At 36.5% G+C, this 72,089-nt stretch overlaps 1 protein-coding gene across 1 annotated transcript; it reads right to left on the bottom strand.

Annotated features, from left to right (window-relative positions):
- Positions 1–25,213: 25,213 nt before the first annotated feature.
- LOC141516176 (ATPase GET3-like) lies at positions 25,214–26,814 on the bottom strand. The gene has a single exon (XM_074227421.1). It carries the CDS (start codon positions 26,793–26,795, stop codon positions 25,749–25,751), a length of 1,047 nt encoding a protein of 348 aa, XP_074083522.1. The 5' UTR covers positions 26,796–26,814; the 3' UTR covers positions 25,214–25,748.
- Positions 26,815–72,089: the final 45,275 nt, after the last annotated feature.

Consider the following 72,089-nt stretch of genomic DNA (forward strand, 5'->3'; position numbering starts at 1 on the left):
TTAATATTCATTTTTTCTTATGGGTATAATGCAATTCCATTTCATTTTTTTTTCTTTTTTTTTCTTAAGTTTTTTGCAAGGCAAATGGAGTTAAGTGGCTTGCCCAAGGCCACACAGCTAGGTAATTATTATTAAGTGTCTGAGAACGGATTTGAACGTAGGTACTCCTGACTCTAGGGCCGGTACTTATCCACTGTGCCACCTAGCCACCCCCATTTCATTCTTAAAAGACAATTTGTTCAGTCATTTCACAATTAGTGGGCATTCACTTTGTTCCTAGTTTTTATTACAACAGAAGTGCCACAATAAATATTTAGTTTGTCTTAAGAAGAAAGATTATTTGTCGCCATTGGGAGGGAGGAGAGAAGGAAGGGTGGTAGAAAAATATGGAATTCATAAACTTGCAAATGGATGAATGTTGAAAACTCCCTTTTCATGTAGTTGGAAAAAATATAATAAAAAAATAAAAAAATAAAAAAATTCTGATCAAGACCTGCTGATGAAAAATAATACTTAGCTCTTGACAGAAAGATGAGCTAATATGTTGAATGAGACCCATATTTTTGGGCAATGGCCAATATAGGAATTTGTCTTTCTTCCCTCCCTCCCTTCCTCCCTCTTTCTCTTTCATTCTCTCTGTCTGTTTTTCATTCTGTCTTTGTCTCTCTTCTTTCTTTTTCTTCATCTCCATTTCCCCCAGCTGTCATGTAATGACCACTGAGTCAAATCTAGAAGGTCAGCTTCTGACCCAGTGCAATCTATGTGACCCTGGCCAAATCACTTCTTTAAGACTGTCAATTACAGAGCCAGTATTGAAATCACTGAATGATTTTAAAAAATTGTAAGAGGATAAAGTTGAGAATATTTTCTTTCTTCTAGCATCTTCCATAGTGCACTGCAAAAATGAAATAATGTAGAAGCCTTCTCAATAATTTGGGTTTTTTGCCATTCTTTGCAACCTTAGTGCTTAATCCATTGCCTGGACCATAGTAGGAGCTTAATAAATTAACGTCTGATTTTCAAGAATGCAAGTAAAGCTGCCTTCACAAATAAAATGTCATTCTTTTTTGCACAACAATGTGATGTCTCCAATACAATACAATGGCCACCTCAGGATATGAGGACAGGTTTCCAAAGTCCTCACCAATCCCATCTCTAAATGACCGTTCATCAGAAGGGAATTGAATTCTAAAACAAGCAAGGCTTTTGATAAGATATAATCTAATTCTACCACCTACAAACCTCTTAATTAGTAAATAACTCTGCCACTGGGTTTGAAATGTAATACTCTTCACATCAGAAGAAAAGTAGCTATCAAATGAGATTTTTTACAGTTTAGGACTTGGGAGTATTGCCAATTCTGTTTATTATACATCTCACCAAATATGTGTGGCATTGAAAAAGTGAGCTTTTGGGGCAGCTAGGTGGCGTAGTGGATAAAGCACCGGCCCTGGAGTCAGGAGTACCTGGGTTCAAATCTGATCCCAGACACTTAATAATTACCTAGCTGTGTGGCCTTGGGCAAGCCACTTAACCCCATTTGCCTTGCAAAAAAAAAACCTAAAAAAAGAAAAAGTGAGCTTTTATAAAATTTAGGGATGTTAATTTCAATAGATCTCATAGAATGTCTTTGAGGAGTGAGAGTAATCTAGAATTATGGAATGGTATTTACTTCTAGCAATCATTACAATTGGTGGCTAGTAAAATCCTTTCTCAAGTATTTTACGATCATCATCCCTCCAATCTTCCTATTCTGATGCTTCATTGGTGGCAAAGAGGTTATCCTGGACTCCAGAAGATGATGCCAGAATAGTGAAAAAACTCTGCCAGATCCTATCAAGCTGGAAGAACTCCAAGTATGTCCTGGGGATTGAATATTGTTTGATGATTAACCAAGTTTAGTTCTGAAAAGCTCATTTGGATATTGACCATTAGGTGATAAACTGGTAAAGGGAAAATCTACAGATGTGAAATTACAAAGGGAAGACTTGGAATAGACTCCAATCATATATTTAGAGTGAACTGCCTATAATGAAAATGTCTCTCCCTTCAGGGAACTAATTTTATTAAAATATCATAGAAAATTTAGTATTAAAATCATAAGGAATCTTGGCAGTCATCTAGTCCAACCTTCTACCTTTATATTTGAAGAAATTTAGACCTAGGTTAAGTGATTTCAGCTGTTAAGAAAAGATTAAAAAAAACAAACAAACCACAGATTAGCTATGGAAAAGGCAATATGGCTTTGGAAAGTTATGGAAAGAGTAATGGTTGTGATACTGGAACCCTTGGCTTCTAGCTTGGTTTCTCTAGTCACTAGATAATGTGACATTATAGAAGTCACTTTGTGATATGGAAAAAATGTGGAACCATCTTGAAATTGTTTTCCAGTACCAAAATTCTCTGGTGATTTCTTTACCTTGACTATTCTATAAGGTGTTTTGGTTTTATTAAAATATATTTTAAGGGGCAGCTAGGTGGCATAGTGGATAAAACACTGGCCTTGGATTCAGGAGTACCTGGGTTCAAATCCAGTCTCAGACACTTAATGATTACCTAGCTGTGTGGCCTTGCAAAAAAAACCCCTAAAAAAAAAATATATATATATATATATATATAGATACATATGTATGTATTTTAAGACCCTTTTCTCACCCATCCAACAGACTCTATTATTTATTCATCTGTCTGTCTGTCTAAACAGCTATTTCATTTTGCCTTTGGGCAGCCAGGTAGCAGAGTGTTCAATAGAGAAATTGAGACCTGACTTCAAATCCAGTCTCAGAAGTTTACTAGCTTTGTAACTATGAGCAAGTCAATTAACTTTTGTTTTCTTCAGTTTTCTTAACCGTAAAATGGGAAGAATAATAATGTTCAACCTGAAGGAAATCAAATGAGCTAATATTTGTAAAAAGTGCTTAACCCAGCTCTTAACACATAGAAAATGTGATATATATATGCTTATTTCTTTCCCTTATTTCTACCTGTGTTTCCATCTTCCAATCCATTCATTTATCTGTTTATTTTGATAGCTCTCATTTCCAACAATTAATAAGTTAGTAGACTGGCAGAAAGTCTATTATGATGTTCAAAATGTAGTGATTTTAATTTTGGATGGGAAAGAAAATAAAAGGAAGAAAGAAAAGATAAAAGGCAAAGATCTTACTACTTAAGATTTTTTCCCCACTCCAAATCCCTCTTTTGCACAAACTTCTGTTTCCTAAAATTTATTTAAGTTGCAGCTTGCTATCACAGAGCAGCAAGATCTTGAAAATAACAAATTTCCAGATACATTTACCAAATTTGCTAGCAAACTTTAAAACTTTCAAAGTACTTTGACTCTATTACCTCATTTGATCTTGACCACTCCTATGGGAGGTAGGTTCTAATATTAACCTTACTTTATAAACGAGGAAACTGAGACTTAAAGAAGTCAAATGATTGACTCAAGATCACATAACCAAAACAATTTGAACATAGGTCTTACTGATGCTAAATTGAATCCTCTCAATTAGCCTCCGTAAAGAAAATTAAGAAATATAAAATACACAGCATCATAATTATAATTTTGTCTATCAGAGAAGAGCATCAATTCTCTTACAATTCCCAAGGATTGAATTCAAACCCATTTAACTTTTAAAATCTGATAAATGGAGACATTTTCAATCTGAGACAAGGATTCTTTCCCTTTGAAGAGAACCTGTTTTATGACTTATCTTCACTACAGTAAGGTGTTAATTACAGACATGTTAATACCCTAAAGTTTGATAATTCATTTCAACTCCATAGACATAAGGTTGAAATTCACAAGATGTAAGGCACCAAGGTTCTTGTCTCACTAATCAGGATAAATCCAATAAATTTGAGGAAGTTATTTAGACTTTCATTAACTTGAATCCTTGAAGGAAATACACTAATGGATAATAATTATAGGATTATACATAGAATAAAAAAAAGAAGAAAAAAGCCTAGATTCAAATTCTGGCTTAGATATTTGTTACTTCTGTGTCCTTGGGCAAATTATTTTGGCATTACTATCCTTGAGACTCAGTTTCCTCCACTGTATAATGAAAGGATTGAACCAGATGACCTGTAAAATTCCTTCTTCCTCTAATTGAATGATTCTGTGGTGATCCTATGATTTAGTCCAACTGTTAATTTTGCAAATGAGAAAATTCAAATAGAAAAAAGTTAGGTGACTTGCCCAAGGTCACACAATAAGTAGCTAAACCAGGATTTATGCTATGCCTCATCTTTTTAATTTCAACGGTGGCATTCTTTCCACTGTAATATCAAAGATTAGTCATTCATGTGCATATGATGTTTCATAGTTTATTCTTTTCTTAAATATGTTATGATAGGCAGTTTAAAAGTTTCTCATTTTATAAATGAGTAAACTGAGGTCCAAAGTAATTAAATGACCTCCTTGGGAGCAGTGATAGTCTTTTGCTTTTCTTTATATCTCCAACATTTTGCACAGGTTTGGTACATGATAAAGTTTTTTTTAAAGTTTTTGCAAGGCAATGGGGTTAAGTGGCTTGCCCAAGGCCACACAGCTAGGTAATTATTAAGTGTCTGAGGTCAGATTTGAACTCCTGACTTGAGGGCCGGTGCTCTATCCACTACTCCACTTAGCTGCCCCCATGATAAATTCTTAATAGATACATGTTGACTGATATAGTATGTACATATTGAAATCAAATACTGGTATTTTGCATTTGGAAAATTTATATTCAACATAAATTTGATTCAAGTTATTTTTCATGTGGTTTTAGACCAAACAAGGGAGTAACTTTTTAATTTCTGGAAATGAAGTGTTTAGAAATAAAGTTTTGTCAGCTGGGAAATAAAGACTTTGCTTCTATAAGAAGAAAACACAACTCTGTCCCCTCTCTTATGAGCAAGTGCAAAGTAACAGAATATTGTTCTTCCTCCCGCTCCTTTTCTTTTTCTTGCCTCTCTTTGCTGCTGCAAAGTCTCAAAGCTGAGAAAAAGCATAATCTAGGTTGATGTTTATCCCATTTCTTCTCTTCATTTTAATCCTGACAAACAAGATATAGAAATAAACATGACATGGAAAGAAAAGTGAATTATAGGGAGAAGGAAATTTGGGATTATGATATCAGGAGAATGGATGAATTAAATGTTTGATCCATCTATGACCAAAGGAAGGAATGTTACCTCTTCCATAAAAGGAGAGGCTATTTTAATTATATGGAATAACTTGGACAAGTGTAAATGAGTCGATTGGCTAAAGTGGAAGGAGGAAAAATGAGAAATGCAAACTTTAATGCAGGGTGAGCTCATCTGTAGGGAACTGTGAAAGATGAATGAGAAATAATGTAGTTTATTATTACTCTCCCATCACTACAAAAACTCATATATTCTGTGGATCAAAATACATTCTTTTAAATAGAATTATATACAGAATGAATTAGATTTTATAAGGGGCAGCTTGATGGCATAATGGATAGAGTACTGGGTCTAGGTTTGCCTGCTAATGGAAAACATATTTTTAAAAGAAGAAATCAAATATGACTCTGGATCGTGCTTCTACTTTTCTGGTGTAATGTCAGGAAGACTCAGATGCTTACTAGTTTTGTGACCCTTGGCAAGTGACTTAACTTCTGTTTGACTCAATTTCTTCAACTGTAAAATGGAGATAATAGCCTACTTGTCACATTGTGTGAATCAAATGAGATAATATTTGTAAAAAGCACCTAGAACAGAGTTAAACATAGAGCAAAGGTTATATAAATGCTTATCACCTTTCCTCTCCTCATATATTAAAGTCATAATAATAATATTTGTAGCCTAGGTTTCACATAATTCTGGAACAACCAAGTGGTTGTTTTCTGATAATCACAAGTTAATAAATATGTCTTGGCTTCCCAAAGAGTTCATTTTATGCTAAAATAATGGGCAGAACTCCTAAGTCAGAGTAAAGCATTTCATTGGACCAAACTAGCAAAGTAAATAATGGAGAAAACAAAGTGAAAGAATCTTTCATAGACTTCCACATAAGAAGAGAAGGCAGTCTTTCTCAGATACCATATTTCCCCATATATAAGATGCAACTGAATTTTGGGGCCCAAAATTTGAAAAAAATGCATTATATATATAAAGTTATTGAACTGAAGTTTTATTCATCATGAAATTCAAGGACCTCTGCTCATTGCTTTCAGTCATCTCTTAGGCATGTCTGGTGCATGGATGCATGCTTAGTCTATTCTGTTTCATGAACCTGAAACACCCATGATGTCCTCTTTTGAAATCAGTCACTTCTTTTTCATCAACAATTCTTCTGGCTTCCTGCTGAACCATCTTTGTGGATACAGGCACTCCAATGGTTCTTTGCTTCTTCAGTCCATCTTTTCATTTACCTCTCTGACTCAGGCCATTTGGCTGACAGTCCCTCATGGCTTCTGCTGGGCGTTTTCAGTCAGGTTTCTTCTTCCCGAGCAAGTCTGGATTGTTTTCTCAGTTGAAGGAGGACCAAACTGATGTCCAGCAGCTCGATTTCCATTTATTTTTGCAAACTGGATCACTTTGAACTTGAATTCAGCACTGTATGAATCTTTTTTGAGTCATTTCTGGGCAAAATATGACAAAATGTAACCTTTGTATACCAGTAACAAATGTGAAACAATGAGCACAAAGACAACAAATGTAAAAAAGTGGGAAACGCAAGTAAAAAAATCTACAACCACTGTATAAGATATTCCCAGTTTTTAGACCCCAAATTTTTCAAAAAAGGGTGTGTCTTACACATGTGGAAATACAGTAATTCATGATCAAAGTGGGGAGGAACAATGTGTCTAGAATGCTTGGCATGGTTCCAGAGGTTTCCTGCTACTCCATTTTTTTTCAGTAACTGGGAACTGATTATTTCTCCAAGATGCAGCTACTTGCTCCTTTGACTTCTTCCTTGGGGACTGAATGTCATCATGTTTTTGTGAGAGGAACAGGGTGAACATACCTTGCAAGTTCTACAACTCATTTTCAGAACTTCTGTCACACTCCCTCTGGCGTCATCACCAGTTATCTTGAGCTGTGTCTTGCCACTGGATTCTGTTGACTCTGGAAGAGAGAGTAAGGCTGGAGACTTTGCACAGCTCTTCTTCAACTAAATTCAATTCATTTCCAAGTCAAGACAACACCCTTCAGATGTCTTTGGACCTCTTCAAGAAGGAAGGACAAACAGTATCACACCTCCTGGCAGACACAGCTTCAGTGGTTGTTAAGACTTTTTCTTCTTGACATGCCTCCCTCTTCCCCATGTTTCATAAGCCCCCATGCCTACCTGGGTTGTAGTGAATAAATGCAATCATGAAACCAATAACCCTTTCCACTTCTCCTCTGAAAATTATCTTGTAGCTCCAACCTACTTCAAGTAAACAGTGAATGATGATTTAGGTAGGGGGATGGAGCTGGCCTCATTTGACCTAAATTCCTGAAAATGTTTTATATGTTGCTTAGAGAAGTTCTTCAGCATTCTATGTCAATCTCATGACAGCATGCTTGTCCAGATTCTGGATAATGGACCATCCTCTTGTGCTTTCCCAGTCACCAATGGAATGAAACAAGACTGTGTCCTTGCTCCTATGCTTTTTAGCATGATGTTCTCAGTCATGTTGTCAAATGTCTCCAATGAGGATGAATATGGCACCAAGATCAGCTATCTCATGCTTGTACCTTCTTCACCTTGAAAAGACTACAAGGCAAGACCAAAGAGGAGAAAGTGTTGGTGCATGCTCTTCTGTTTGTGCACTCAATGCAGCCTCTAAAACTGAGATGGAACAAAGAATGGATTGATTCTCTGATGCTTGTGTTAATTTTGGTATAGCAACTAACATAAAGAATACACAGGTACTCTATCAGTTAGCAGTACCCTACTGACATGTGGACCCATTAGTTACAGCAAATGGAGAAGTTTTGAAGAACGTGGATAGGTTCACTTACCTTGGCAGTGTATTTTCCAGGGAGGTACATATTAATAATGAGTTTAACTTACACATTGCAAGAGCTAGCTCAGTGTTTGGCAGACTTTGAAGGAAAATGTGGGAAAGAAGAATTAGACAGATTACCAAACCGAAGGTCTACAGAGTTGTTGTGCCAACTTCATTGTTGCATGCTTGTGCAACCTTGGCAGCTCTATGCCAAGAAACAGAATTGCTTCCATTTGAATTGTGTAAGGAAGTTTCTGAAGTTCACCTGGCAGGATTAAGATACCAGACACTGAGATCCTTTCTTGATCAAAATTGCTAAGCATTCAAACATGACTAACAGAGAATGCAATTCTGATGGGTTGACCACATTTTTCAAATGCCAAATGCACACTTGCCAAAATAACTACTTTATGGAGAACTTACACAGTTACAAAAAACACTACAAGGATACTCAAATGTCTCTCTTAAAATATCTAAAATTGATTGTGCAACATGGGAGACACTGACATAGGACTGCCCAGCATGGCATGCCCCTCATCAGAGAAAGAGTTGTGCTTTATGAACAATATGAAATTGTAGTATCTCAAAAGAAACATGTGATGTGCAAAATTAGTGAATCCTCCCCAAATGTTCACATGGTCTATTTGTGCCTGACCTGTAACAGAACATTCCAAGTCCGTCCTTCCTTCCTTCCTTCCTTCCTTCCTTCCTTCCTTCCTTCCTTCCTTCCTTCCTTCCTTCCTTCCTTCCTTCCTTCCTTCCTTCCTTCCTTCCAGTTTTTGCAAGACAAATGGGGTTAAGTGGCTTGCCCAAGGTACTCCTGACTCTAGGGCTGGTGCTCTATCCACTGCACCACCTAGCTGCCCCCCCCCTCCGGCAGCTTTTATTGATCTGATCAGTAACAATTGGAAATACTGTTATCTTGACTCCAACATGTGATGTCATTTTGGTCCTTTTTGAGAATAGACAACGACTAATCAATAAATATTAATTTTAATAATGATTCAAACTTACATAATGCTTTGAGGTTTACAATTTGTTTTTAAAAGCTTGTCTAAAGAAAGGTTTTCATTTGGAGTTCAGTGGGACCACTGAAGGACCATGAATGGTGGATTAAATGTAAATGAAAAATCAAAATTACTCAAAGGATAGTTATAGAAGGCTAACCACCTGGAAAGCACATTTTCCCCAGAATTGTACTTTTGTCAGTGGTGCTGATAGTAAGCTTCTGTCTCAAATTTGTGGAATAGGAAACTTTTATAGAAGTAATGTTTTTATAACTTCAATTCCTGAAACATGTAATACCTATCTTTAGTCTAAAATTAGAGCAAATACTTCTTTCCTGTTTTTCCTAGATTCTGATTAATGACTATGTATATATATTGATACTGATATTTGACATTTCAATTTATTAAAACTTAGAAGGTCTACAGAGTCATTGTACTGTCTCTGATTTGGAAATATTTTTATTTTTTCAAGAATTCTGCCTACTTGACATTTCTAATTGTAAATGTGGTTACTATAATGATGTTTTTGTGAATTAAAAGACAGGGAAAGATGTGAGAGACAGATGACAAATAGTAATATTTAGTAACTGAGTATGTGGGGTACGGAAGAATGAGCAGCTGAAGAAAATATTGAAGTAACCTTCTTTTGTGATAATTTCAACAGAAATAGAGATTATTGAAAATGGGAAGGGATCAAAATGGACTTTATTTTGGACATGTTGAGTTTGAGAAAGTGTTTGGGATAATCAGTTGGAAATTTCCATTAGCCATTTGGGAATAAAAATGAGAACTAGGACTGAATATATTTGTCTGATTCATCTGAATAGAGATGATAAGGATTCAGTGAAGGGTGAACCCTTCAGAGTTAATAAGGTTTTCAAGAAAAAAAAGAGTGTTAGAGACAAAAGAGGGTCCAGGATTGAGCCTTGGTGGATACCCATAGTTAAAGGATGTGACATGGATATAAACCACCAAAGGTGATTGAGGAGTAGAAGGAAAATCAAGAGAAGGTCATTGGTCATTGTTTTTTTTTTTTACTTTTTTTTATTAAAGATTTTATTTATTTTGAGTTTTACAATTGTTCCCCTAATCTTACTTCCCTCCCCCACAGAAGGCAGTTTGTCAGTCTTTACATTGTTTCCATGGTAAACATTGATCCAAATTGAGTGTGATGAGAGAGAAATGATATCCTTAAGGAAGAAACATAAAGTATAAGAGATAGTAAGATCAGACAATAAGATATCAGTTCCCCCCCCCCCCCCCCAAATTTAAGGGAATAGTCCTTGGTCTTTGTTCAAACTCCGCAATTCTTTCTCTGGATACAAATGGTATTCTCCATTGCAGAGAGCTCCAAATCGTGCCTGTTGCATTGATGGAATGAGCAAGTCCATCATAGTTGATCATCGCGCCCATGTTGCTGTTAGAGTATACAGTGTTTTTCTGGTTTTGCTTATCTCACTCAGCATCAGTTCATGCAAATCCCTCCAGGCTTCCCTGAATTCCTATCCCTGCTGGTTTCTAATAGAACAATAGTGTTCCATACATATACCACAGTTTGCTAAGCCATTCCCCAATTGAAGGACATTTACTTGATTTCCAATTCTTTGCCACCACAAACAGGGCTACTATGAATATTTTTGTACAAATGATATTTTTACCCTTTTTCATCATCTCTTCAGGGTATAGACCGAGGAGTGGTATGCTGGATCAAAGGGTATGCACATTTTTTTTTTTACAAATAATGTTTTTTATACATTAATAAAATATTCTTGTTTAAGAGTAAACAAAATACCCCCTTCCCCCAAAAAATATAGACTTGCTTGAGCGATAAAGTAAAGGGGAGAGAAAAAAATTAAAATAAAAAAAACAATAGTAATAATTGTAGGCATGGCCAGGTGGCACAATGGATGGAGCACCAGCCCTGGAGCCAGGAGCACCTGAGCCCATATCCAGCCCTATACACCCAACAATCACCCAGCCATGTGACATGCAAGCCACCTCAACTCCACTGCCCTGCAAAAACCAAAAAGAAAAAGAAAAAAAAGAACCCAAATAAAATAAAATAGTAATAATAGTAGGGGTGACTGGGTGGCAGCCAGAGCATTGGCCCTTGAGCCAGGAGCACCCGGGTCTAAATCTGGCCTCAGACACCCAACAATCACCCTGCTATGCGGCCTGAGGCAGGCCACCCAGCCCCATTTGTCTTGCACCCCCCCCAAATAATAATAATAATAATAATAATAATAATAATAATAATAATAATGATAATAATGATAATGATAATAATAAAATGTGCTTCAGTCTTTGTTCCAACACTAACAACTCTGTTTCGAGTGGATCACCTTCTTTATGATAAGTCCATCGCAAAAGTTACTTCCATATTTTTCCACTGTTGCCATTGCTGATTGCAACTCCCTCCTTTCGTATTTCTCCACTACCATGTACTATATTTTCTCTCTCCTTTCACTCTGACTCTGCTGTAGGGTAGCTGAGTGGTGCAGCAGACAGATCCCTGGTCCTGGGGCCAAGAGGCCCCAAGCCCCGCTACCACCCCTTAGGCCCAGCATCCACCTGGCCCTATGGTTCCGGACAGGCCATCCAATCCCAGCCCCTTGCAAAAAGTAAAAAAGAAAATGTGTTATATCTGACCACTCTCCCCCCATGGTCCATCCTCTCCTCCATCACTCACATCCCCCTCTTCCCCCGTCCCCCTCCTCTCCTTCTTACTCCAGATGTCTATACCCCATTGAGTATAAATGCTGTTTCCTCTCCTAGCCACCTCTGATGAGAGCAAAGATTCCCACATTCCCCCTTGTCTTCCCCCTTTCATATCATTGAAATAGCTCATTGTAATAAAGAAAAATCTTATTATGTGAAATATCTTGGCCTATTCCCCCTCTCCTTTTTCTTTCTCCCATTACATTTCCCATTTTTCTATTGACTCCATTTTTACACCATATTTTATCTTCAAATTCAGCTTTCTCCTGTGCTTCAATTATAAAAGCTCCCTCTACTTGCTCTATTAACTGAGAGGGTTCATATGAGTATTATCAGTGTCATTTTTCTATGCAGGAATACATGCAGTTCATCAAGTCCCTCATATTTTCCCCTTCTCCTCCAATCTCCATGCTTCACCTAAGTCCTGTATTTGAAGATCAAACCTTCTGTTCAGCTCTGGCCATTCCAACAGGAACATTTGAAATTCCCCTGATTCATTGAAAGTCCTTTTTCCCTGGAAGAGGACATTCATTTTTGCTGGGTAGTTTATTCTCAGTTGCATTCCAAGCTTTTTTGCCTTCCGGTATATTATATTCCAAATCCTATGAGCTTTTAATGTAGTTGCTGCTACATGTAGTTGTGTGATCCTGACTGCAGCTCCACGATATTTGAACTGTGTCCTTCTGGCTGCTTGTAATATTTTCTCTTTGACTTGGGAGTTCTGGAACTTGACTATAATATTCCTAGGGGTTGTTTTTTTGGGACCTCTTTCTCCAGGGTATAGGTGGATTCTCTCCATTTCTAATTTTCCCTCTGCTTCTAGAATATCAGGGCAATTTTCCTGTAGTAATTCTTTGAAAATGATGTCAAGGCTCTTTTCCTGATCATGACTTTCAGGTATTCCAATAATTTTAAAATTATCTTTCATAAATTTGTTTTCCATATCAGTTGTTTTTTCAATGAGATATTTCACATTTTCTTCTAATTTTTCATTTTTTTGGTTTTGAAGTAATGAGTCCTGATTTCTCGTAAATTCATCAGTCTCCCTGAGTTCTATTCTTTGTCTGAAGGATTTGTTTTCCTCAAAGAGTTTTCTTATCTCTTTTTCCATCTGGCCAATTTTGCTTTTTAAAGCATTCTTCTCCTCAATAACTTTTTGAATTTTTTTATTCATTTGGCCTAAGCTGGTTTTTAGCATGCTATTTTCCTCAGTATTTTTTTGGATTTCCTTGACTAGGAAATTTTAATGTTTTTCCTGCATCTCTCTCATTTCTTTTCCCAGTTTTTCTTCTAACTCCTTTATTTGATTTTCAAAGTCTTTTTTGAACTCTGTCGTAGCCTGATCCTGATTTGTGTTTTTCTTGGAGTCTTTAGATGCAGGAGCTTGTGTTTCCTCATCTTCAGACTGAGTATATTGATCCTTCTTGGAATCATAGATAATGTATTTCTCAATGGTGCTTCTCTTTTACTCTGCTTGCTCATTTTCCCAGCCTAAGCCTGTTTTTGGGGTGCTTCCTGAGCTTTTGGGACACCCCCACAAGCATCTCAGTGTGTGAGGCTCTGTCCTCCCTCCTGGTCTGTGAATGACCATACGTGCCCCCCCTGCCATGGGGCTGAGGTGGGGGGGCCCTTGCTGTTCTATGGGGGGGCCTAGACTGGGATCAAGATCTGAATGTCTTAAGATCCCCAGAGTCCTGTTCCAGGGGCAGAGCTCTGCATTCTCTCTCTCCACTCCCCTCCCTAGGTTCAATGGGCTCATGCCCTGGGGGCTCCTGCTTACAGACTCCACCTGCTTCTCTTTCCTGGATCTGGCCATGCTGCTTGCTGTGTGCCCTGAGGGCTGGGCTTCATGTTTTTCCTCTGGCAGAGGTCTCCCCCTGTTCCCCCAATTTGTGCCCGGTGCTCCCTGAGGCGTAGCTCAGAAAACTCTCCCGCTGCTGTGAGCCACAGCTCCCAGTGCCCTGGGGCTGCTTCCGGGAGGCTGAAGTTCTTTCGCTCTGGTGGGCCACCCCTCTGGCGGGCCACCCCTTTGGCAGGCCACCCCTCCGACCCGGGAGCAGAGCCTTTCTGCTGTTTTCCAGGTTACCTTGAGTAGGAGAACTGCCTCACTGGGTCCCTCTATGGGTTCTGTCTCTCGAAAATTTAGTTTAAAGTCCTTAGTTTCAAAGATTTATGAGAGAGCGCCTAAGACAAGATCCACTCTTGTTGCCATTTTGGCTCTGCTGCCGAGAAGGTCATTGTTAAAAAACAAAAAAAGCCCAAGGATGAGAGCATTCAGAAGAGGGTGACTAGCCATGTCAAATATGGTAGCTAGGCAGTGACCTGCAGTAGAGCCTATAAGCAGGGAAGCATGAACAGTGTCAGGATCAGGATTTGCAGTGTTTGAGCCTAATGGAGGCAGCACAGGCACACTCCTTTCAGTGAGGCAAATTTACTACTGACTGCCTCACCAGGTATTTTTTTGGCAGTTAAAATCAAGATCAGCAATACTACATATTTTATATACATATGTGAAATGTATCATCTAGACTATGGAAAATGAGTATATATATTATATATAATAAAAGAATCTAAAACATTACACTGGTGACAAAAAGAAACAAGCATGTAATTATTGTATACATTTAATCTAGTTTGGGAGGGATTGGGCATTCTGAGCCCACCACTGCCTCACCTTGCATCTTTTCCCATATTTTAGGCAAAAATATGCAAATTTCAGCTGTTTTGTCTATGAAAGAGACTGGGATTATATAGAAATTACCTAAATAATACAGATCACTGAGCAAGTAATATTTATTTCATTTTAATCATTATTATTTTTTTACTTTTTATGGCATCGGGGGAGACTCTGCTTCTTCTGCCTCCCCTGACTGCATGTCTCTGAAGACAGGTCAAGAATGAGGACTGACAAAAGAGTATTATGTTGGACAACTAAGAAATCATTAAATAACTTGGGAAAAAAAGTTACAGATGAATCATGATATTGGAAGCCAGAGGCAACAAGTTTAAGTAATTTTTTTTTTCTAAGTGTTTGGGTAAGATTGGGAGGAGAGGTATAAAATGTGGCTTGTGCATATGATAGGGTGTAATGAAGATTTTTTTAAAAGGTAGATCATTTAATTATTTTTATTTTTGTTGGTAATAATATCTTATTCTTGCATTTCAGTAGAGTTCAGGTAGAAATGTTCTAGGCATAAGTCACTGGCTTACTATTTTTTGATATTTGATGATCTTGAGACTATTTTACAAATAAAATAATTTTTTTCAGATGAAAAAATTTAACCAAGCTTTTTACTTAGATAAAGGCATTAAAATATAAAATTAAGCATGGTGGAATCACTGAAAGAATTTTCAGTACAGGACAATTAATGAAAAGGATGATGGAGATCATATCTATATCTATATCATCTATATCTATATCTATATCTATATCTATATCATCTATATCTATATCTATCTATATATTTCATTGTTATCTCATTATGATTTTATTTCACCCAGGTTTCTATATTTGTATTTCCCCCCTCCCTTGAAGATCAGAGATAATGAGTATTGGTATCATAGCATCTATTTAAAATATGTTCTTAAGTTTTAATTTCTGAATGTTATATCTGGATGATTATGAGTAATAGTTGGGTCTTTCATAAAGCTCATGTATCAGTATAACTTATTGGTTGAATTTTCTAGTATATTTTGAGGTCTGTGTTTGTAGGATTGGGATTTGTTGGCTATCAGGTTGTGAAATGCTTAGAATTTCTGTTATAGAAGTCTAACCACCTGGTTGTGTCTTACTAGGTCTTAGATAATTGCTAAACATTGACAGCCTGCAGTGATGCATTATATGGTCTCCTCTGACCTTGTATAATCTACATCAGTTACTTAGTTTAACAATAAGGGGCCCCATGCTCTGCATGCAGGTGGGCTGTGTTCACACCTTGAGAATCCTGAGCTTCAAAGAGGATTTTTAGGCTCTTATTTTTCTTTTTCCTCTAGACTCTTTACACCCTGACTAGAATGCCAGGGGAAATGACTTAAATCTAGGGTTTTGGCTTACAAGTAAGTACTTTCCAAAGTGGGCAGGACTTGGTTTACAGCACACACACACACACATTCACACACACACAACTAAGTATGAAATGATATACATTAAACATATAATACATTACATGAATATGTATATGATATAATTATTTATAATATATTACATTATTAATATGATCATTACTATTTTAATATTACTATAATAATGTATTTGTAATGTAACTACTTATATTAGAGGCTGATATTTAAAACATCAAGACCTGATGATATGTGAGATAACTGAATATCAGGTAATTTCATCTCAGCCCTGCCCTGACCAAACTATTCCTTCCAGGTTCATGTCCTTTGGAAAGTCAGTTCAATGATTTGACTCATCTTTCTTTCATAGGTCAACCACAGAGGATGATAATTCAACATAACTGATTTCTTTTATAGTCTTGTGTTTTTGATATTAGCAGTATGTTGGAAGGGGATCCATAGACTCCACTAAGGGGTTAGAGGGATCCATGATGCAAAAATGTTTAAGAACTTTCTGCTTGATGGTCCCTAAAAATGCATCCCCACAGAGGGACTATAGGCTTCAACTTCTGCTATTATCATCATCATCATCATCATCATCATCATCACTACTACTACTACTACTACTACTACCACCAATAATATTATCAAACAATGGAGGATATGATGGGAATGATGAGGAAAATATGATAAAAGTGAACATAGGTCCTATAGCCTCTTATTTTGGGTATAGATTCATTTATGCTTTGTCAAATACCTTTTCAAGTTTTTCCTTGTTTTATTCATAAGCTTGTAAATTGTGTATTTGAATCCTGGAAAGTACTTACAACATATGAGCATTTAAAATTTGGTCGAAGGCACATTGCTAAACTAATTTTATATACATATATATATATATGTATACACACATACACACATGCACACATACACACACATATACTTATATTTTCACCCCTGGAGATCTACAAGCATCACATAGGAATTATTTAATATTGTAAAGATGTTCTGTGACATCTGGTTAGCAGAAGTAATCCCTATGGAGTAAATTGAAATGGAATGATTTTCAACAGAAATATCTAAAGGTAGTGAAGTTCAGCTGCAGAATGATTTTTAAAGTGTGCAGACAATTGTAAACAACAGAAGCAGGCAGTCCAATTTGGTTCTTAGCAGAGCACAGGTGATTCTTATTTTTATTTTTTTGAGGGGGAATAAGATAAAAATTCTTAAGGAATGAAGGTTAAAAAATTAGCATCACAAATAGTAGCAGCTCTGAAAAATAGACTTCAAAAAAGAATAGTCTTTCACTTATTTCATTATAAAAGTTGGTTATGCTTTAATATTTCAATCACAACTGTGCATAACATCATTGGAAATATATTTTTTCTTTTAAAAAGAAACATTTATTCTTTTTTCTTTTTCTCTTTTTTTTTTTTTTTTTTTTTTTGCACGGCAAATGGGATTAAGTGGCTTGCCCAAGACCACACAGCTAGGTAATTATTACATGTCTGAGACCGGATTTGAACTCAGGTACTTACTCCTGACTCCAGGGCCAGTGCTCTATCCACTGTGCCATCTAGCCACCCCTCAAACATTTATTCTTAAATAAGTTTTTTGACATCTTATATTTTTTATGACATTTCTGTATCTAGATACCACACTCTTAATGAACCCTTTCTTGGAACTGGTACCTAGGATTGAAAACAGACCAATTCTTAGTTTGATTAGGAGCAACTGTAAAATCATTTAACATATCTGTTCCTCAGCATCATTAACATCATGAAGTTAGAGGTATTTTTTAAAATTTTAACCGTTTTTTTATTCCTTCTTTATTATCACAGTCATTTTCAGAAATCTCCCTCCCCAACCAATGAGTAAAAAAAAGAATAGTAGTTAAAGTACATGCTGACATGATGTCACATGTGACAGTATATTCAGCATTCTACACCATGGTGTTCTCATTCTCCAAGAAAAGGAAAGGAGGGGAGTACATTGGAAATCTGCTTCTTCATTGTGATAAATGAGGATTGAAATAATTCTCATTGCTTTTCTCTCTGTGTCATTGCTGATACTGGTATTATTCCATTCTGTACTCACGGATAAGACAGACAACTCCAGAGAGGTATCACTTGTCTACTGAATATGTAATCACTATTTATGTGTTTCTATTGGTTCTAATTCAACTATGTCCTTTCTGTTGGTTATTTTCCATCTTCTTGTATTTGGTGTTGGTCCTATATCTCAGGGTTTCAGTCATAAAATAATTAGTTTTTATCCTTATCGACTTTTTGTTTGTTTTATAGAAAGCCCAAATAATGTATTTATTGCTATTAATCCTTGGATCCTTCTTGTAACAACTCACTCCAAACCCTTATCATGTCATGGATTCTTAAAGACATTCCAAAGGAAGAATGCTCTGATGGGTCCCACAAGAGTGTCAAAGACAAACCAGAAAGTGAATGATGTACTTTTTCCCTCAGGTAAGGTCACTGAATTCAGAGACTGATTGACATGTTGAATTTTTTAGCTAAGTCAGTCTACTAGGTTAGAGGGACTACAAAATAGGGGGGAACTCAGTCATCAATGACATTTATTGAAGTAAATAATCCTTGCATTAAATGAAGAGTTGAACATATCAATTTATAGATAAAACATCAAAATGTAGAGCTCAAAATTGAGGAAAAATAGAAACTTGCATAGAAATTAAGAGAGGCAGCAAGGTGTAGTTGGTATGGGCTTAGCTTTGGAATCTCATCATCATAACATAGGTAGCACATAATTCCCTTTTATTCAATTCTTAATTGTTCCTATGAGATATTATTTGATTCACTCTTTTTGTGTCATATTTTTTGCTTGTGTTTCCTTTTTAGCATTCATCTGTTAGAAGTATTTATAATCTCTTGGTGCCCAGACAACTTTCTAAGACTGTTTCAATTGTACTGTGGATCTGTGGAGGAAGTTTCATATCAGTATATCTCTATACTGAGGAAGTCACAGACCTGGACACTACTCCAATTCCACCTAGCAAAACAAGCATAAAGATCTTTATGAGTTCAGGACTAAGCCTGTCAAAAAGTCTTTCTTTGTTTCTCCCAATAACTTCAGCTATTATTAAAGTAATGTGGGGGGCAGCTAGTGGCACAGTGGAGAGAGCATTGGTCCTGAAGTCAGGAAGACCTGAATTCAAATATGGCCTTAAACACTTGGTACTTACTAGCTGTTTGACCTTGGGCAAATCACCTAAATTCATTGCCCCGCAAAAACAAAAATAAAATGTATTTGAACTCCCCCCCCCCCCAAAAAAAAAAACCCTACCACACACTGGGATCCTTTCTCTGACTATTTGTGTGACTTTGGGAAACACATTTTTTTTAACTTGAATCCCAGTTGCCTCATCTGAAAAATGAGAATGATAATATAATATCTGTAGCACCTAAATCACAAAGGTGAGGCAAAAATAATATAATCTGTGCTTTGTAAACTTTAAAGTTCAAAATCTAAGACTTTTGGGCACCCTGTGTAAGTGACAGCTGCTGCTATGATTGTTATCCTACCTTTAAAGGTTCCTCTTTTCAGCAATACCATTTTATCCCTCGGTACTTAAGTCATTATACTTTCAAAGAAGCAATATAACCATCCTTCATTACCACCTAAACCAATTAGTGTGAAGCCAAGCTCGATTATTGTTTGAAATATTCCTTTAGACAGATCACAAATTACTATTTAACAGCTCCCAACCAATTCACAAGTTAAGCTTGTATTGAGTTCAACAGTTGCCTCAAAACAGTAATTGCAAAATCACTAAGGATAGATTTAGAACTCTGCCAGATGTACATTCCAAGACCTTTTACCTCTTCTTAGAGACACTAAAACAACGATAGGTTTATCTAACCACTTCCCCTGATCATTACCTAACAGAGACAAATGCATAGCGATAAGACTTCAGAAGGTCTCCTACTAACTTATCTTAACTGGGGGGAACCCCCCCCCCCAACCAAACCAACCCCCAAAGCTCACTCCTTCCATTTTTGGTAGTTAAGGTAGAAGAAGAAGGAAAGAACACGCCTTGTTCTTTATGTTCATGCACACACCTGTCTTTCAGGGCTCTGGTTAATTGTAGGCTTTGCCTCTTCAAATATACCCCCAATTGAAGAGGTCACATAGTGTTAACTCTGTTTCCTAATTAGGGCCAATTTATCCATGGAAAAGGAGGGTAGGGAGAGAAAGACACACACACACACACACACACACACACACACACACACACACACACACACACACACACAGAGAGAGAGAGAGAGAGAGAGAGAGAGAGAGAGAGAGAGAGAGAGAGAAGGTAGACAGAGATACAGAGACAGACAGACACACAGGTAGAAGACACAGAGAGAGGAAAAAGAGACATACAGATATTTGGAAAAGATTAGTTTCAGATAAGTTTGAAAAAGTTTGGCTTGCTCCATTATCCCCATTTTTTGAATCCAGGAAATTGGGTTGTTAAGACTTCTCCCCTGAGGGTTTCACTTTGTCAGCACTTCTAATTCCAAATAACATTAAAAAGTGCAAGGTTTTTGCCGGTATATAGCAAGATGGAAAAACTGGCCCTAGGTTTCCAATTTAATTTTATCTCAAGGGGGTCTCTGCCTCAAAGGACAGAACCAGTATGATTGATTGGAATTTGGCAGTTTTTTCACATCTGCTTTGTATTGAACACTATCTTAGAAGTAGAAGATATTTACTGGTAATTTCAACACTGATTGAGGTATATCTTGGGGCTGATATTCAAGCAGGTTCTGGGCTATTGACCAATATAGTTGCTGACAGATCATTTCCACCAGCCTGAGTGATGGTGGTGATACTGAATGTGGTAATAGATTGTCTGTCTGTCCTAAGTAGTTAGGAGCCTGGAATTAGGACCCCTTCTCCTCTTCCCCATCCCTTTTGAAAAATCTCTTTTTCACTTTTCTGCATTGGCTCTCCTTAAACAGAAATCTTCCAAACCAAGATAACATATAGAAAATCATATTCTTGTTATGCATTCAGAGAAAAATCAGTTCTTGGTTTACCAAGGAAGACAGCATGATAGGGTAGAGAGGCTATTGTCTCTTACATCAGAGGACATGGTTCAATCCTCACCTTTGACCTCTTTTTGTTATCTCAGATTATTTACCTTCTCTGGGTCTCAGTTTCTACGTATGTAAGATGAAGGGGTTCGACCAGATGGGCTTTTCCTTCTCTAGATCTAGAATTTTATGGCCTTATTCATGACCTTACCCAATCTGTATTAGGTTGATATTTTCCCAAATCTTGAAACCCTCAATGCTTGGGATAGAGTATACTTCTGCAATCTAAAGTCACAGGGATAATAAAACATGAGAGGTGAAATTTGAATCCAGACCCTCTGAATTCAGAGCTAGTATTCTTTCTTCTATACCATGCTACTTATAACATATTAATAAGATTGGGGATCAAACATTTGATTCCCCTGATACAGGGAACTCCCAGGTGAGCAGATGAGTGCTTCTTGATCCTTGATCTTGTCTAGAATATGGGCATTAATGGGACCAGGAAACTGTAACTCAGGACAACTACAGCAAACATATCAATTTAATTTTAAAATATAATTACCTATGGTTCATTATTTTTATTTTCTTATTTCCCAATTTTATTTTCATCTGCTAGATTTGGGAGGTTGTGAGTATTGGTGTTTGACAATTTTAGCATAAAGGTCTAAAAGTGCAGTGAATTTCAAAGGGTCACATAGCTATAAGTGTAAAAAGTATAACTTGAATTCAAATTTTCTGCTTCCAGAATCAGCTCTCCATCCACTTAACCAGATGTCAAACTCAAATAGAAAGCAGGACTACTACTCTACACCTAAAGAAATCCTATTGCCTCATATTGATTTAGCTTTCTAATGTAAAGTTATTTAAGCTTTGTTGTATCTATTTATTTTGCCAAATATTTCTTAATTATACTTAAACATGCTTTGGCTAATGCACTGAGGAGTACTGTGGACTGGCTTGTTATAATGTTATAATCTTGTGTGTATGTGTGTGTGTATTTCTATCTGTCTGAAGTGGACTACAGTGATTTTCAAGGAATTAATAAACAATAGCAAATTTAGCAAAAACCAACAGAGAATCAAATATTATGACTACAAAATAGATTTTTAAAAATAAAAATATATTGAGTTATAACTTAACACTTAAAAACTCTAATTTCAGTATTAAATTAAAAGATGTCAAAGACAGGGTTGAAAACTCAAAATACACTTTTTAAAAATAAAGATGATTATTTAAAAAGAGAGAGAAGGAATAAGGAATGGTTTAATTAAGGATCTCCTTTCATGAAATAGCATGCATGCATTGTACATATATTATGTGCTCAGATATACAAAATAAAGATTTTAGATTCTATGCAATTTTAAAAAAAGATTGAGGCATTTTCTTAACACTTGATTATTTGGAACATAATATTATTTAGATGATATTTTCATTATGGTCTACAAATAAAGGTATAAATGAAGGTTTCATTTAGTATTGTATGGTGGAAAAAAATACTACTTTCAGTCTGAAAGTACATTGATTTCCCATTCTATCTCTGCCACTATCTTTCTGTGAGGCCTTTCCAAGTCATTTTAACCCCTATAGTCTTTAATTTTCTCAATATGAGTTACTGGGATTCCCTTAAATCCTTTCCTGCCAAAGTCAGAATATTTTTTCCATTAAATACAAAGATGTGGCTATTAATATAATCTCCCCCACCTATTCTTTTTTTTAGTTTAGTTTTTTTTTTTTTTTTTTGCAAGGCAATGGGGTTAAGAGGCTTGCCCAAGGCCACACAGCTAGGTAATTTTAAATGTCTGAGGTCAGGTTTGAACTCAGTTACTCCTGACTCCAGGGCCAGTGCTCTATCCACTGTGCCACCTAGCCACCCCTTAGATTTTCTTTTTATACTTAAACCAAAACAATATATCACAATAGATTAAATGCAGAGGCAGAAATGAGAACTCAAATGTCTTCTTTTAACAACATTTAAGAATTTTAGACATTAAAGAAATTTGCAAACTATGTAAAGCAATGCTATTCTCATTAAAGTTTTTATAAAAGTTATTTTTATGGACGTTAATATATTGTTATTTTCAAATGAATTAATATATAAATTTTTTCAGTCCTAATTTCTAAGATGGTAAATATCAATAGATATAAAGCATATAAATAAAAACTCTTACAGAGTTTTATTTTTTAAAGTAAAAGGGGTCTTGAGACCAAATACTTTGAGAATTGCTTGACTTGATAACCTCTAAGCAACTAGGATTTAAAGTCACAATGACCTGCTTCTAATAATCATTTTGGTTATTTCTGTTTGACCCTTGGTGTTTAATTTTTCTGAGCATCAGTTTACTCATCTGATAAAAATAGCATAATAATAGCAGAGAGTTATTAGGATCAAATAAAATAATGTTGAAAATGCTTTACAAACCTTAAAATTTTGCATAATGCAATTATATTATTCTTATTCTAGGTTTTTTTTTTTGCAAGGCAAATGGGGTTAAGTGGCTTGCCCAAGGCCACAGGGCTGAGATCGGATTTGAACCCAGGTACTCCTTGACTCCAGGGCCAGTGCTTTATCTACTGAGCCACCTAGCCGCCCCATTCTTATTCTTTTCTAAAAATCTATGACTATGTTTCTAAGCTCTTCGGTAGTAAAGACTTACTTCAACAGATCAGCTGCAATGTCTTTATAGTTTTTAGGTGGATATTTCTGGACAAGTACTCAAAAATATTTTCTCTGGTATATTTGTATATGAAATGAAAATAAATTGGCCATGACCATTGGTAGATTGTTTGATATAAATATTGTTCCTTTGCATTGATGTATCAGGAAATTTGCTTATGTTAATCTTCACTATTTTGCAAGAAGCCTTTGGCGTGGTCATGTGCTTCTCCGACCTAATTTGGCTACAATAGGTGTTACAGTAAATAGTTTAAATTATGAGCTTGTGTGGTTGCAACTTTTAAAATTTTTTTAATGAGTTTTAAAAACATCATTTAAACCACTAGAATCAGTAAAGTGACTTTTAACAATGAATACTTAAGCAATCATCTGTTTTTTCATTTAATTCATAGAATTTACAGTTATCCCTTCCACATTTCAGGAGTTAGGGAATCTGAAAAATTCACATAAAACTTTTTGGTCCTCCCTTTGCACCGAAGAAATTTGATTTTTTTTTTTTTTTTTGGTGGGGAGGAGTGGTTTATTTATTGAAAAATTTGGTTCAAGTATTTGGTCATAGACTCTGCGTCATCTACTGATCTTCACGTGTTATCTATGCCTTTTACAAAACTCCCCCCACCCCCTTAAAATTCTCATTTAATTTTTCCCCATTGAAACTGAGATGGGGAAAGTTGCAATATGGAAGGGATAACCATAATTCATTTAATTAATGCAAAGTTTCTAGGTGATTTCAATACAACCCACCTTTAAGCAGATGTAAAGCACTTCTAGGTGGTTGGGTGGGTGGACACCTCTTAGCCTCAAGTAGTTGTTAGAGTTACTATTTATGGAAGAGACTTAATCCTTTAATAGACCTGAGTGGGGCAGCTAGGATAAAGCACCGGCCCTGGAGTCAGCAATACCTGGGTTCAAATCCGGCCTCAGACACTTAATAATTACCTAGCTGTGTGGCCCTGTGCAAGCCACTTAACCCTGTTTGCCTGGCAAAAACCTAAAAAAAAAAACAATGAATAGAACTGAGCCACAGAAAAAAATGTCAATCTATTCACTCTCTTAGGTTTCCTTCTACAAAGCAGAAATAAACAAATACGAAAAAGTGCCTGTTAAAGCATTAATTCTTCCATTGAATTTCAGAGTGTTTCCCTCCACACAAAATAAGAACTAGCATGCTGCCTCTTAACAAGAGGCAGTGAAAACAAAATTTGGACCTGGGATTTCTTTGGGGTAGAGAACTCTCATTAAGAAATGCATTCCAGGGGCGTCTAGGTGGAGTAGTGGATAAAGCACCAGCCTTGGAGTCAGGAGTACCTGGGTTCAAATCCGGTCTCAGACACTAAATAATTACCTAGCTGTGTGGCTAACCCCATTTGCCTTGCAATTACCTAGCTGTGTGGCCTTGGGCAAGCCACTTAACCCCGTTTGCCTTGTAAAAACCTAAGAAAAAAAGCATTCCAGTGCCCTTTGGCACCTTGGAGGGTTAGGGTGGTCACAACAGCCAATGTGTCTGAACTATGTCTTTCTAGCTCAAGGGAGGTCATCTCTACTATGCTTCAAAAACATGCTCAAGGAGAGAGGTGAAGGGTTGGGGTGGGTAGGGGAGGTAAGTAAGGCAAAGTTTGAAGAATATTGAGCATGTAACTATTCTTTAATCTATATTTATTTATTCATTCATTCATTTTTATTTATTTATTTACTACCATTGATAATATTTTCTATATTCAATCACCAGATGTCACTACTACCAAATGATCTGACTGTTTTTTATTGATAAGGATTCAAGTCTGGCAGACCTATGCTTGTTCCAGGGATCATGTGATTTGCATTGGCAGAGAGAGGGAGAATGACAAGATCTCTTTGGTTTTAAGAAATGTGACTTTTTCTATATTCTGTATTTTTCGTATTCCCTTCTCCCACCCCTTTTTTGAGATCATATTGGGAATGGGAGAGAGAAGTTATTAGATTGGAGTCGGGGTAGGGAGGGAACATGGTTGATCAAGAGTCAGTGATGGGGTGTCAGGCACGGGCAGGCTGCAGAATACAACCTAATTGAACTTGTATTTCTTCCCACATTCCCCACTTTACTCAACTCAATTCTCCCCAGGGGGAAATAAATATCCTCCCCCCCCCCCCCCCAGCCCTTATTTTCTTTTCCTTTTCCCAACCAGCAGCTTCCCCAGGGGGGCATAGGGAGCATCTGTGCTAACTGCCCTGGGGGGCAGAGGAGAGTTCCTGGCAGGGGTGGTGGGGAGGAGCCAGGGTCAAGGGTGAGGGCCTCTCTGGGCTATTGAGCGCTGGATGGTTTGAAGGGCTCCAGCAGGAGGCAGGAGAAGGTGTTGACCTTGTCAGCCCCTCGAACTTCATGAGGCAGCAGCGGCAGCTTCACGATGTGGAAGTCTTCGTAGAGGTCCTCCATCTGGTCCAGGTATTTGGACTGGATCTTGTGGCGGGCCTCGCACATGCTGCAGGGCTTCTCGGGCTCGGGGAACACCAGCTGGTTGACGATGATGTTGTGGCTGTCGATCTTGCACTTGGCCAGCTCCTGGATGAGCCTCTCCGTCTCGTACAGGGACAGGAACTCGGCGATGCAGACGCAAATAAAGGTCGTCTGTTCGGGGTCCCTGAACTGCTCGCTGACCGCCCGGATGACCGGCAGAGTTTCCTCCAGCTTGGAGGCCAGCTGGTCCGCGTTCGTGTCCCCCAGGCCCAGCATGTTACACATCTGGGAGATGAAGGGACCTAGCTGGTTCTTGATCTGCATCAGCCGCCCCAGGCCCCCCTCCACGACGGTGGGGAAATTGAGCAACCGGAGAGTGTGGCCCGTGGGGGCCGTGTCAAACACGACCACTGAGAAGTTCATCCCCTTCACCAGCCTCATGACTTCTGCGTAGCTCATGGCCTCGTCCACGCCGGGGAAGACGCCCATGGCCTCCTGCATCATCTTCTTGCCCATGCTCATGGTACTGTCTTCCTCAAAGAGCTCCTCGGGGAGCTCGGCCACCCCCAGGCTGGGGTCAATCTCCATGGCGAAGAGGTTGTCGTAGCCCATCACTTTGGTGGGGACTTTGGAGAACTTCTGGTCAAAGGCATCAGAGACATTGTGGGCTGGGTCGGTGGAGATGAGGAGGACGCTGTCTCTCTGCTTGGACAGCTGGACCGCTAGGCTGCAGCTGCATGTGGTCTTGCCCACGCCGCCCTTGCCCCCCACGAAGATCCACTTGAGGCTCTGTTGCTCGATGATGTTTTTGAGTGTGGGCTCCAGGGGCTCCACATCGGGCGCATCTTGGAACTCCTCTGACTCCAACCACCACCCGGTCACTCCTGCTGCCATCTTGGAACCGCTCTTCCACCCCCCCACCCCCAGACTGGGTCTCAAAAGTCTTGGAGCAGTTGTAAGTTATTTACTGAATAGCTTAAGTAGACTTTTAAATAGAAGTATCATTGCCTTGGCTGAGTGGAATGGTTTCTGTCTAGTTATCAGATCAAATTCTTGGCTTATCTCCTAGTCACCCGACAGGCTGTCCCTTTTTCTCTTCCTACTGCGTTAGGATCCATTCTAATCGGGGTGTAATGGAATCCAACATAGGAACTTGCTTTAACTGAATATTTAACCTTTTCTCATGGTCTAGAAACAAAGGGGGTAAACAGAGAACACTCAAACACATATTATGGCCCAACTACCATCTGTGTTTAATGACTGTAGATCCTTTTAGATCCAGGCAGTCTCAAGCTAGTCTAAAAGGCTTGCCTCAAACCTTGGTGGTCCAGATAGTGTCAAATTCTCCATGTCAGTTCCTCTCATTGAGAGTTAGCAATCATCTTCCATCTATTTTTCTCCAATGCTTAAGCATCCTTCATCTGATTTTCTCCTTTAAAAAATTTATTGATATTCTTTTCTTTTTTGTATCTTTATCATTTAAATTTTTTCTGAACTTAAATACTGAAAATGGAAATGTTCCATATATATGTATACACACATGCCAAGAATCTCCAGTTTGTTTTTAAAAAGATATGTAATAAATTAGCATGTAATTTTCAAATATGTCCCATTTGTGTTTTCTCTGAACTTTTCTTTGTTAATACTTTAATGATCTTTTCCTTTGCATTACTATCAACTCTCCACTCTCTAATTCACCCATAATAATAATAATGATAATAATAATAATATCCTTGTAATAAATAAAGAAGTAAAACAGATCTACATGTTCACTAATTGTCATTTTTCAGTGGACTAATTCCTTCCCCCTTTGAACCAGACTTTTTACATATAGAGTCAAAGAATAGCATTCAGTGTATTAATTATGTCTGAAAATATGATTTATTCTGTACCAATAATATAGGACCACAACTTAAAGGCAGAAAGCATGTTCTTTGGTCAGTCTTCTGAAATTATGATTGGATACTGCATGAATTAAAGTTCAAGAATCTTTTGACATCATTTTCCTTTATATGATTATGGTCATCAGATAAATTTTTTCCTTACTTTGCATATTTCCCTTGACATTCATTCATATGTCTTATTGTTTCCTCTGAATTTTTCTTACTCTGTTTCTTAAGAGAGAGGTGTTAATTTCCTCTCTTAATAGCTCCAAGCCCTTTGCAAAACTCCTGAGCAGCCTGAATCAAATTGAAATGCATTTAGGAAATGTTTTTCAGAATAAATAAAATATCATATAACATAGATGATGTTAATTTATAATTTTCTAGGTCAGTATGGCTCCAGGGACCTATTTCCATTTGAGTTTGATACATTGTCTTAAGATACCATAAATTTTTATTATATTCATATACCGCAATATATCCCTCCATTCTTCAATTGATGGGCAATTTCCTTTTGTTAACCACAAAAAGTATGCTATACATTTTTGTGTTCTTTTGGTCTAGTATTGGCATCATCAAGGTCTAGAATGCATATGTAGTTTCTTGAAATAGTTGAAATCACTACTATTAATAGAGTTCTTGTGTTCTGATGGCCACTCCAAAATTTGCCCTTTTCATATTTGCCTTTTTTAAACTAATAGACTACGTGTGAACTTGTTTTAATTTACTTTTCTCTTAGCACTGATAATTTGGAATATTCTTACATTTGCCTCTTCATAGTTTGTCTTTCATCTTTTGAAAACTTCCTGTTCATTCTTTCATATGATTTAAATCTTATCCTTTGGGGCCTGTTTTTCACTCAAAGCCTCCCACAGGGTTCTAGTCGAATCTATTGGATAACTTGGGAGCGTAGATCAAATTTCTATGTCTTTGATTTTGTCATGACTATCTATCACTGCCTGGAAATGTTTATCTTGCCCTTGGATTGCTTCTGATTGTGATACTTATGACTTAGGTAGGCAGGGAATCAGGAGATATACTTCTCTAGCTGATGTTTCTCTTTAGCCCATCACTTGAATATTCACTTGGCCTCATCTGACGTAATTTCTATGCAGATATAATATTTTCCTTGAATATTGACTAGACTTTATGTGAAGGACTGATCTGGAACATAGGGCATGAATAGGTTTCAGGTCTATGAACTTGAATGGGAAAAAGAATAGAACTTTATTTTCACTAACTTCTAACTGAAATTTAGCATTTTGTTCAATTATTTGAAACCATTATTTTGATTAGGGGATCCATTGATTTGATCATCCTGACAAAGGAGTGCCCAAGATGCAAAAAAAGATTAAAACGTTGCTAAGCACTTTGGAACTATGGGCAAGCATACCCTTGATTTAGTAATACCCAGAGAGATCACAAAAAAGGGAAAAGGATCTACTTGTGCTAAAATATGTATAGCAACTCTTTTTTGTGCTGGCCAAATATTGGAATTGAGGGAATGCCCATCAGTTGGGGGATGGCTGAACAAGATGTGGTATATTAATGTAATTCTTTTGGGCAATGAGAAATGATGAACAGGAAGACTTCAGAATAAACTGGAAAGGCTTGTAAGAAGTGATGCAAAGTGAAATGATGAAAATCAGGAAAACATTGTACACAGTATCAGCAACATTGTGCGATGATCAGTTGTGAATGACTAAGTTCTTCTTAGCCACACTTGATGGAAGACAAATACATAGGACTCAAAAAGGAAAATGCTATCCCTATCCATGAAGAACTGTTGGACTCAATGCATATCAAAGCATATTTTCATCAGTTTCTTTATTCATTCTTATGTTTATTTTTTCTTTTGACCTATTTCTTCTTCCACAGCTAAGGTCTATATGGAAATATGTTATACATGATAGCACATGCATCACCTGTATCAAACTACCTATCACTTTCAGAAGAGGGGAGAGAGAATGAGAAAAATTTGGAGCTTGAAATTTTGTAAAAATGAGAGCAAAAATTTTCACAATATGTAATTATTAAAAATAGTATTAAAAAGAAATTGCTAATTCTTTTTAGTTCAGACCATAAAGAAAAAATTACAGATGAGGAAACTGAGGCCCAGAGAAAACAAGCGACTTATTCAAGATCTCACAAATAGTAAACAATAGCATACGAATACCTCCAGAACTTATCTTACAGGATAGTTGTGAAGATCAAATGAAGATCATCTATGAATGAAGAAAATTTGTATATGCAATTATTAGGCATGTGAAGAAAATATCATTTTCTCGATATTCTTTTAACTTTCTAAGAAAGTAAAGTGATTAAAGGCAGACCAAGAGTGACTTTGTAAGTCAGAGAGAAAATAGAAGCAAAGGAAATTAGTTTTAGGTGAAAATGTCATCGAACAGAACCATTGAACTAATTTGTCTGTCTTCCAATAAAAGCATATATAAAAAAAGAGAAGATTTTTACTGCATTTTGCAATATCTTATTGATTCTTTTTTCCTCTCAAAACAAAAGAACTTATTTGTGTTGAAGGTAGTTTCCTTGAGAGGCCAACTCTTGGATTTTTCATTGCTTATTTAATATTCTTGGGGAATCCATAAGACCTTGTTTGTCAGTTTATTCAGTACATATGTTTATTAGGTACTTATTATTCTAAGCATGGTATCTATGGTAAGACCATATTATAATTGGCTTCCATGTTCACCTTCCTGGGAATAGCAATGCTTCTTTTCCTTGGCTTTCCTGTTCTCTTTGAACTTTTCTTCCTTTTGTTGTGTTTTTAACAGTGAGAGAACTTTGGTGAAAGAAGGGGAAACTCAAACTACTTATTTTTGATAAAAAAAAAAATTCCAGGCTGAGGGAGAAGGTTAAAACAACTGTATAAAAGCAAGGTTTGAAATAGGAGTGAATTTCACTTGTTTCTCTTTATTCCTGGGTTAGGGTCATAAGATCATAAATTTCCATCTGGAAAAGATCTTAGAGGCTATCAAGTCCACTCTCCTGTTACTCCCCATATTACAACTGAGGAAACTGAGTTGTTACATAGGACTTAAGAGAGAATTTGAACTTAGATTTTTCTGATTCTGGGTGACACAGTAGATAGATACCTAATCTGAAATCAAGAGAACTTGAGTTCAAATGCTATCTCATATACTTACTAGCTGTGTGACCCTGTGCAAACAACTTAATCTCTGCCTCAGTTTCCTCATCTGTAAAACTATATAGAAAAAGAAATGACAAATCATTCTATTATCTTTGCCAAGAAAACCCCAAATATGGGATTCCTGATGCCAAGTCTAGGGTCCCATCCACAATTTCATGTTGGCATAGAGAGGACTCTGGGTTCTTGAAAGTTATGTTAGTAGGAGGAGGACAAGCTATGGTAGGGCTGATGGAGATGCAATGGCTTTTAATACTGTAAGTGACTGCATCTATTGTCCAATCACCAATTTAACTAAGTTTGGAGGAGCCTATCACCAGAGTGTGAGTTAAGAAGAGATTAATTTCTTCAGACAGAGAAACTCATAAATCTACATGAACATATCTAAACATATATATCTAAACATAAAATGAATACAGAGTACTTTGGAAGGGAAGGTATTAATAGCTGGAGGGATGAAGAAAGGCTTAATATTTGTCTGAAAGGAAACCAGAAATTCAAGAGGCAGAGGGGAGGGAATGTTTAGATAGCCAAGGAGTGAAGAGATGAATGTGAAAAAAAATTAGTTGGGTGTGTGAAATGAGTACTAAGTAGTCCAGTCTAATGGGGTTAAAGAGTGTATATAGAAAGAGTACTGTGAAAAATAGCTGGGAAGTAGGAAGAAGTTTAGTTGTGAAGAGGTTTTCTATAGCAAAAACAATTTGGGGCCCATGCTAGTGGACAGTAATGTTCACACCAATTAATTCATGAATCTTTGACTTGGAATTGAGGCAGCCAAGTGAACAGGAAGGAACTCTGGATTGGAATAAAGGCAATTCGGTTTGAAGTTCTGCTTTCTAATCCCAGTGTCATCCCCCCATCCACCCCCCATCACTTCAGCTTTAAATTCTTTATCTGTAAAATGAGATTACATTTGATCAGGGTTTCTTAACCTTTTCTTTATCATGGACAGTCTCGTGGTACCTGTTGACTCCTCAGAATAATGCCTTTAATTGGATACAATAAAATGCATAGGTTTACAAAACAGAGTAATTATTTTGAAAGAAGTAAGAAAAGTAAGAAAAAAAAAATCATGGGTCCCTATAGTTCTCAGTAGCCCATGATCCAATAAGTATTTACAGGCAATATAGATAGTGATTTGTTGCTTTTTATTTTCCCCCCACTGATTTGACTTATTTCTGCTTTCAATCCTTTAGTCAAGAATCATCCCACTTAGATGGATGAATTGAAGAGTAGCATCTTGAAACCAGCTGCTCACCTCATCTCCAGCCATAACCCTTGTAAGCAGAAAGGTTTTTATTAGGAAGAGTGACCTCAAATTCCTCTCTTTGGCCTTTCTTCCTAGTCAGACCAAAAGGAAAATAAAGCACTTCAGACTTTAATCAGCAAGCTGATAGTTGGGAAAAATAACAAACAGTGGATTCCTTCCTTGCCCATTGTGAAGCAAAGCAAGATGTTTACCTGTTGGGAATACTATACCTTTGAGACTCTTCCTCCTCCTCTTCTATCTTCCCTTCTTATTTTCCTTGATGGAATCCCTGTCTTATCAGAGCAAACATTGTTCTTTGTTTGAATCCCATCCTCTGGGTGGACATGAAGGGAGCCCCTTAACCTCATCTTGAGTACTGACAGCTAGTGGAGAAATTCTCATCCATTGTATTTTTCCAGATTCTATCTCTTTTCTTTTTTTTTTTTCTTTACTAAATGGAAGACCTGTTTCAAGTTAAGGACCACAATATTTAATGAAGGGAGAAAATAAATCTTAAAAGGAATGGAAGCTATCCACTTTTTAAAAAAATTGAGAAGTGGCTGCCATTAAATAGGGAGACACGCTATCATCTACTCTGATCAGTGTTCAAAGACAATGTCCTATTTCTTACACTCCTGTAAGGGCAAGTGCACAAAGTGTGTATATATTTAGCAACTTTCAGAATGCAAACATCTGTTTAAACCTGTATTAATTACACACATCAAAGTCAGACAGGATGTATTAGTGATGGGTGAACTTCAAAAGGTCTAGTAGTTGGAACAGACACTCTAAACTTCAGATACTTATCCAAACATCCTTGATCAAGAAATTAGGATGGGAATCTCATGAGAACGGGATTTCTTGGGTAGCTTCCAATACCTCCCAGTCTCAGGCTACAGAGAAAACCCTCTCACTTCTCTCATGCTTATAAAGGCCCAAATCATAAATGAGAGAAGCCCCCAGGAAACATGAGTAAGGAAAAAGGTCCTTAAAATTTTGAAAAACAACTTCTTGCTTGATGTCGTTGAAGAGTAAGATTTACCATTTGTATGAGCAGGTTTGTCCATTTCAAATACAGACCCCTGATTTCATTGTTAGAGGGAACATTCCAGTGAGGAAACTCTCTTTCCCAAAGTAGGCTTACTTTTCTCTGCGACTTTTAGTCTGTGAGTTCTGGGGTAGGTAGGTGAGAACCAAAGGGTTAAATGATTTGCCAAAGATCATAGAGCCAATATATATCAGAGCTAGAGTTTAACCCAAGTCTTCCTGCCTGAGGTCAACACTCAATCTTACAACAACATGATGTCTCTTACTTCTAATCTTGTCTATAGATAAGAAATTGAGATTTATAGTCAATATATGTTACTTTTGTATAAAACAGGAAACTAGTGATATAGATGTTTGAAAGGACTATGGTTAAATTTAGTAGATGAATTATACCCTATATAACCCAGTAGCATTGTAGCTATGTATTCAATGAGTATGCTAGAGGAAAGTATGATATGATAGATAAGGAATTGAAATAGCTATATATTGTATATAGGAGTTCTAGGAAACTTTATAGCTATCTCATCTGTTTTTCTCAATAACCCTGTGATGAGCAGGTATTTTCATACCCATATTATAGAGAAAGAAGCCAGATCTGAGAGAGGTTAAGTGACTTGCTTGGAGTCATACAGCTAGGAAGTATCTAATGAGGATTCATACTCAGGTTTCAGCTCTCTTAATTACACCTCTGAACTTCCTCAATAAAAAAGCTCATTTTCACAAATTCTGTATCTGTTGCTTGCTAGAATACTGAAAAACAGTTTCATGCTTGATGTTGATGAAGAGTAAGATCTGACATTTGTCAATTGAACATCTTGGGACTTGTAATTCCTACCTCTTTTACCTTCTAATAGGGAAGTTGAGAGGTTCAAATGAAGCAACATGTAAAAAACTTTGTAACTAAAGTTCTGTAGTAAAATGTTAGCTATTATTTTTGGATTTCTACTCTTTTGTTCTAGAGTAAGACTTCTTAAACTTGGAGAGATTTCTGAGAGTCTCTGAACCTGTATAGGGAAAAGATTGTATCTTTATATTCATTTACATTTGTTTTCCTTTATAATTCTTGGTATTTATTTTATGAATTTAAAATATTCTGAGAAGAGGCATGGACTTCTATTACTGACCATTAAAGAAGAGTATGATGCAGAAAAGGTTAAGAATCTTTGTGTCTACAGCAGGGTTGGGGAACCTTTTTTCCACCAAGAATCATTTGGATATTTATGGCATCATTTGCAGGTCATATAGAATTATCAACTTAAAAATGATCCTGCTCTATTTGGTCAAACATTTAATTAATTCACCTCTAAAAAACTCCTAGATTTATGGAATTTTGAGTTTCACCTGTGGGTATCCTGGCAGCTCCAGACCAAATGTTTTCATGGGCCTTATATGCTGGCTGGATGTTCCTTCCCCAGCCTACAGGAAAACTTCTTCAGCTTTGGGGAGATTTTTCTCTGGAGAATACACATGAGAATCATCCAGGATAAGAAGATGTAAATGGTGCTAGTTAAGAGGAAGCAGAGTAAATGTCCATGAATTTGAACTATGAAACTGTGGTATATGAATATAATGGAATATTATTGTATTGTAAGAAATGTTGTGTGTGAGGAATACAGAGAAACATCCACAAGTATTATACATTGCATATTTTTTTTTGACTTTTTCATTGTATCAATCATTTCTGCAGTTGGGCTGCATTTTTTTTTCCCTCTTTAAAAATACTATGTCACATGAGTTGACTTTCTGGGAGGTAAATAACTATGGTGAGGTAAGGAACAGGAAATATCAATTTAAAGATTATTTTAAAAATGAAAAATAAAAGATTGTGTTCTATCATGGATCTGTGATTTTACTGATGTCCATTCAAGTAGTGAAATATTCTCTTCTTCTGCCTGCTAGTTTAGTAATACTTTAAATTCATTTCAGAGTGTTTATAACTCCCAGTCATGAAGGGAGAGTAATGTGTGGTTGAGCTGGGGACATCTTAATGAGTTAGCACTATTTTTTCTGCTTTCCTGATGAGTATTATATAAATCATAAAATCTAGAAGCAAATTCAATTCAATCAGTATTTACTAACACTAGATTTTAAAGATTCTAGATGTAACTGAAGGCACTTCACAATATCTTTTCAATTTAAACAACTTCGTTGATATTTTGTAAGGTCAAAGAAATGTGCAATATGTTCATAATTTGGAACGATTTAACAAAGGATGAGACTGTAATCCAACTCTTGGATTATACCACCCTAATAGGTATGGATATTACCATTAACTGAGTCCAGACATGATTAATTAGGCTGTGAAACCACTGAATTGGGCTTGTAAAAGGAGGCAAGCAGGGTGGGGGGGAGAGAGAGGGAGGGAGAGAGAGAGAGAGAGAGAGAGAGAGAGAGAGAGAGAGAGAGAGAGAGAGAGAGCACTGAAGCACTGAGCAAAGATCAGTAGCTCTGGGACCAGAGGGTAATTCTTGTACATCAGCCAACCCTAAAAGGACTTTCCTCTGAGCTTCAGAAATGCCATTCATAGAAAAGACTTTTAGCATGAAAGATGGCAGCAGTTAGAGGCCATGGTCAAATGGTGAAAATTTCTTTTAAACAGTCTTTTGGAGAGAGAGGATAACAAATATATGGTCCAAGAACTGGAGGTCATGGTTAAGTGGTATGAGTTGCTTGATCCAACCTTTTAGATGGAAGGGGAACAAATATACAACTTCAATGCTGGAAGAACACCAAGGGATTGAGCCACTATGAGGGATAGCCAACCTGGCCCTCTTACAAGTATGAATTATTTGGATGGTGCAGGTCCATTGGATATGTGTTGACTCTAAAGCAGCCTCAAGTGCCAAAATCTGTTTTAGAAGGGCAAAATTTTTGCGTTCTGGCATAAGCCTGGAGGACCATATGAATCCCTAGGGGAGATGACATAGTACTCCCAAGAAGATGCAGTATTGACTCTCTAGTAACTTCATATTTGTTTCCATTTTAGTTGGGAGTCCAAACCACAGAGTGTCACTTCGAATCTAGATTACTAAAGGAGCACTCTGGGCAGGAAGGTGATGCACCTTGAATCGGAAAGAACAAATAATTTGTACATTGGTGAGCCTCTGTGAATCCTTTATGTTTGTTTTATTTTTTGTTTTGGGAGGTATAATTGTTGGAATCCTAGCTAATATCCCAGATTCAGTTTCCTGACTTCTTTATAGGGTCTCACTAGAAAAGAAAGGTCCACCCTGGCCTAACCATACCACCTGGTCACATCATCTTGTTTAGACATAACACAGAGGCCAACCAATAGGAATACACCACAGCCCCAATTCCCTGACTTGCCCATAGTACCCATAAGAATAGAATAGCAAATATACCTGAACTAACTTCTGTCTACACCAGTCAATAAAAAAAAGAGTACTACTGAGAAGTGAACAGGGAACCTTGAACCATAAATCACAGAAGGGACTTTTCCTAGAGCAATGCTTGTATACTATCCTTCTTTGCTGTCCTTTGGGTGAACCTATGATAAAGTCAAGTTAATTATAATATCATCATCATCATACATTGATACCTCTCTAAGTAGGCTTTTCTGTATGTATGGGTAACTACATGAGCAGTTCCACCATGGTTGTATGGTCCCCTTATAGCAATAAACTCCTCCCTGTATTGCAAAATTAATGTATCCTGGGGCGGCTAGGTGGCGCAGTGGATATAGAGCACTGGCCCTGGAGTCAGGAGTACCTGAGTTCAAATCCAGTCTCAGACACTTGATAATTACCTAGCTGCTTTGGGCAAGCCACTTAACCCTGTTTGCCTTGCAAAAAAAACCTTAAACAATTAACACATCCTGTTAGAAACACAGCACTTCTTGCCTTATATAAGCCCTAGTTTCAGCATTCTGCCTCTCCTAGAGAGTAAAGTCTGATGGGAATTGTGACCCCCTTTCTCTCTTTTTTCCCAAATAAATGACTTTTTCTTGTCTTGGAGACAGTTTGTGAGTTGTAATTCTTTGGAGATAGCTTGAGCCATAAATTTTTAGAAAAGACAAAGGGAAACATTCTTATATCTTATTAAAATAAAGCCTGCCTGTATCCAATATTGTTAGCTCTAATGCTTGCAAAGGAATTGAAGTCCCTTTAGTCACTTGTTATCTGTGTTGCCATATAAGCATAAGATATATTTTGACATCCCAAAAGAAATGTGTAGATGGGAGTAAGAATTATTATAGCAATTTTTGATGAAGTCCTACTTGAAGTTCAAGGCTAAACAGTGGAAAAGGGGCATGTTCCAGTGGAAAGAACCCTGGATTCTGAGTTGAAGGACCTGGTTTTGAAATCTAGTCTGCTGCTTAATAATTTTGTGACTTTAGGCACATAATCTCTAATCCTCACTTTCCTTATCTATAATATGTATGCTGGGTAACATGTAAGGTCTAAATCAATCACTCTGTGAACAGTGGCTTACCCTCTTCAAAATGCTATGACTTTGGGGGTGTTTGCACCTCTCAGTGAGACAAAATCAAGGAGATACCATCATTGTCCAAAGCAAAGCTCTCATTCTTTAACCACAAAGTAATTTATTTAGACTTTCACTTGGACAGCCCTTTATGTATGTTTGTTTATACATATATTACTGCAGGTTGGGGGGGTTGAATGGGAAATCTCCTATCAGTTGGATTAGTTTCTCTATTAACCTGATGTAATTATGAGCAAATGGTCTTAAGGAGACAACTGAGAGTACTTCATGGAATGAGGGTACTTTCTGAGAAGGCACAGTTTTTCCTGATTAATTAGTTGACTGAGATCCAGAAGTATAGACTTTTGTTAGACCCACCCCCTTTGTGATCTGTAAAAATGAGGTGACAGGCCATCATGCTCTCTCTATGAGGCATTGAGAAGATATCTCAGCACACAGAATAGTGCACCTGCATTTGGTGGGAGATAACATATAGGAAACCTATCTCTGCTCATTTTTCTCCACAACTGAAATGATTTTAGGAATGGGAGCAGATGGAGGTTAGATGTTCCTCAGAGTTTCTGAATTCGGGTCAAAAGCCAGAGTCCCTGAAAGTGGAATTTCCTAGCTCTTGAGGAGATGACCTCAAGAGATGGTAGCAGCCAAGCCATTGAGAAATTTCCTGGCTTCTGCCCACAGTAAAGATAGATTTCTATGTGCTTATTTCCTCTTGAAGGGAAGGCTCTAATATATGGGGGGATTGGTAAAGAACTTCTCCAGAAAGTAGTATAATGGAGGGAGGCAGAAGCAACACAGCTAAGTAAAAGCAAGAGCTCACTCGGGCTCTCACCAACCCCCTCCAAATACCTTTAAATAATGACTTTAAACAAATTGTAGAGGAGCAGAACTCAAAAAAAGACAGAGTGAAACAAATTTCCAGGCAAGGCAAGTTGGAAGGTCCTCAGGAAAGGTCTGTTAGGGTCGGTGAGAGAGGGGCAGAGTACAGCTCAGTCCAGGGTTGGCATCTCCAAAGCAGATCAGTCCCCAGCAAACCAGGGATGGCCTGGGGCAACTGAATCAGTGGCAAAAGGGGTGGTTTCCAGACTTCCTAGCCCACAGATGCCAAAGACAATTTGAGTTCACTTGCATCTGGGGGAGAGCGGAGAACAGACCAGAGCAGACAATGCATGCCAGCAGAGACTAAGCCCCAGAAATCCAGGAGCAGATCTTGGGAGCCACTGAATCCTCAGGATAACCAGGTGCTTCTGGAGCTCTCAGACCACAGATAGTAAGGGGTTTGAACAAATGGATAAAAGGAGTTACAGGGCTCTTGTTAGCACTGAGACCCAACTCTGCTTTTCCTATACTTGAATCTGGGTCAGAGTCCTGGGTAGCAGACCCAGGGTGAGGAGGAGCAGGAGCACACAAGAACTTACTGGGATGCTCCTCACAGTTCCTGGGCAGAAAGGAGTGCTTGTGGTTGCTTACAGATCAGAGGCCAGGGGAGTATTAAATACTTCTCCTTTGATCATACTACCTTACAGGAACTGAAAACTTAAAGATCCCTAGAAGTATCTCTGAAAACAGCTGCGTAAAACTCCTGAAGCTTAGGACAGTGTGCCCTCCACTTTGGAAGCAGAATCCTATTTTAACAAAGAGTTGAATGTTAAGTAATAAGCTGGGAAAATGAGCAAACAACAGGAAAAATTCTTACCCTAGATAATTACTATGTTACGAGGAAGATCAAAGCACATGAGTAGAAGAAAACAAAGTCAAAGGTCCTACATCCAAAGCCTCCAAGAAAAACATGAATTGGTCTCATTTTTGGACTCAAAAATGATTTTGAAAAATCAAATAAGACAGGTGGAGGAAAAATTCAGAATGAGAGAGAGAGAGAGAGAGAGAGAGAGAGAGAGGCAAGAAAACCATGAAAAATGAATCAACACCTACCCAGCAACACTAAGTATAATCCTTTGGGGGAAAATATGGATATTCAATAAAATAGAGAACTTCTGAGCATTCTTGATGAAAAGACCAGAACTGAATAGAAAATTTAGCTTTCAAATACAAGACTAAAGAGAAGCATATAAAGGTAATTAGGAAAGGGAAATCATAAAGGTTGTTTGCATTCCTACATGGGAAACTGAAAGTTCTTAAAAGTTCTTATTCTTAGGGCAGTTATAAAGAGTGCGTGTGTGCGTGTGTGTGTGTGTGTGTGTGTGTGTGTATTTATGCAAATTATGGATGGAGGGCACAGCTGTGAGATGATTATGAAGAGTGATAGCTAAAAAAATAAAATCATTGGGTAGGGGGAAGGTAAGAAAGAGTAAGTAAACCTTATTCCCATTAGAATTGACTAAAAGAGGGAATAACATACACTCTCAATTTGGCATAAATATATATATATATATATATATATGTGTATATATATATATATATATATATATATATATATATATATCTTACCTTAAAGGAAAGTAGAAAGGGAAGGAGATAAAAGGAAAGGGGGGTTGTGGTAGGAGGGGGGGCAGATTGAGAGAGAGAGGCAGTAAAAAGCAAAATACTTTTAATGAGAGACAGAGTGAAAGAATATAGAAATGGAATAAACATGGGAGAATAGGATAGAGGAAAATACAGTTAGAAATAGTAACTGTGAAAAAGCTTTTGAATTAAGTTTCCCCTGAGAAAGGCCTCATTTCTTAAATATGTGGAGAGTTGAGTCAAATTTATAAAAATTGATAAATGATTGAAAGATAAGAACAGTTTTCAGATAAAGTAATCAAAGCTATCTATAGTCATATGAAATAATGCTCTAAACTCAGTATTGATTGAAGAAATGCAAATTAAAACAATTCGGTACTATGTATTAGATTGGCTAACAAGACAGAAAAATGACAAATGTGGGAAAATGAGATATTAATGCACTATTGGTAGAATTAGGAAATGATTCAACTGATCTGTAGAGTGACTTGGAGCTATGTCCAAAGGTCCATAAAACCATGTAATAATACCATTATGAAATCTGTATCCCAAAACAGATGAAAGACAAAAAAGGACCTTTATGTGCAAGAATATTTACAGCAGGTCTTTTCTGGTAGCAAAGAATTGGAAATTAAGGGGATATCCATCAATTGAAAGTGGCTGAACAAATTGTTCTATGTGATTATGATGTTATTCTGCTATGATGATGATCATGATATTTGTCCTTTGTTCTTAAAGACCATGGCATCAGGGAGGTGATGCCATGACAAGCACATGAATTGGATTTGAGTGAAGGGATGTTGTATTAAGTCACCAGTATCATTTTTTCCTTCAGAGTCATCTGGATCCAGTGACCAGGGTATGAATCAAGATGACTGGAGATGGTCCTGGATGTGAAGCAATCAGATTTAAGTGACTTGCCCAAGGTCACACAGCTAGTAAATGTTGAATGTCTGAGGCTGGATTCGAACTCCCATCCTCCTGACTGCAAACAAAGTCAGCACTCTATCCACTGCACCACCTAACTGCCCATTCTGCTATAAGAAATGATGAGCAGGATGCTCCTAGAAAAACCTGAAGACTTTCATGAACTGATGCAAAGTGAAATGTACTATGTAAAAAGTAGCAGCAAACTTGTAAGATGATCAACTCTTAATAACTTAGCTATTATGAAGGATACATTGATTCAAGATAACTCTGAAGAACTTTTGATAATGAAGGATGCTAGATATCCCCAGAGAAAGAATTGATGGTATTTCAATACATATTGAAGCATAGTTTTTTAACTTTCTTTTTTTGTGAGTTTTTTTTGTCTATATTTTCTTTTACAACTTACTATTATGGAATTGTTTTTTAGATGACCTCACAAGTGTAATCTACTTCAAAATGCTTGCTTTCTTGTTGTGGGATGATGGGGAGGGAGGATGGAAGAAAATTTGGAACTAGAAATTCCAAAAATGAAAGTTTTTTATGTGTAACTGGAAAAATACTAAATAAATTTAAAAAAAAGAAAAAAGAAAGTAGTAGATGAACTGAGACTTTTCAGGAGCAGAGAAGAGAAGGGAATCCATTCCAGACAGTCATACATACAAAGACATTCTTATAGGAGATGGAGTTGCAAAAAAGAAGATCGTCAGTATTTCTGGTTTGTAGGATGCTTGGAAGGGAAGTGGGGAGGTGGAAGGGACTAAGCATTTATATAGCAACCACTACTGTGCTAAATCCTTTACAAATATTATCTTGTTTAATCCTCAGGGTCATTTGGTCTTCACTATAACCTCACAAGTTTTGCTATTGTTCAGGGGTTTCAACTGTGTCTGACTCTTCATTTGGGATTTTCTTGGCAAAGACACTGGAGTAGTTAGCCATTTCCTTCTCCAGCTCATTTTATAGCTGAGGAAACTGAGTGACTTGTCCAGGATACCTGAGTAGTAAATATCTAAAGCCAATTTGTATCCAGACAATTTCTTTCTGATTACAGGACCAGTACCCTATCCATTGACTCACTAGATGTTTCCATGTAAAGTGTAAGAAGATTTAAAGGGATCAGATTAAGAAAAGTTTTATTTTTTTTTGTTGAGATAATATAATTTGCTGTATGTAGAATAAAGTGAAAAGTAAAGGAGCAAAATGCCCTTCTATGGAGACAGTTATCACTATTTCCTCCCATTACATTCATTCCCACCCTCCTCCCTTCTTTTTCTCTGTCTTCTCCTAAAGTTTCTGTCCAGAACGGAAACTCTGTAAACTTTAAGAACTCATTAAAGTATGAAATGAGATTGGAGTGGACCATCCAAACTCCTGTCTCAAGCTTGTAAATAAAGAAAAGCAGGAAGATGAGACTTATCATTAGTTTATTACTTGTTCATGAGGGAGACTTGAAAATAGATTAGAATCCTCATCAGAGTCTTTAAAGTCCAGATTATTGCTTTCTTATTCATCTTTTTTAAAAAAATTAAATTTGAATCAATGAATATCCATCTCCTCTTCCTCCTAACCCTTTCTCGAGAAAGAAAGGGAAGCAAAATTCCAGTTACAGACCCACATTGGTCACTCCAAAACTATATCTCTTTCTGTCTTCTGAGTCCATTAACTCTTTATGAGAAGGGGGACAGCATGTTTCATCCAAGTCCTTTGGAATCATGACCAGAATTCATATAACTTTCAAAGTTGTCTATTTTTTTGTCATTGCATAATGACTTCCTGTTTCTGCTCACACTTTGCATTAGTTCATACAAAACTTCCCAAGTCTCTCTGAAACCATCACTTTCATAATTTCTTATATCACAATAATATTCCATCATATTCCTATTCATAACTTGTCTAGTCATTCCCAATTAATAAGTGCCCCCTTGGTTTCAAATTCTTTGCCTCTACAGAAAGAGCTTCTATAATAATTTTTGTACATCCTTAGAGTTTGTTTTATTTAGAATTAATCCCTCCTTTATCTCTTATTCTGTCTCCCTTCTCCCCTTTTCCTTTTTGATCCCTAATGATTGAAATGCCTGACTATACCTAATTGTGGGTGTTCATGTATTTAATGTGAAGAGCTTCAAATGTCATACAGATGATTCCATTTTTGATACTGGAGGCAATAGGGAGCATTAGAGTTTATTGAGTAAGGGGATAATGTGGTCACACTTACACTTTAGGAAAATCACTTTGACAGTTGAATAGAGAATGGAATGGAAGCAGGAAAGTATTGTGGTGGGGAGACCAATTGGAAGCTAATTATAATTGTCCAGATGAGAATTGATGAGAGTCCAAACTATCAAAGTAACTGTGTGAAAGGAGAGTAGATATAGTCAGGTAATATGAAGTTAGAAGTAACAAGATTTGACAACTGATATGTGTGGTAAGAGTGAGGAGACATGTAAACACTAAGGCATTGAGTCTGGGGGACTGAAAGGTTAGTGTTGCTCTTGAAAGGAACAAAGAAGTTTGAAAGAGGAGAGAGTTTTTGGGGAAAGATAATGAGGTATATTTTGGTCATGTTGAGTTTGACATGCCAATGGAATATTCAATTTTTAAAAAATTTCTGAAAAAAGGTGGTGCTGGACTGGAGTTTGAAAGAGATTAGGAATAGAGATATCTAATATATTTATATTAGGCATGTGGAATAGACAAATGCAATACAATATATGTTATACAGAGAAATGCAATACAATGTATGTTATAAAGAGAGATGATAATTGAACTTATGGGAATTAATGAAATCACCAAGTGAGATAGTGTAAAGTGAAAAAAAGAAGAGAGTCTAGGACAGAAGCTTGGGGAATATGCCCAGTTAGTGACTAATGTAATCATAGCAAAAAAAGATTGAGGATGATCAGATAGGTGGAAGAGAACTAAGAAAACTAAGCAGGACAAAAACCGCAAATGAGAGAGAATCCAGGAGAAGATGATAATCAGCAATGTCAAACACTGCAAGGAGATCAAGAAGGATAAGGACTGAGAAAAGACCATTAGATTTTTAATTAAGACATCATTGGTAACTTTGCAGAGAGTATAGCAGTTTCCAAAGTATGTCTAGCATTTTTGGGAAGGGAATATAAATCACAAAATGACACCACAGTTCATCACAGGGAGACTATTGTAGGCTTCTGTAGGAAAGAAGAATTCTTTGGAATGTTGAAAAGTTGTCTTGATAGTACCCCAAATTCAGTTTTCTTCTAGAAAGTGATGATGTGTTATTTGAGTTCCTTGGGTGATTGTGTAACTGTTTTAAGATTTTTTGAGTCCCTTTGCATCTTCTATATTTGTTATGGAATAAAATAAAGATTGTCCCAGAGCTGACTTGCTTGTGCTACCTTTAGTGTTCATGGAGGAGTTCAGGACTCCAGTTACCTAGTTACTTGGGGAAACCTAGACAGAAACTGTCCCTGTGCTATATTTTTTCATCTTCCAGGTAAGGGCAATCAGCCAGAGAGATAATGATGCTCCTGAGAACACCTTCTATAATTAGATCCAATCTGTGTGAGTACAGAATCTCAGGTAACTCTGTTCCATGGATCACATCTTTATTGTATTAGAACCATCTTCATCAAAATTTGACTTGACTCTTTTGGTGGTGGCAAAGAATTGGAAGTTGTGAGGAAGCCCATTAATTGGGGAATGGTTAAACAAGTTATGGTATATGGAAAGACTTAAATGCACAGATGAAAAATGAAGTGATCAGAACTAGGAGAACATTGTACCCACATCAGCAACATTGTGCAATGATCAGTCATAACTTAGCTCTTCCTAGCAACAGAGGGATTCAAGACAAGCCCAAAGACTCAGGATAGAAAATACTATCGACATCCAGAGAAAGAACTATTGGAGTCTGATGCAGATTGAATCATGCTATTTACCTTTTAAAAGAAAAAAAATGACTTGATGATTAAGTAAGTTTACATCATGGGGACAATGTGGGCAATAAAACATGTACTGTGTTGATCTTTCCTTGTGCCTTATCTTAAGTTAAGCACATTTTAGGTCTCTAAAATACCCTTCTACAGAGGGAAAAAAAAAGATCTGAATATCATGTGATTTAAATATCTTTAATTCATGAATCGAGATTGTGCTACATCTACTAGATTGGATGGTAGAAGTTGCATTTTAATTTTCTATTTGTTCCCAAGACCAGAGCTAGGAACAGTGGATGATAGTTGCAAGAGGGCAATTTAAGAAAAAAAGCATCCTAATAATTAGGGCTGTCTGAAAGTAGAATGGATTGCCTTGAGAGATAGTAGGCAGCTTTCCTTGAAGGCATTTAAATAGTATTTGGATAACTATTTGTTGAACCTGTTACGATAGGAATTTCTTTTGAGTATTGGCTACTGAGGTTCTCTGAAAGCTTTTGAGGGGGAAGAACATGATATAATGTACTTTCCTGGTCGCTTATATGATGCTGATTAACAGAGTATAAAGAAGGAATAGAGATTAGACATAGCCATAGATAGATAAACAACATTTTTCACTGCCTCAGAGAGTGAGAAATATAAATTCCCCATCCTATGTAGATATAACAAAATTAATAATATTGTGATTTCTGGGTGTAGTGGCATATACCTGTAATCCTAGCTACTAGGTGAGTGAAGTTCTGAGTTGTAGTAGAGTTAAAGATGAAAAGTCCAATAGCAAAATAGTGAACTCCTACTTCTTATCCACTCAGCAAAGAGGCTACCAGGCCCTCTAAGGAGTGCCCAAGATGGAAATAGAACAAGCCAAGGATTCTGTGCCAATCATTTTAATGTCTGGACAAGATGGGAAGTCAATCTATTTTTTTAAAAAAAGAAAATATGATTTAATGGTCACAAACTCTTCTTCAAAATTGATTGATTTTAATAATATTATAAAATTCTACCAAATAAGTTGAATCTATTTGGTCTATGTCTATTTTAGATGTCAAAGAAATAAGCCATCATTTCCTTTAGTCCTGAATGAAATTGGTAAGAAAAATTAAATGAGAAAAACTGAATGAAGACTTTCCTTTCTTCATTCTTTGGAAATGACAGTTTGTATGTCTTGGACTTTTCTTTTCTGGTCACAATCTTATTATTATGAGTATTATTCTCCAGGCTATGAAATGGGGTCATAAAAAGGTGACAAGATTAATTCCCAGGATGCAGTTTGTTAATGGTTATTTCAGTTATGTCTGGATTCAGTCTCATCAGTGAATGGTTTCTTCCATCCTCCTGGGCATCCCATCATTTTACTCACTCCAGATGGAAACTTTGGCATACATCCTCTCCAGAGTTTGAGGTCTAAGGGCAGAAAACTTTTAACTCTAAATTTCTTCAATTAATCTCTGACCCTCTGGGTTGCTTTTCTTTTTCTTAGACTTCTTTCCTTTTCTTTCTTCCTCCCATTGACATTCTTTCTCTGCAACAAAGTTGTAGAAGAGGGAACAGAAATTAGCAATAAGAAAAAGCAAATACCAGTTTTGGTTATAAATGGGGAATGGGTCTTGAAGCAGTTCTTCCTGTTTGGAAAGCTTTTATGGCTTAATAAAGGAATGATATGCATGGAAAGAAGGCAGGGTAAAGAGAAGCAGAGAGCTAAGCTCTGTGGACATAAAGTGGTTGAGTTTACAGCTTCCAAGGTAATGTTTTTATTCGATGCCACAAAGGCTAATGACATCCTTTATAACGGATCAGCTGCCTCTGAACTTTACAAGCTCTTAGCTTGATGTTAACATTAACTACGTGTGAGAAACATGTCATCTCTAAAGGTAAAAAGAAAGTAACTGTAGGGGGTTGACTGGGTAGAAGGAGAGGCAATAATAATAGATCTCTGAGAATGGCACTGGGACAGCTTTGGGTCAATAGTAACAAAATCATTAGTGTTGCTTGGAAGCTTGAGATAGATCTAGTTGCAGTGTATATAGACTTATACCTACCAGCTCATTTATATGGGCTAGAAGAGCAATTGTGGTGTAGTGGACAGAGAGCTGACCTCAAAACTAGGAAAACTTTTGGCATGTATACTGGCTGTGTAATCTTGGGCAAGAGTCTCATGTCTCCAAGCAATTTTCTAAGATTGTAAGTTGCAGAGAAGGTATCAACCTGACTGGGTAGATGAGTTCTTTCCTTACCTGGGAATTCTTTTTATTAATGATCACAAATTCCTATCATTCTGATGTGCTCTTCATCATTAGAGTCTAATAATGAAATGGAAGTATTTTTAGCACAAAGGATGCAGCTTGATATGGTGTTGGTACAACAGTAAAGAGAGTGTTGAATTGGGAAGGGGGAGACCTAAGTTTTAGTTTTGTTTCTGCTGTTTACTAGCTGTGTGGACTTAGGTAAATCACTTTCTCCCCCTTTCCTTATTTTTCTCATATATTATATCAAGGGGTTGCGAACTGACTCCTAGATTCCCCTTCTAGTCTTTACTTCCTATAATCATATGAAATTTGTTAATTTTACAAATTTGATATAGGGAGTGGATTTAAGATTTCCTTGCTCTAGTGACATTCTCGTAAAGAATTTCTTTTATCAATAGGGGTTATCACATTCAATTGCAATTTAATTCTCTAAAGATTTACCCAGAGCAAAGATAAGTTAAACTATCTTATCTGGCATCATGGAACTAGTATGTGTCAAAGGCAGAACTTGAGTCCAGGTCTTCCTCATTCTGAGACCAGTTCTCTATCCAGTCTAGGTGATTCATTGTTTTATATATAACACAATCATGTATACACACACACACACACACACACACACACACACACACACATACAATGATATATAAACATATCTATATAATCACTAATGTAAATGGTTAAAATTTATTAAACTCACACTAAGTTTAAGACTGTGCTAAGTATTAGGGAATTCAAAGTTAAAAAATAATGCAATCTCCCTATACTCAAAGAGCAGTCCTAATAATAAAGGTGATACAATATATCTATAGATATGAGAATCCGATAAGGGCAAAGGAAAAATTTAGATAAAATATTATAAGGAATGTATATGCAGAGGTAGAGATGATTTTTATCTGGAAAGATTAAGCTTCATGAAGAAGGCAGCACCTGAGCAAAAAATTGAAGGTAGGGACAGATCTCTGTAGCCAATGTTGTGGAAGTAATGCATTCTAGGCATTTTGATAAGAGATAGGATAGAGCAGAATGAGACTGAAGAACAGTAGGTAGATCACTTTGGTTAGAACATAGATTGTGTGAAAGAAAGTAAGTTGCAGACAGATTATGAAGTATCTTAAATGTTGAGGAATTTGTCTTATAGGCAATAGTGAGCCACTGAAGGTTTGGAACAAAGGAATGCCATGATCAAGCATAGTTAATTGGTTTTTTTGCAAGACAATAAGGTTAAGTGACTTGCCCAAGGTCACATAGGTAAGTAATTATTAAGTGTCTGAGGTCAAATTAGAACTCAGATTTTCCTGACTCAGGTGCTCTATCTACTGTGCCACCTAACTGGCCCCATAGTTAATTGTTGTTGTTTCTACGCTTTGTTACCTTATTTGGGGCTTTCTTGGCAAAGCTATTAGAGTGGCTGGTCATTTCCTTTTCCAATTCATTTTACAGATAAGGAACTGAGGCAACTGGGGTCAAGTGACTTGCCCAGGGTCACATAACCAGTAAGTAAAGGACAGGATTTGAATTCATGAATATAAACTTTTCTGATTCCAAGCTCAATGTTCTATCCACTACACCACTTAGCTTTCCATAGTTAATTGTAGCAGGAAGAATTGTTAGGAAGCTAATATAATAGTCAAGGTGAGAAGTGATAGTTTATGTTAGAGACAATAGTAGTGTGTTAGCTACAAACATCAGCCTTGAAAGACTTTATGATTTTCTCAAATATTTTGTCATATTTATCCATATGGCTTTAATGAATTAGGTCAACTTTTGAATCAGTTCAATAATATAATTGTCTTCATCAGATTAACAGTGCTTCAGAGTTATGAATAGATAGATTTCAAGTATGTTGATTCTAACACTGTCTTTAGAACTCATACTGTCTTGATTTATTTCATTTTTCAGATGACTTTGGTTTTTTTCCCCTAACTGGACTATAAGTTCTTTGAGGGTAAGGACCACATTTTATACTCAATGACCAATCCATTGAATTCTAACTTGATACACACACACACACACAGACAGATACACACACACACACACACACACACACACACACACACACACACACACACACACACTTCTGTATATATTGCTCACATTGCCCCCATCCTATAAACTCAGTTGACCATTATATCTCCCTTAAAATGAACACTTTGCCTTGTATCTTCCTTGGATAGAGTAGTTCCTCAGCAAATATAAGGTTCTGCCCTGCTATGACCCCTATGAACCTTATTATATAGTTGATTGGTTGATTAAAAGTTGAAATATAATCTGAGATACAGAAAAAGATGAAACCAATAATTGATGCTAGTTAAAGGGAAATTATTAGCATTACTCCCTTCTCTCTTAGATGGAATGGGTTCTAATGCTTTCTCCTTCCTTTCTCCTTTACTCTCTCTTTCCTTCCTTTATCCTGTTTATCAAACCCTCTATATTTTCTAGCTTAGCCATGTTTATCTCATTATTTAAGGGAAAAGACTGAATATAATACTTTAGGTACAGTCTGACCAGAATAGAGAATAATGGACCTCCTTTATTTTAGATCATAATATGAATAGAGTACCTGACTTGGGGTCTAGAAGATATGAGTTCAAATATGACCTCAGACACTCACTAGCTGTGTGACCCCGGGCTAGTCACTTAAACTTGTTTGTCTCAGTTTCCTTATCTGTAAAATGAATTATTGAAGAAAATGGCAAACAACTCCATTATCTTTGGCAAGAACCCCAAATGGAGTCATGAAGTATTGAACACAACTGAAATGAATGAACAACAACATTAACAATCATAATAATAACTCATTTTTCTTTAAAGCTTTAAGATTTATGAAGTGCTTTCCAAATATTCTCTCACTGATCCTTGTAACCCTATGAGATAGATTCTCTTAATATATTCCTTTTATAGATGAGGAAACTGAGGTTAAGAGAGATAAAGGGTCACATGGTTTATCAGTATCTGAGTTTAGTTTTCTTGACACCTGGTCCTGCACTCTACCCAACTGGCTATTTCACTGTTTTTATTAATGCAAGCTAGCAAAGTATCCGTGTTTTTGGTAGTTGTATCATATCCCTTGTTCACACAGAACTTGTAGTCACAAGGTTGACTAGCAAAGCCACTCTTTTTTATTTTATCTTTTGGTTTTTGAAAGGCAATGGGATTGAGTGACTTGCCCAAGGTCACACAGGTAAATTATTAAGTGTCTGAGGTCAAATTTGAACTCAGGTCCTCCTGACTCCAGGGCTGGCTCTTTATCAACTGAACCATCTAGCTGTCTTAGCAATGTCATTTTTTTGTATTTGTGCAATTAATTTTTTAAAAATAATTATTTAAGGCAATGAGATTAAGTGACTTGCCCAAGATCATGCCGCTAGGCAATTAGTAAGTGTCTGAGGGTGGATCTGAACTCAGGTCCTCCTGAGGCTGGTGCTCTAGCCACTGCACCACCTAGCTGCTCCCAACCTGAATATTTCTATATTAATTTCAGGATCAGATCCAATACTTTTTTTGTACAATTCATTTTTAGAAAGTATAGGAATTTACATTGACCCCTATAAAATTTGATGTTTTTTTTTAATTTATCTCTTCTGATGATCTAGCTTGAATCTGTAGATCAGCCAACAAAATTTTTATTGTTGTTGAATTTTTAAATCATATCTGACTATTCATGACCTCATTTGGGGTATTATTGACAAAGATACAGGAGGGATTTGCCATTACCTTCTCCAGCTCATTTTTTTAATTGAGGAAACTGAGTCAAATGGGGTGAAGTGACTTACCCAGGCATACCTAGGAGGAATCTGAGGCTGGATTTGAATTCAGGAAGATAAGGCTTCATGATTCCAAGTCCAATTCTCTACTCACCATACCACTGAACTGCCCCAATAAAACCTTAATTAAGAATCTGTTATGTAAAAGGCAGTAAGTTAGATGCTAGGGTTACAAATGCAATTAGATCATCTTTTAAGATGTTCTTTCTGTATTCAGCTCATTAGCTGACCCTCCTAGGTGTGTCTCATCAATGCTTCACTCATGTAAGTAATAAAGGTGTTAAATGGGATTGACCAGAGGACAAAGCCACAGGACCCACTAATTGTCATTAATCATTACTATTTAAATACAATTGTTCAGTCACTAGTAAAACCTCCTGACTAAATCATCATTCCATCCACTTCTCTTCATTTTGTCCATAAGGATGTCATAAATGTCTTTACCAAGTGATATTAAGGAATCAGATATGCTCTGTTTTTCATTCCTGAACTTATCATTCCAAGTTTTGATTTGGACCTAAAATTCCATTAGTGTAGGAAGTTCCTGGTAAGGACTCTCTTACCCATGAATATTGTCAATTTTGCATCTTGGAATCTTAAGAGTGTTGCCTGGAACACTGAAAAATTTATGAATCAAAGGAAGAATTTGAACCCAGGTCTTTTTTTTATTTTTTGGGGAGGCAGAATTAAGAGATTTGTCCAGAGCCACAAAGTTAGTGTTTGAGATTAGGTTTGACCTCAGGTTCAGGCTTGAACTCAGGTCCTCCTGACACCAGGGCTGGTGCTCTATTCACTATTCCCCTAGTTGACCTCTGAATCTGGGTCTTAATGACTTTGAAATCAGTTCTTCATCTATTGATTCCTTCACATTGTCTCTTTACCTTAATAGGAAAGGTTAAACTAGAATCTGTTTTTTTATTAGAACTGAATAAAGTACACATATATGTTATATATTATTTTATATTGTATATTATTGCATATGTATAACATACACATATATTTATTGGTTTTTATGATTAATTATTGAATGAGGACCTCTTTTACCAATGCAAACTAGAACCTTCCTATCTGCAGTTGAGTTGGTTGCTTGGGGCTCTGAGAGGTTAAAGACTTGCCCTGTGTCCAGTAGTTACTATATATATATATATATATATATATATATATATATATATATATACATATATATTGGAGCTGGAACTTGACCCCAAGTCATACTGATGTCAAGGCTGATTATCTCTTCATTTTGCCTTACTTCCTTTCCATTATCCCAGGGACTTAGGTAATAATTTATCTCCAACACATTATATAAATAATTAACTCTTAGTGCTTGAAATGATTTTTTTCTTTACAGATCAGTAACTTTTATTTAGCATCATTAAACATTTTAATGTCACATAAAGTTTTATTCTATTTAATATAATGGGAAGATCTGGAAGCAGGACAAAGAATAGAAGTCAACATTAAAAGCAAAAATTATATAAATCAAATGTGGGAGGGAACACATTTATGGGATTAAGATAATAATATATGGAGTTTATGGTATTTGCTCATTTTTATAAGGTCATATGTTGATGTGATTTTTTTTCTTCCTTTGACTCATTTAGTGCTTTATGGGTGGCTGGAATCTTATATTTTATCTCCCAGAAGTCAAACTGATTATATATATATTTTTTTCCCACAGTAAAATATAAAGGAATGAAATATCTTCAGAGTATAAGCAACTGAAAGCTCTTCTAATCTTAATTAATTCTTAGTGAAATTTGGAGTGGGAGTAACCCAGAGATATATAAGACCAAAAGAAAAAAGAATCTTTTCTAAAGCAAAAATATTTGTTACTTGACTTAATTGACTTAAAATTTCAACCAAAAATATTCTGTTTGGGAAAGGTGTGGGGTAAAATATGTTTAAAAAGGATCAAAGGGCAAAAGAATAAGAAAAAGGGCAGCTAGGTGGCACAATGGATAGAGTACTGGCCCTGGAGTCAGGAGGACCTGAGTTTAAATCTGATCTCAGATACTTAATAATTGCCTAGCTGTGTGACCTTGGGCAAGTCATTTAAATCCATTGCTTCAAATAAATAATTTTTTTTTCAAAAAGGAGTAAGAAAAATAGATCATGAAGGGGCAGAATTGGGGGTGGAACAAAAGGAGAATAATAGGCCTCACCTTCATAAGTTCTAGCACCAACCACAGTGTATGGCATATATTAATCATTTCAGAAATGTTCATTGATTGATTATTATTTTGCTTTAAGGCCTTTCAGAATCTAGTCTCCCTCTACCTTCCTACAATTTTCTCACATCTCACATCAAGCCCCTACTTTTAATGTGTCAGTATAGCAAGGCTTCTGGTCTGGGTTTTTTTTTTTTCTGTTCTTCCAAACTTCTGTCATCAGAGATCCTCATTCCTTTAAGCTTTATTTGTAGGTTATTTCAGTACAGATTTGTTTTTTCACCTATTGCAAAAGATTCCCAGCATAGACATTTCTCCACTGATGCAGATGGCAATTCATTGTGGTTTTATAGTCTTAGAAAATTGCCCAGGAGCATGAGAAATTAAATGCCCCAGTCACATGGGTCTTTCCACATTGTCAAAATTTTAAAGAAATAATTTTTGCCAAATAGGCGAATGACACTCTAATTAAATGTAATCAATGTAAACAGATCATGAGTCTCATTTTCCTGGGAGGATGGAAAGTTAGGAAGAAACTTAGAGGTTATTAAGTCCAACCTCCTCATTTTAAAGATGATAAAACTGAAACACAAAGAAGACAACATACTGTGACCAGTATCACATAGCATGATTTAAACTAAAGTCTTCATGATTCCAGGTCCAGTGCTCTCTCCATTGCAACATTCTGCTTTTCCTGAGGAAAACTGTGGTGACTGCGCATGTGAGTGGGTGGTATGGTACGCTGTATTTATGCATGCTTTCATCATTGACCACCCTTCGTAGCCCATCTCATTTATTATTGATTCATGAGAGAGAATTTGAATATCTAACCAGTTCACAGTGGGAGATAGTGTGACTTAGTGGATAGAGAGCTGACCTTGGAGTCAGACTTAAGTTCAAGGATGTCAGTGTTTCAGTTCCCAAGACAACCTTACAAGATTGCAAATTACTAGATGAATTGATGATCTGTATCAGTGTAAGAAATTTCTATCCTTTGACTTTCTTACATTCTAAAATCACTGGTCCAGACCAGAATAATCTGTAATATGTCTTGATTTGACAAACATGGCTCTTGGTTCTATGAAAACTAGACCACTTACTTACCTCTATATAAAGCTACCCCCCCCCCCCCACTCTCAGCTGGTTACTTACACAGTCAGTTTTTATCCTGTTCCTTATACTTTTCCTTCTTCATACTCTTTTGGCTTGTTGAATAGACAGCAATAAATATCATCTCTATGAAATCTTACTTATCTCTCTAGAAAGGAATGATCTCTTTCCTTCTATGGACCTCATGTGGTATCATTTATGGATTTATCATGTTGTATTTTCATTATAATTATTTGGGTATTTTATCTTTTTACTAGATTGTAAGCCCTATAAAAACCAGATGTAAATCTTTTTTTAATGGTCTGAATAATTTTATAGTTAATAAGAAAACTTAGATATACTAAAAGAGTTCAATACATAATAGTAATATATCAGAATAATAATCACAAGGCTGGGAAATAGATAATATATCTAATGTTTTAGAGTTTGCAAAATACTTCAAACATGTGCATATAACATTTATGCCTTAGAACAACCTTTTGAGACAAATACTATAGATATCATGATCCTTGTATTAAAGAGAAGGGAATTGAGGCTCAGTGTGGTTAAATGATTTGACCATGTTCACTAAGTTAATAAGTGTCAGAGTTGGTATTAGACCCATGATCATGTCTTATTCATACTTTCATCTTTTTTTCTTTTTTTTGTCCAGATCTAGAACTTAATTTATATAGGGAACTCTGGGTAAGTAAAAACCCTCTGCAATGCAGATCAATAATTCATCTGCTACTCAAAATCTTTGAGAGCTGCTTGGGTATTGAGAGAGAGATTAAGTTAGTTGCCTCAAGTCTCTCAGTCAGTATGTCTCAGGAGCTGGACTTCAGCTGCAATCTTTCTTTCTCTCTTTCCCTCTTTCCCTCTTTCCCTCTTTCCCTCTTTCCTTCCTTCCTTCCTTCCTTCCTTCCTTCCTTCCTTCCTTCCTTCCTTCCTTCCTTCCTTCCTTCCTTCCTTCTTCTTCTTCTTCTTCTTCTTCTTCTTCTTCTTCTTCTTCTTCTTCTTCTTCTTTTTCTCTCTCTCTCTCTCTCTCTCTCTCTCTCTCTCTCTCTCTCTCTCTCTCTCTCTCTCTGCTACCCTAGCTATAATTTCCATTGGGGAAAAAGACAAAACCCCTATAACTTGGAACACAGACTGAAGCATGTATTTTTCCTTTTACTTTATTTTTCATGAGGGCCTATATTTTTTTGGGGAAGGGATATTATGTTTACTTTTTTTTTTTTTAGGTTTTTGTAAGGCAAATAGGGTTAAGTGGCTTGCCCAAGGCCACACAGCTAGGTAATTATTAAGTGTCTGAGGTCAGATTTGAACTCCTGACTTCAGGGCCAGTGCTCTATCCCCTGTGCCACCTAGCCACCCCTGTTTACTCTTAAAAAGGAATATTTTAGTAATGTATTAAAAAAATCACTTGTACAAAAATAAAAGAATAATAAAAAAATTACTTTAAAATTTAATTGTTAAAAAAAATAAATACCTGCATGGTTGAATCCAATGAGTTTATCACATCTCTTTCAGAGAGGAGGTAATATGTTTTATCATCAGTCTTCTGGAGTTGTGCTTGATCATTATATTGATCAGCCTTCTCAAGGATTTCAAAGTTTTTTAATTTATAATTTTCTTTATTACATCATATAAAATTTTCTCCTGGTTCTGCTCACTTCACTCAATATTAGTTCATACAAATCTTCCCAAGTTTCTTTGAAATTGTCTACTCTATCAACTTTTATGATAGCAATATTGAAATGCTATAATTTATTTAGCCATTCTTCAATGATCTACGATTTTCCTGAATCCAAGACTAACACTTTCTTTGTTAGATCACAGAACCTCTCCTGCATATTGTAGGTGCTCAGGAAATGTTGACTGAAATGAATGATACAATTCATTCTACCTAGAAGACTGTGTTATTACAAACAAGAGTAATCTAAGGTGTATTTGTAAGAGCTTATAAATGTGTTTTCAAGTCATTTAAAGTGAAACACTTCTGTGCTGGAATTCATTGCAGTTCAGTATTGGGGATTTTGACTGTTCTACATTACAGGCAAAGGATTCAGTTTGTAGAGATTATGCCAAAATTTTGGGAAATTTTCCTTCCATTTGGAAAGGATCCCTTGATAGGTCTGTCAGAAAATGAGCCAATCTTTCTTTGTGGGAGTCAATGTTTCCAGGTTTATTTATCCAATCCTACATCAAATACTTTGTAAGATTGTTAAGTCTGAGAAAATAGCTTAAGTAGAGAATTCTATTTTACCCTGAGATTAATGGCAAGGCTAATGCTTGTTTCATTCTCTTGCCTTTGTTAGGAAGAGTTATTTAGTACAGGGAGAGCTTGTGTATGATCCATGAGCTTGTGTACTAATGGTTTGGAATATTGTGATTTTTAGGGTACTAACTCTGCAACCATGAAGTTGACTTAAATTGATTTGTATTAATTTTTAAAAGTGTTCTTTTCTTGCTTAGCAGAGTATGGTTAGACCCCCCCTCTATTATATGTAGAATGGAGAGACACTGGGGAACAATGTTTCATCAACCCTTTTTTCCCCTGTAACAGTTACCTTCATGTCTTGGAATAACACTTTGGATTAATAAGTCTTCAGGCCTGTCAGTCAAGTGTTCTTCTCTGGCTGTGGCTAAGTTTTATTAGAATGCCCATCCCTATTTCCTGTGACATCTCCATACCATGTTGTCTACTTCCCAGCTTTCCATCCTGTCTGAAATTGTAGGTCTTGGATGATGTGACCATGATCTCTGGAGAACATTGCCCCTATCTTGTTTGGTCTTAGGCTTAGCACACTACTTCCAAGTTATTCCTTTACCCCAATGGTCCAAATTTAATTTTCTTGCTCTGAGAACATTGATCTGATCAACATCACCATTCCCAATAAAGGCAACAAATCAATAATAGCTCCATGGCTCCCAACCCTGTTCTCTCTGTCTTCAGAGTCTGAAGCAATTCTTCTTGCTCTCTCTCTCTCTCTCTCTCTCTCTCTCTCTCTCACAAGAACATAAGCTTTTTGAAGGCAGGGACAACATTTCTAATTTGTATTTGTATTCCCAGACTTTAGTGAAGTTCCTTACATCTAGTACTTTTTCATTCATTATTCCATAAATGCTTTTTCATTTATTTGTTCATTTTACTGGAGAGGGTTGGGACAGAATCAAACTAAACTTGGGAGGGAAGGAGGGAAATTCAGTCCTTTCAGATCTTGGAGGAGAAGTGGGATGCTGGGAATGAAAGAGGAATCCTTAGAGAATTTACCCCTGCCTGCTGGAATGGCAGAGATACTCAGCTTTGACTCAAAATAGAGATGAGTTGTAGTTGAACATTCATTCTCTGAAAGTGCTTACAGAGTGAAATTTTCTCTGCTTTCATTCACTGAGAGTTAGTGTTTCCAAATGTAATTGTGTGTATGTGTGTCGTGTATATGTGTGTGTGTGTGTGTGTGTGTGTGTGTGTGTGTGTGTGTATGCTTACTCATATGCATAAAGATGCTCAAGACCCTGTGGCTTCTGCTAATACTCTGAGCACTTCCACAAGTGATGCTGAGAGCCCAGGATGAAAGTGGGTCAAATGGGCCTATAAAGTCACCCAATTTCTACATGTTTAATTATAAACAAACCTAAGTTCCTTGTGATACAGAGCTGTGTTATCCAGGAAAGAAAACATTACAATAACTCTTCAGGAGAGCATCTGTTTGGGAGTCAGAAAACCTAGATTTGAGCTCTGCTTCTTCTACTCACTAGCCAGTTAGTCTGACACAGAGGAAATATGAGAGGTCCTTCCAGCTCTTATGGTATTTGATTCTGGTGTTTTGTTCCTGGTTCAGCAAGTAGTTAATTTTTTGCCATTAAAAATTATTTACTCAAGCATTTATTGTCTCCACTTCTTACTGTCTCCCATATTGAACAATTAAAAAAACAAAAGAAAAATGAAATCTTTATAAAATATTTATAAATTCAGCAAAACAAATTTTCACATTGGCTGTGCCACTAAATATATTTTTTTGTTCTACATTTGAAGGCTTTCACCTCTCTGGCAGAAGGTGGCATATGTATTTCATCTTCATTTGTCTGGGCTTGTGTTTTATCATGGCATTGATGTGAATTCTAAAGTGCTTCAAGGTTATTTTTCTAGATAATGGTTTTGTTGTGGGATAAATTATTCTCCTAGATCTGCTTACTTTCCATTTCTTCATAGTTTCCCTTACATATCCTGTCATTTCTTATCACACAACAGTATTCAATTAATTCATATACCATAATTTTTAGTTGCTTTCCTAATCAGTGGGCATCCCTTTGGTTTCCAGTTTTGGGTTAAACAAAAAGAGCTGCTACAAATAGTTTTGTATATATATATTCTTTTCTTCTTTGGGGTGTAGGCACAGACCATCGAGTATCCTAAATACATTTAAATGGTTGCAAATTTATTTTTCTTATCTCTATTATTGATATCAGTCAATCAATAAACCTTTATTAAAGATTTACTATGGTGGGGCAACTAGGTGGCGCAGTGGATAAAGCACTAGCCCTGGAGTCAGGAGTACCTGAGTTCAAATCAGGCCTCAGACACATAATAATTACCTAGCTGTGTGGCCTTGGGCAAGCCACTTAACCCCATTTGTCTTGCAAAAAATAAACAACCCTAAAAAGAAGATTGATTATGTCCAAAACACTAAACTAAGTGTGGGAAATTCAAAAAAGAGGTAGAAGACTATTGCTGTACTGAAGGAATTTACATTCTAATGGGACTTCTTGGTCTTTATTAAAGATTCCTGATTAGATATAAGGTCTCTAGTCACCTTTCATTAAACTCTAATGGTTTCTAAACTGGTGTGTTACATGATATATTATACAGCTTTGAAAAATGTTTGCAAAGTGATTTGAGATGCTTAGTTGGAAGGTGACAAATGAAAAAGTATATTGTCTTCCTTAATACATTTCTTAAAATACAATTCGTATTGATAGTGAAAAGAGTTATGGTAATTAGAATTGAGAGTAGTTCAGTAGTGCAGTAGATAGAACTCTAAGCTTGGTGTCAGCTTGAAGACTAACTTTCTGAATTCAAATTTGGCCTCAAACACTTACAAGCTGTGTACCCTGGCAAATGACTTAACTGAGTATGCCTCAGTTTACTCCCTTGTAAAATGAGCTGGAGAAGGAAATGGCAAACCACTCCAGTGTCTTTGCCAGGAAAACCCCAAATGGGATTGTGAAGAGTTGAACAAGATTGAAATGACTGAACAACAAAAGAAACAATTCAATTGAAAGTGGGAAATCAATTGATTGGAGTAATTTTTTCTAAGAATAAAAGTTCTTGGGAATTACCAGCATTACAATGACAAGGTTTATGGTAGATAGGAGGAGTTATAATAATGAATAAAGAATTATAAGGGATCAACACCTTCTAGGATTTATCAGTATCCTTACTTAAATAGAGGAAAAGCAATTATGCTTTCTGCAAAAATTGAGTGCATGATATGGATGAGAATCACATGGGATGTCTTGGTAGTGTCGCCAGCTACATCACTGGAGGGAATATGCAAACCAAAGAGACCTTGGCTCCATTGGAATATTTTCCCAAGATGATTATTGTAAGATGACTATGTTCTTTGTTTTTATTTTTACTTTTCCATTATGGACATTCTAATAAGATTTTTGGCTTTACCAGCTACAATAGCACTTTGAGATATTTGGTGAAAGTTTTTATGTGAGCATAAAGCATTTTAAAGGAAAAGGAATAATTTATAAAGACCGAAAGAAATCCCCCAAAATGAATAATTATGATTAGCCCCTAAATTACTTGTCTTAAATGATTTGTACAAACTGAGAAATCTGCTGATCAAGTCTAATACTTTCCACCCTGGAAACTGGTTATGATTGTATTTCTTCTAAAAAAAAAACCCAGAGAGTTGAACAGATGGAGAATTTCCCTCTCATATGTGTTTCTGTAATCTTAGGTAGTTCAAACAACTTCAGAGTGTGGCTGATGGACTGAGATTCTTTGAAGAAGTTTGAACTGAGCAACCGAAGGCAGTATGATACTTAGAATAGTACTGGCATGGAAACTACAGAGGACTTGAAAACTGACTTTAATATATGCCCTGAGGTAGTTTCACTGAGGTTGCATAAGTATATTGCCACAGTTCTTAGAGCAAGTATATGTCTCAGCCAGAGAAGTTGGGGTTAGCTTCAAAGTCTTCATTTTAAAAGAATGACTTCAAACCTGTTGAATGGTCTCTAAACTACCAGTGATGGGATAGAGAACTGACTTACATCCTTCTGATAGTGTGCATATGTTTATATACAATAGGTTTTCTAGAGGTATAGGGATTTGAGTAGCAGGATTAAGAGATCTGGAATTTCTATTTTCTAAGCATGGTGATTTCTGTCCAGTGACTTTAGAGATAGCATTGTCAAGGGAAAAATATCTCAGGGAATGTTGAGGGCAAATACCAGAATGACCCCATTCAGCAGTTGTAGTTGGAAGGAGTTCAGAACTCATTTTTCTTCATGTAACTAACAAACAAAAAATGAGCTCAGAATCATGTCCATAAAATATTATATACATTCTCTAAAAGTATACAAACCCCATTTTCAAAACCTTTTTTAAGCATGCAAGAAAATTTAGGGACAAAATTTAAATTGTATTTTGTTGTTAACCAGGCAATTCGTGGCTTTTTAGTGAATCATTTAGGGAATAGAAAAGCAATTTATTAAGCTCACTATGTTCATTTAGTAAGCTTTCTCTAAAGAGCTTTATAATTGATTGCATGACTTGGGAGTTACAGGCTAACATGGTGTATACCCTTATTAAAGATGGTGCTGTGCTCTATTTGCAAAGCAGAACTGCAGTAGTAAATTAAAAAGTGAGAGATTCAAACTTAGATCTAAGGACAAATGTTCATTTGAACTATTTGTGTTCAGTCTGTGGTAGAACCTTTTGAGCTCATATTGATCTGATCAGCCACAGCCACAGCCACTGTAACTTGACTCCCAACATAGTGATGTCATCTAGTCCTCTTTGAGAAGGACAGACAACAGCAAATATACCAAATACTTGAGGTTCATATTGAAAAAGGAGATAATTAGGGTTCTTAGGAGCCCTCACTCTAGGAGAAATGACTTTTGGAAGTTCTGCTACAAGATTGATGGAAAGGTCTGGATGGCAAGAAACTTTTAGTGTTTTTTTCTGCAGAGGTAGCCCATACCTTTATTCTAAAACTTTGGACTTCTATGCTACAAAAATTCTCAATCACAGCAGCTCATATGGATACATGTAGAGAATGGCTATAAGGTGGGATGGCAGAGGGTGTATCCACAAGGAAGACAAAGCTCCTTTAAATATAAAAAGTAATCATTGTTCTAATATGACAACCCAGAGGATCTGCTTAAAATAATACTTTGTGGTAATTTTTTTAACCTTCCTTGGTAGTTTTTCTCAGTAGCATATTGTTGGTAGGACAATATTAGTGTCTCTGTTCAGCGCTTTTTAGTCTCTTTCTTTACCTCTCTCCCTCCTCCAACTTTTATATTTATTTATTTTTTGCAGTGCTTGTGATCTCTTTGGTGAAGAGAATTGCTGGTGTGGAGAACTGTCCAAAGATGGTGCTTAGACTTATAGTGTAGCTTAGGAAATGGAAAGATTAAATGCTTTCCTTGACTATGGTCACCCAGATAGTCTAGGCTTGAATCCAGGTCTGCTCCTTATCTAATCTGCTGTTTTGCCTCAGTGAAATTCCTCATACTCTGTCACAACTTTGAAAATATTCACTTATTTCTTCACAAATAATCACTAGCATATACCACATAGAAGACAATATGCTAGGGCTCAGGAGGAGGGGATCTGATTCCTTCCAAAGTGGAAGATACCAAGATTTATCTTTGAATGATGTCTAGAGAGATATGACCTTGGGATCAGGAATACCTGGATCCAGGCCCTGGTTGTGACATATGCTGTCTATGAACATGGTCAAATTCCTTATCCTCCCAGTGCTCCACGCCAACCAACCCCTGCAGTTGTGTCAATCTAGCTTGTAGAAACAAAAGAAGGGATTGACCAAGCCCATGACCAGTGAAATGATGAACTAAATTCAGCAAAGAAATAATGATAGTAATAAGTATGAAGATGATGATGATGATAGTGACTACAACCACCACAACAACAATAATAGCACATTTATATTTGCTTTAAGGTTTCCAAAGTACTTGGCAAATACTAACTCATCCTCCCAACAACTCTGAGGGGTATTATTATTATTATTATTATCCCCGTTATTCAGATGAGAAAATTAGGGTAAGTAGCAGTTAAATGACTTGCCTGGAGTCATATAACTCAGATGTGTCTGAAGGTAGATTTGAACTCAGGTCATCCTTCCTCCAAGACCAGTATTCTATCCACTGAGCCACCTACCTGCCTATGAACAACATGTATACTTGCAGGAGAATGATTTCATGGAGTTAACTGTATATTAATATGATTTTGAGATATAGTAAACATTATTTACCTGCCCTATTCTCCTTGTTCTTGCTCTGGAAATTTTAAGATAATTTTTTGAATATTCATAATTTTCACAAGTTCCAACTTAAGAAGAGACTGTGACATCATTGGGGGGACTTTTCCTTGGATCCACCTGCTCATTCATCTAGGAATGGTGGATAGAGTGCCTGTGAATTCAAATCATGCTTCAGACATTTACTAGCTGTATAGGCAGGTCACTTAACCCTGTTTGCCTTATTCTCCTCATTTGTAAAAATGAGCTGGAGAAGGAAATTGTAAACTACTCCCGTATCTTTTCTAAGAAAACTCCTCCAAATGGGTCACAAAGAGTCATTCATGATTGAAAATGACTAAACAATAAAAAGATTATTAGATTTGGTGTCAGAAAGCAAGGGAGCTTATTTGAAGAGAATGTTTTCTTTATGACCAGAAGGTTCAAGCATGCCAGTCAACAAAAATATATTTTACTTGGAAAGAAAACTTTACATCTTACTACCTTTATTTTCTTTTTCTTAGAAATAAAAATAAAAATGCATTGTAACAATTGTCACAACTTATCCCTTTGAGGTATTCTTAAATTTCACTTTTATTCAGTTTAGTATTAAGTCTGGTATACAAACAGAAAAGTCAATCCCAAGCTTTGTTCTTCATATAATTAAGAAAGAAATGAGATGTAAATGTGTGAAAGATGGATGCTGGAATCTCAGAATTATACCTTTCATTCTCTACTTGATTTTTTTTTTGTAAGCAAACCAAAAGCCTGGAGGATGTGCCAAGGACATCAAAACCACAATATTAATTACAATATAGTAAGCTTGTGAGAGAAGTCAATAAGAAATTATTTTCAGCCTCATTGAGAAAGTGCATTTTTATCTAAAGTAATACTATTTATGTTATCTTATTTTATCCTCACAGCAACTCTAGGAAGTTAATGTTATATTATCCCTATTTTACAGATGAGTAAACTGAGACAGAGATTAAGTGAATTTTCCATGGTCATACAGCTAGTAAATGTGTAAATCTGGACTTGAACTCAGGTCTGACATGAGCAAAGGCATGACGAGAGGATTAGGGCAAGATGAGTCTTGGGAATGGTGAATTAATTTGCTTTAACTCAACCAAAAATACCTGGAGAGGAATAATAGGAGATAAGACTGAAAAAGGTACATTGGAAAAACTTGAATATCAGGTTAAGGAGTTTGGACTTGCTTGTGAAAAGATTGATGAACCACAGTGATGTGCTTTTTACAAAATTGGCACTTAAAACTATTTGTTGAACTGAAGAATGATGTTACCAGAGCAGTTTATTAGGAAAATTACTTTGGCAGCATTGTGAAAGTTTCAGGTGGAGGGGGGAAAAAGTTATGTGTTTTTCCCAAGGTCACCAGGTTAATAAGTAGTGAGGCAAGTCTTTTGAGACTTTGGGGATAATGAAGCGCTCATTAATTAATTAATTAATTAACAGGGGAAATTATTTTGCTTGAATGTGCCTCAGTTTCCTCACCTGCAAAATAAAAGAATTGTTAATATGAAGGTAAATTAAATGTCATAACTCCCATTTACATATCACTTTAAATAAGTTTCTTTGGCATAGTGGATAGTCAGTCTTGGAATCAGGTAGTTATTGTTTTCAGTTGTTTCAGTCACGTCTGATACTTCATGACCCCATTTAGGGTTTTCTTGGCAAAGATACTGGACCCGTTTAGGTATACAACATTCTTTCCTTTTAACAAACTTGGGAGGTAGGTAGCACAAATATTATTATCCTCATTAAACATGAGAAAGCATATTAAGAGAAATTAAGTGGCGTGGTCAGGATCATTCAGTTTATATAATTGTTGTATCCAGTGCTAGATCCAATCCAAGCCTCCAAACCTCCTGAGCTCTAAATCTCATGTTTTCCACCATACCATCCTGGTTAGATGACAGCTGTGCTCTAAAACCCTATATTCCCAGGCCTAGAGAATCTCCAGGGTCACTTCCAGGTCTCAGTTCTTCCACATAAAAATTCCTTAAAGAATATTCCTTGAGAATATTTTAACTGATGCTATTTCTAGGAAATCTTGCTTTTCTTCTTCAGACCTTGGAAGCAGTTGGACTTCAAGCAGTTACCTTGGGCTGCTGGAGATGAGCATGGATCATTAGCTTTTGTGTCAAATCAACGTCCAACGATAGCAATTTCCCTCACTCCCCATCTTCCTAATTGCCTCCCCCCATAACCAACTTATGAATGCCTAAATTCAGTGTATTTTAGTTGCTACCTTCCATGTGCTTTGGATATCACCTAATTTCATAAAAAGAATGCCTTTAGACTTAAAGGGTCTTTCTTAAATTTTCATTTAGGTCTTAAAGAAGTGAATTTTGCAAGTTTACTCTTTCTAGACATTTTTTTTCTTTCCTTTAATATAACAATAAACAGAATTGAAAGAAATCTGGGCAGTTAAATGGCACAATAGATGAATTATTGAATTTGGAGTCAGTAAAATCTGAGCTCAAACTTCATCTCAGATATTTATTAGCTGAGTGACCCTGGACAAATCACATCATTTCTCTCAGCCTCAATTTCCTTACATATAAAATGGGGATAATAACAATACCAATCACCAAAAAGTGTTCTTGTAAGGATGGAAGGTGTTATCATATAGATTTTGCAAATTTTAAAGGGTCTTATAAACATTAGCTATGAAAAGAACCATGCTGTGATTTAGTTGCTTATTGATTAATTTTCATTTATATAAGTCCATTAAATAGAATAAAATTCTTCAGTAAGTGAATATTTTATAATTCTAAGCATCTCCTCCTCCATTAATGCTTTCTGCACTAAAGAAAACTATCTAGAAAACTGTATTACCAAGAAATAAACAAAAAATTGTGTATTAAGAAATATTTTATTTACTAACTACAAATTCTTAAACTTTGCTGCTGTTTTCAGGAAGGGAACCTTCAGAGCCTGCATTATTAGCCTATAACTCAAGCAGTTCTGGGAGCTCCACTTGGGAATATCTTTTGTCCTCTAATCATATATTTTAGATCTCTCTAGGGGGTGGTGAGAAAATCTTGATGTTCAGTTATAACTCCCACACTGTTAGCTTCATCTCCCAGCTGAACCTTCTAATGCTTGTTTCCCCCTTCCAAACCCTCCACTATATTCATAGATGGTTCTACTTTTTTAAGGACACTGATCTTTACTTTGGTTGTTATTAAAGTTTGAAATGAACTGCTGGGAAATGAGAGTTAGCAGTTTCTAGGATAAGGAAATTAGAGGTTTTGATATCTATTTTTCCCCCTCCCTTTTCTGAAGCACTATTGTACTAGAAATGCAATGAAGTAGAGAGAAGGTTAGTCTTGGAGTCAGCAAGACTGAGACATATTACCTGGGTGGCCAGGGCAAAGGATTTCTTCCCATTCACATAATTAATTGACTGAAAGATATGGAGGATAGCTGTTTCCATTATTCTTATTACTTGATGACTATTAAAAAGCATTTAATTCTACTTCACCCTTTATTGCACTGACCTGAGCCCATATTTTCCTGACTTACAAGATCAGATCTTAATCTACTTTATTACACTGCCTTTCAAGTTCTGTAGAAAAAGAGAGGAAAAAAAATTAAACAGAATTAGCTGATTCAGAAGAGTTAAATCCTACCTAAAAGTCTCTTTCTCCCTATGGATATTTTATTATTATAATTAATGCCTTGGAAAAGTGCATTACCAGAGAGAACTGTGATTGAAGACTCTTAGGTTATTAGTTTCAGGTAAGGCAAAAGACAAGTAGAATATAGGTTTCCTAAAGTCACTGATATGGAGAACTCAAGCCCTAAGTCTAAAAGGAAGACATCCAGAGATGATTGTATCTGAGGTATTCCTTTTGCGGATGACATTATACTATTGCATCAAACCCATGAATGTCATAGGGTCTCTGAAATTAGAACTATATTCACTCTAAAGGATTTTGTTTCACACACAGGAAAAACTAATCGGTAAAAAATTCCTTTTGTCCTGACTTTGGCAGCTTGTTAGGATGGTCCAAAAAACTTGTTCAATTGCATTTGTTTGTCTATATTCATTTGAAAGCAATATTTAGGGAGGACTAGCACTTCAGGTGTGAGGGCTTAGCAAGCCTTTTTCAGGGCTACTCATTGGCATTTGGTGTCTACTTGACACCTGAATCTCACCTGTAACTTCAGGCTATTGCATGTGTAGCAGCCATACCCTGGTGGGATTATAACAGACCTCAAACTTATTGGTTAGTTGGGGTAGTCTGCACCAAGCATGTGAAGACCTTTCCTGGTGGAATGGGCAGATGAAAACACTGTGGAGCCCTTAGAGTTTGGACATACATCAACGACATCAAGGGCATGCACCTCATTCCAGATACTTTCTAGTCATTCTGACTTTTATACTGCCACAGAAATTTGATGACTCAGAAAGAGAGAGTGAAGCTGTTGATTTTGTGCAACTCTGTCTCACTTAAATCTAATTCACTTGCAAGTCAAGATATCACCCCATGATGTTATTGGTCCTCTTTGAAAATAAAGGGTGTGGGACACTAAATGCATTGTTGGTGGAGTTGTGAACTCATCCAACCTTTCTGGAAAGTAATCTGGAATGATGCACAAGGGGCAATAAAAATATGCATTCCCTTTGATCCAGCAATACCACAAATGGGTCTATACCCTGAAGACATCATGAAAAAGGGTAAAACCATCACTTGTACAAAAATATTCATAGCAGCCCTGTTTGTGGTGGCAAAGAATTGGAGATTAAATGCATGTCCTTCAATTGGGGAATGGCTTAAACTGTGGTATATGTATGTGATGGAACACTATTGTTCTGTTAGAAACCAGGAGGGATGGGAATTCAGAGAAGCCTGGAAAGACTTGCCTGAATTGAAGACTATTGTACACCTTAACAGCACCATGGGGGTGAGAATCAAACTTAACCGACTTGCTCATTCCATGAGTGCAACAATCAGGCACAATTTTAGAGTACCTGGGATGGAGAATACCACTTGTAACCTGAGAAAGAACTGTGGAGTTTAAACAAAGAGCAGCCTATTACCTTCAATATTTTAAAAAAAAATCTTGTGTACTACATAATTTAACTATCTTTAATATTTTTTCTCCTCAAGGATATGATTTCTCTGTCAATACATTCAATTTCAATGTATAGCATGGAAACCATGTAAAGAGTATCAGCCTTCGGGGGGGCAGGGAAAGGAGGGGGGGGGGGAAATTGTAAAATTCAAAACTTACAAAAATATAGGTAGAAACTACTATTGTATATAATTGAAAAACAAATAAAACATTAAATTAAAAAAATAAAGGGTGGACAATATCTCTATTCATCCATCCATCCATCCATCCATCCATCCATCCATCCATCCATCCATCCATCCATCCTGGTATGCAAGTCCCTGCCTTTGTGAGAGGTTGTGTTTGCAATTGCATGTGTCTGCATGTATGTGTGTGGGTTTGTGTATATGTAGGCATAGGAATTAGGTATGAGACAAATAATGTGGCATGAAAGTAGGGAAATAATTGAGCACACTGGGGGAGCCAAGGGTAGACACCCAGTGCCTGTTAGTTCATGGAGTGTTTTTGTCAACAACTCTGCCAGTGGATTGTAAGCAGAGGCCATCTGTCAGGATGTGTGGAATCAGAATAGGAAATAAAAGTTCATTTTGGAAGCTGAGCCCCCCTTGGTAGGAACAACATGAAAATCTTAGATTCAAAGTAGGGCGAATGGAAGCTTCTCTTCATGATCCCAGGTTACTTAGTCTCCTAGAGAAATTTATCCAGATTCCAGTTTAGGATAATAGTTATTAGAGGAAGACTCATCATAGATCAGAAGCCTTAGAAACACATTAGTGGCTCCTTGGAGAGAGTCATGTTACCTGGCCAGACTCTGGATTTTCATACTGAAGCCACAGTTACAGAAAAAAAAGCAAATTCTTAAGATGCTTAATGACTTCCTTGAACTTAGCCCATCAGAAAGAAACCTAGAATTGATCCAATAAGTCTAGGGGAGAATAAACCTGACAATTCCAGACAAAGCTTGTCAAAAAAGTAAGGACAAGGCATCTTTTTTATTTATTTATTCACTTATTTATTCATTTGTCTATTATCTATTTATCTATCTATTTATCTATTCATTTATTTATCTATTTATTTATTCATTCATTTATTTATTTGTTTATCTATCTATCTATCTATCTATCTATCTATCTATCTATTTATTTATTTGTTAGGTTTTTGCAAGGCAAATGGGGTTAAGTGGCTTGTCCAAGGCCACACAGCTAGGTAATTATTAGGTGTCTGAGACCGGAATTGAACCCAGGTACTCCTGACTCCAGGGCTGGTGCTTTATCCACTGCGCCACCTGGCCACCCCCAGGACAAGGAATCTTTAAAAAAAAAGTTGCACAATGGACTGGAATAAATTAAGACATTTGTAGACTTGAAGACTTTACATTTTGTTTATTTTAAGCTGGGGGGGGTTAGGAATCTAGAGAAGGGAAGATGGTGACAATGAGAAATCAGCAGTGGGAACTAGTGAACTCTTTGGTAATAGAATATACAAAGTTGGTAGTCCAAAGAAATAGAAATTAGGAAATCCAATACTGTTTTTCACTAGTGCTTACTGAAGAAACTTTTTTTTTTGTTCTTATAGTAAGTATGTTCCTGACTTCTTGACTTTCTGTGATGGTTAAGTTTCTTTTTTAAAAATTTTATTTATTTAAGGCAATGGGGTTAAGTGACCTGCCCCAGGTCACACAGCTAGGCTATTGTTAAGTGTCTGAGGTCGAATTTGAACTCAGTTCCTTCGAATGTGGGATATGTGCTCTGTCCACTGTGCCATCTAGCTGCCCCAGCTTCTCATAGTGTTTTTCAAATGAGCAATGATTATAAACGTTTTATTATACAGTTTGAGGAAATGGAACAATGTAGAGTTGAAATGAATTATCTAAGGTGATAGAGCTAATAAATAGCAGAGCTAGACTTAAAATTTAAGTTCAGCACACTTTCCTCTGTATCATATGTCTTCTTACAGTGGTAACAGTATTTTCTTTTAAATAATAAAGAATAAAAATTGTTCAACTTATTATAGCAAGGTTAAGAAAAAAAGCAAAATTTTGAGGCCTTTTATATTCTCTACTTCCTATTTTAGATCTTGCTGGGCAAGGCACTGTTCTTTTTTTTTTTGTTGTTTAGGTTTTTGCAAGGCAAATGGGGTTAAGTGGATTGCCCAAGGTGACACAGCTAGTTAATTATTAAGTGTGTGAGGTCAGATTTGAACTCAGGTACTCCTGACTCCAGGATGGTGCTCTATCTACTGCACCACCTAGCCGCCCAAGGCACTGTTGTTATTTTGACCTCCTTGGTAAAATGAGAGAATTGGACTAGAGAATCTCTGAACTCTCTTCTGGCTACAAATCTTTTAAATATATTTAAACATTTTATTTTTCATTTTCCTTTTAGAATTTTCCCATAGTTTTTGAAATACCAAAAGTAATAATTTTTTAAAAACAACTAGCAAAAACTGAAGAGATTTTAGATGTCCCAGATTATGAATATTTTATCCCATAATTACTAATTCTTTTAGGGAAGTATTCATTTTAGATTTAAAATATTTTTTTAAAAAAAGGATCATCCCATGTTAATGTCATGTCCCTTGTTAAAGTAATTTGTAGTTACAGATAAGTGTCTATGTAAGTTCTATGATGGGTCAAATTGTTCTGTACCGGTTGGCTTGACTCAATGAAACCTATGTGCTTCCCTGGTGACTCTCTATATGTGAAACACTGTCCTCTAGTGGACAGATCTGCCATTGACAAGACTTTGAAAGAAGAGTCTCCTTTTTTAAAAATACGCTTTTTTTTTCGTGCAATTTCAGTAAGTTTCTTAAGAGTAGACTATTTGCAAGTGATGTGCTAAATTCTGGGATTACAAAGACAATTATGATACGGTCCTTTCAAAGATCTCAGGATTATCTACGTATAACTGGAACAGATCTTAGAGATCTTTGAATCCAACCCCTTTATTTTACCCACATGAGGAAACTGAAGCCCCTAAAAGTTAAGAGACTTGCTCAGGGTTATACAAACCCATCTTCCTGACTGCACATCCAGAGCTGTAGATTTTACATTTCAGTGCTTCTTAAAGTCTCATAATTTCTATGTCCCCCAAATTCTTTATCTTTCTTTTTCTTCATTTAAGGTGTATTTGCTTACATGTGAAAATATAAGTTCTCCATTCTATCTATTCTCCCACTTTCTCTAAAGGAATCCTAACCATGGGAAGAATGTTGTAGAAGTTGGGTGGATAGTGTGCCTTGATTTCTCTGTAGTGACACCTTCCTAATTAGAATTCTGCTTTGTTGGTAGTATGCTTGGCTCTGGAGAGCAAATGGTTAAAATTTTAGTGCAAGCATTTATTTGCAAATGGCGAACACTAAAAATCAGGGCTTGATTTATTGTTTTGTTGTTTGTCTAGTCTTAAGAAAGCAATGGAGATGTTAATAATACAAATCAGACTTAAATATGTGATCTATATATGGAAAGCTATTTGCTAAACATTTCTCATTTAATAGTCTCTGGGCACATGGAATAGTCTGAATAGTAAGATATTGACTGGATTCCATTTCTTGCTAGATGTGGGTGTGTAGCCTTTTCCACTGGATCCTGAGAAGTAAATTTGAGTTTCTTTGATCTTAAGATCATAGACTCAGAGAGGGAAGGTACTCTAGAGGTCATTGAGGCCAATCTCTTCCTTATTTATACATAGAAGGAAACCAAGGTCAGAGAGGTAAAGTTTTTTGTGTTGGGTGTCATGGATAATAAGGACAAATATTCAAATCCAGATCTTCCAAATTCATTGTCTTCTTTAAAAAAATCATACTGATTTCCTTTGAGGGGAAAGCTTGTCTGAATATGAACAACTGATTTTTGAAGAAAAATGTTTTTTTTCTTTTAAAGGGATTCCTATCAGGAATGATAGGAAACCTAGATGGAAACTGGGTCCCCAAAATGGAAACCCCACAAATAATGTGTGAATGATAACCTAGAGAATGGTCAGCTGGCTTCATTTCATCTCAGAATAATAGGGAATTTCCCTTTCTCTTAGTTGGTGCCTCTGCTTTGGGACTTAAGGTTTTTGGCATTTTATTCCCTCCAGTATTGCTGGGAACTTTGGTGCCTGTGGCATTTGGGTATCCACATGACTATAAGGCATAATATTGGTTCATCCTGACCAAGAACCAAACCACACAGCAGGAAAATAACCTATTATAC

The sequence above is a fragment of the Macrotis lagotis genome, chromosome 3 (genome assembly GCF_037893015.1).
Source record: "Macrotis lagotis isolate mMagLag1 chromosome 3, bilby.v1.9.chrom.fasta, whole genome shotgun sequence".
Lineage (NCBI taxonomy): Eukaryota > Metazoa > Chordata > Mammalia > Peramelemorphia > Peramelidae > Macrotis > Macrotis lagotis.

Coding starts and splice junctions, on each gene's coding strand:
- LOC141516176 (XM_074227421.1), bottom strand. CDS start 26,795: ATGGCAGCAGGAGTGACCGGGTGGTGGTTGGAGTCAGAGGAGTTCCAA.